At 43.8% G+C, this 72,089-nt stretch overlaps 1 protein-coding gene and 7 non-coding genes across 8 annotated transcripts in view; 7 read left to right on the top strand and 1 right to left on the bottom strand.

Annotated features, from left to right (window-relative positions):
• The window catches only part of LOC144698341 (uncharacterized), a 204,575-nt gene extending 198,659 nt beyond the window's left edge, over positions 1–5,916 (bottom strand). The window contains exon 1 of the mRNA XM_078570302.1: positions 5,782–5,916. The gene's annotated coding sequence lies outside the window, so the exon portion shown is untranslated. The remainder of the gene's footprint in view (positions 1–5,781) is intronic.
• A 13,226-nt stretch (positions 5,917–19,142) lies between these two features.
• trnae-uuc (transfer RNA glutamic acid (anticodon UUC)) lies at positions 19,143–19,214 on the top strand. The gene has a single exon. It is a non-coding gene; the product is annotated as a tRNA-Glu (tRNA).
• Positions 19,215–33,762: 14,548 nt separating this feature from the next.
• trnae-uuc (transfer RNA glutamic acid (anticodon UUC)) lies at positions 33,763–33,835 on the top strand. The gene has a single exon. It is a non-coding gene; the product is annotated as a tRNA-Glu (tRNA).
• An 8,117-nt stretch (positions 33,836–41,952) lies between these two features.
• On the top strand, positions 41,953–42,034 carry trnal-uag (transfer RNA leucine (anticodon UAG)). Its single transcript has one exon. It is a non-coding gene; the product is annotated as a tRNA-Leu (tRNA).
• Positions 42,035–52,440: 10,406 nt separating this feature from the next.
• Positions 52,441–52,513, top strand: trnak-cuu (transfer RNA lysine (anticodon CUU)). Its single transcript has one exon. It is a non-coding gene; the product is annotated as a tRNA-Lys (tRNA).
• Positions 52,514–56,000: 3,487 nt separating this feature from the next.
• Positions 56,001–56,082, top strand: trnas-uga (transfer RNA serine (anticodon UGA)). The gene has a single exon. It is a non-coding gene; the product is annotated as a tRNA-Ser (tRNA).
• Positions 56,083–61,194: 5,112 nt separating this feature from the next.
• On the top strand, positions 61,195–61,267 carry trnat-cgu (transfer RNA threonine (anticodon CGU)). Its single transcript has one exon. It is a non-coding gene; the product is annotated as a tRNA-Thr (tRNA).
• A 9,293-nt stretch (positions 61,268–70,560) lies between these two features.
• Positions 70,561–70,642, top strand: trnal-aag (transfer RNA leucine (anticodon AAG)). Its single transcript has one exon. It is a non-coding gene; the product is annotated as a tRNA-Leu (tRNA).
• The last annotated feature ends 1,447 nt before the right edge of the window (positions 70,643–72,089 follow it).

Below are 72,089 nucleotides of genomic sequence, written 5' to 3'. Positions count from 1 at the left end.
AGTTGAGGGAGAGAACTTCAAAACTTCACACCAGGCACGGCCATCAATGGTGGAGTAATTAAAGTCAGGGATGCCAAGGAGGCCAGGAGGATGAGTGCTGAAATCTAGGAGGGTTGTAGGACTGGAGATTAGAAAGATAGAGAGGAATGAGGCCATGGAGGGATTTGAAACAAGTATGCAATTTTAAAATGGAGACATTGCTTGACCAGGAGCCAATGTGGGTCAATGAGCACAGGGGTGATGGGTGAACGGGATTTGAGGTGAGAACACACAGGCACAGAGTTTTGGATGATCTCATGATTCCGTGTGGGACGGGGTGAATGTGAGGGGCTGGCCAGAAATGTATTGGAATCATCCAGTCTAAAGGTAACATGGACATGGATGAGGGTTTGAGCAGCAGATGAGCTGGGGGTGGGGTGGAGACAGGTGACATTATGGAGATTGAAATATCTGGTGTTAGTGATGGTGTGGATATGTGGTCAGAAACTCATCTTGGAGTCAAATATGACACCAAGATTGTGAACAGTGTGGTTCAGCCTCAGACAGTTCCCAGGGAGAGGGATGGACTCGGTAGTTAGGGAACAGAATTTGTAGTGGTGACTGAAGACAATAGCTTTGGTCTTCCCAATTTTTAATTGGAGGAAATTTCTGCTCATCCAGTACTGGATGTGGGATAAGCAGTTTGATAATTTAGTAACAGTGGAGGGATGGTGGTGAGGTAGAGCTGGGTGTTGTCAATGTACATGTGAAAACTAACACGCTGATTTTGGATGATGTCACCGAGTGGCAGCATGTAGATGAGAAATAGGAGGGGCCAAGGATAGATCCTTGGAGGACACCAAGTACAAGGACTTTAGAGAGGAAAGGGAGGTTGAAGCTGGGGCAGTAGTTTGCGAAGACAATGGGGGATCAGAGATTGTTTTTTTTAGGATGGGTTATGACGATGCATTGAAAGGTGAAGAGGGACAGTCCCAGGAGAGAGAGAGAACCATTAACAATATCAGCTACATGGAGAAATTAGATGATCAGCAGTTTAGTGGGAATAGGATCGATGGGGCAGGAGCTGGGTCTCATGGACAAGATGAGCGCTGAGAGGGCATGAGGCGAGATGGGAGAGAAACTGGAGAAAGATGTGGGTTCAGGGCTCAGACAAGGGGGATCTTTAGAGACAGTTTGTCCCGGTGGGCTAGTGGGAGGGAGGGAAGCAGCAGAGGCAGCTGATCGGATTGTCTCAATCTTAGTGACAAAAAAGCTCCATGAGCTCCTCACACTTGTTGTTGGAGGTGAGGGTGGAGGAGGCAGGGGAGAGGGAGGGTCCTTCAACATGAACTAACTTGTGTTAGAGCCACTAAAAAGACTCAACTCACTGTATTTCATACAAAGCTGATTTATTTGACTTTATCACATTATATATTTTTTTAATATTAACACCTATAACTGGGCTGATGTTTACTAACATCAGCAGAAACAGACCCCAATGTACATGGTTCAGTCCTGGATGTGACTAACAGGAAAATCCACTCAATGTTACGAGTTACTTGTGAACTTGCTGATGTCTCAGCAGGCTGGATCACCCAGTGAATCCCTCCCCACATACGAAGGAGATGAACGGTTTCTCCCCAGTGTGACTGTGTCAATGAGTTTCCAGCTCAGACGGGAATCTGAATCCCATTCCACAATCCCCACATTTCCACTGTGTCTCCCCACTGTGAACGGTGCTTTGTCCGTCCATGTTCAATAGGGCGACTCCGTCAGATCCTGATGTGATGTTTGGTTTCAGTTTCCCGACTGCAAATCCTCCCCTTCTAACACCCTGTGAAATTGATTTAAAACAGAAAAAAAGGAGTGAGAGAGAACCCACAAAAACACAAAGGCAGGTTGTGAAATTGAGCTGAATGAATCTGGGAATTTGTGGGGCCGGCACTGGGAAAAAGTGACCATGAAAACTGCTGGATTGTCATAAAAACCCAACTGGTTCACTAATGTCCTTCAGGGAAGGGAACCTGCCACCCGGTCTGGGCCTACACAAGACTCTGGTCTTCTTAGGAGCATAAGTAGTGATCAAGAGAAGTCCTAACACCCCGTCGAGCCTGCTCCACCATTCAATACGATCGTGGCTGATCTTGGGCTTCAACTCCACTTTCCTGCCCACTCCCCATATCCCTCGACTCACTGAGACCAAAAATCTCCCCATCTCAGCCTGAAATATATTCAATGATGGAGCATCCACAACCTGCTGGGCTGGAGAATTCTATGTGACAGAGAGAAAGAGAGACAAGGGGAGTAGGACGGGCAGAGAGAGAAGGGGATTGGGAGAGGCAGATATAGAAGGGGAGTGGGAGAGGCAGAGAGAGAAGGGAAGGAGAGGCAGGGAGAGAAGGAGAGTTGGAGAGGCAGAGAGAGAAGGGGAGTAGGAGAGGCAGAGAGAGAAAAGGAGTGGGAGAGGTAGGGAGAGAAGGGGAGTGGGAGAGGCAGAGAGAGAAGGGGAGTGGGAGAGTCAGAGAGAGAAGGGGAGTGGGAGCGGTAGGGAGAGAAGGGGAGTGGGAGGGGCAGAGAGAGAAGGGGAGTGGGAGGGGCAGAGAGAGAAGGGGAGTGGGAGAGGCAGAGAGAGAAGGGGAGTGGGAGAGGCAGAGAGAGAAGGGGAGTGGGAGAGGCAGAGAGAGAAGGGGAGTGGGAGAGGTAGGGGATGAGGAGAGGGTTGTTATAGATCAACAACTAAACCAGAAATTTGACAAAACGTCCCAAACCCTCAACCTCCACCACCTAGAAGGACCAGGGTAGCAGGTGGATATGAACACCTTCACCTCTAAGTTCCCCTCCAAGTCAGACACCATCCTGGCTTGTCTGACATCCAGTACTGGATGTACAGAAATTTCCTCCATTTAAATATTGAGAAGACTGAAGCCATTGTCTTCAGTCCCCTCTGCAAACTCCACTTCCTATCCACCGACTCCATCCCTCTCCTGACAACTGCCTGACACTGAACCAGATTGGTCACAATATCTCACCTCAAGATGAGCTTCCAGCTACATATCCACATCATCACCAAGACCGCCTATTTCCACCTCAGTAACATCGCCCGACTCCACCCCAGTCTCAGCTCATCTGCTGCTGAAACTCTCATCCATTCCTTTGTAAGCTCTAGACTTAACAATCCTAACACACTCCCGGCCGGCTTCCCACATTCAACCTCCCTGTAATCTTGATGTCATCCAAAACTCTGCTGCCCGTGTGCTTACTCACAACAAGTCTTGTTCACCCATCACCCCTGTGCTCACTGACCTACAAAAGCTCCAGGATAAGAAGCAACATTTTAAATTTCTCATCCGTATTATCAAATCCCTCCAGGGTCTCACCCTCCCTATCTCTGTAATCCAGCTTCACAACCCTCTGAGGTATCTCAGCTCCTCTAATTCTGGCCTCCTGAGAATTCCTGATTTTAATCGCTCCACCATTGGTGACCATTCTTTCATTTGCCTTGGCCACAAGCTCTGGAATTTCCTCCCTAAACTTCTCCACTTCCCTTTCTCCTCTTTAAGATGCTCCTTAAAATGACCCATTTGACCAAGCTTTTGGTCACCTGCCCTAATGTCTCCTTATGTGGCTCAGTGTCAAACCTTGCTTTGCAACATTTCTGTGAAATGCCTTGGAATATTGTCTTACATTGAAAGTGCGATATAAATACAAATTATTGTTGTTGATTTGAATGTATATCAATGTTCCTTCATCATCACTGGGTGAATAACCTGTAACTCCTTACCTAACAGCATTGTGGGAGCACCTTCACCACACGGACTGCAGCGGTTCAAGAAGGTCAAACATCATCTTCCCCACAGGCAACTGGGGATTGGCAATATTTGCTGGTATCTGTGGAGAGAGAAACAGAGCTAACATTTCAGGCCATGCAGAATGAATTACAGAGAATAAAAATTATACAGAATTTGAAGGTCAACATAAACTCAGAAGTGGAAGAGAAATGGGCTATAGTGTAGGAAAGACAATTCCTGACTGTGAAAGATGGGAAGGTAAAGCTGGGAAGACAGCAGCACATGGTCAGGGTTGGGGAGCGATGGAAACTTCATTTGGACACTGTCGGCAGAAGTAACAGTAAAATCCCAAATGGAGCTAAAATACACCCATAACTAGAGACAGAGGAAGTTAGACAATGGCAGAGAAGTGATCGGGAGGCGCAGAGGTGAAATGGAGGAATGGATGAACATGGTTTTAGATCCACAGTAAAGAAGTCACACCAGCCCCTGAGGCATGAAACCTCTTACAGATAACAGAGCACAGCACTAAAGTCTCGATTGTAGATAAAAGGTCAAAAACATTCAGCTCTGAAATAAATTCAGAGTTTGCAATGTTAAACTCTCCTGTTGGAGCCTGCAGCTGGAAAGATATCAGAAGCACTGGAGTCAGACAAAAATCTCCCAGTTGAGGAAATACCCAGGGAGCGGGGTGATGTCACCGTGTAATTGTCGATGTGTGATGATGTCATACACACGGACACAGCACATCTGGGTCTGTGCAAACCAGTGATCACCACGCATTATGAAGGATGTGAGGTTCCTTGAGAGGGGGCAGAGGAGATTTACCAGAATGGGATGAGGGATGTTGTAAGATTACTTTGGAGAAACTGGGGTTGTTCTCCTTGGAGAAAAGTAGATTGAGGGGAGATTTGAGAGAGGTGTACAAGATTATGATAGGTTTAGATAGGGTAGTTAAAGAAAAGCTCTTCACAGTATCTGATCATAAAAGGATTACATGAATACAGATTTAAGGGATTACAAATTTAAGATTTGGGGCAAGATCTACAGGGAGCATGTGAGGAAAGAATTTTACACAGCGAGTGGCAATGACCTGGAACTCAATGCTTACAATTCGAGGCCGATAATATCAAGTTCCGATGAATCAAGTCATTCTGTCAGATCTTAATGTGAAGTTTCATTTCTGTTTCCAATCCGCAAATCCTTCCCATTTAATATACCGGGATGTTGCCTGGGATGGAACATTTAAGTTGTGAAGAGAGGTTGGATAGGCTTGGGTTGTTTTCGTTGGAGCAGAGAAGACTGAAGGGTGACCTGATTGAGGTGTACAAGATTATTGAGGGCATGGACAGGGTGGATAAGGAGCAGCTGATCCCCTTAGTTGAAGGGTCTGTCACGAGGGGACATAAGTTCAAATGAGGGGCAGGAGGTTTAGGAGGAATGTGAGAAAAAACCTTTTTACCCAGAGGGTGGTGACGGTCTGGAATGCAGTGCCTGGGAGGGTGGTGGAGGCGGGTTGCCTCACATCCATTAAAAAGTACCTGGATGAGCAGTTGGCACATCATAACATTCAAGGCTATGGGCCAAGTACTGGAAAATGGGATTAGGTAGGTAGGTCAGGTGTTTCTCACGTGTCGGTGCAGACTTAATGGGCCGAAGGGCCTTTTCAGCACTGTACAATTCAGTGATTCTGTGAAAAAGTAGTTTACAAAAAATCCATCACTGTCAATCCAGGACTTTAATTGAGAAGAGACAAATATTTCTCTTGGTCTGAGTTCGCTGTGTGTAAATCCTCCCCTTCTAACCCCCGTAAAAGGAGTTTCCAAAATCCATCCCTGTCAGTCCAGGATAGAAATTCACATCATTCTCTCCTCCAGCTACCTGGACCAAGATGACCGCGCATGCGCCCTGCTGCACATTGCCCCCTATAAAGATGGCGGCCGTTACCCCGGGCCTGGCAAAGAGAAAAAAACAGACTTTTTTGGTCCGTTCCCTGCAACCGCAATCCCCGTACCTTGTTATTTGGGGTCTTCAACCTGCACTGTGTCTTTATGAAGCCTCCCTGCCCACTCCGCTGGCTCCATTCCTCCTCACACACCCACTAACTCTGTTAGTTTCCTGCGCTCTATATTCCGTCTCCCGCTCTGAGCAGCTTCAGTCTCAGACCAGCACTGCGCATGCTCATGAAACAGACCGCATTGCGCACGCTCTAAGGACATACAACAGTGCGCATGTGCAAAGAACTTTTCTCGTGAGAATAGGGCACATTCTCTCCCGCAGCGAATGCTGGGTGATCGCTCCGCCATTGAATGGCGAAAATGTCGGATAGAAACCTCTGTCATGTAATCAGATACGATGGGTGCCATTGGGGAAAGGCATCAAATTGTTGAATCAATTGATACAGCGACCAAATTTCTCTGGGCTCCACCATAATTCTCTCCTGGGTGTAAACAGCAGAACAAATCCCTAGAGTTAGATCTGAACTCAGCGGAATCTCAGCAGATGGGGTGAATTGGTTGCTTTTAAACCGTATTTTGCCACTACCAATCCTCTGTTTGTGGATCAAATCATTTGAACCTTTAAAGATGGAGTGTTAACATGTGGGCAAACTGAATAAAGCCCTTTGCTCACGTGAAGTATCTGAATGGCCTCCCACCGGTGTCATGAAGCTATTAATGTACATAATATTTTGGAAAATACTTTTCTTTTAAAATAGAGGTTTAGTCTGTGGGTGTGTCTTGTTTGGATTAAGGCCAGCTAGCCTGGGTGCTTTGATGTGTGCTAGTTTTGAGATGTAAGAGGAATTATGTGCATTTGCATTTTTTAATAGAGCATTCAAGAAGTAGGGTGAAAACGGACACCTACCTAGCAGCTACCAAGCAATATATTTATATTTTTTAATAAAATTGGTATTATGAAAGGACTTTCATTGTTTAATTGTGGTGTTCAAAGAGACTGGTGGGAAAATGAGAATTTGCATTCAATCAGTGATAGTCGGTATAACAAGACAATGATTTTGGGTGTGCAGAACAGAGGCAATGTGAGATCAAAAGGCAGCTGTAAGCCTCCAAATGACTCCACAAGGAATAAATGAAAATAACCTCATTTTGAATTCGTCCGGTGAAAATGCTTTGTCTGGTTAAGTCTATGGGTTGTTGTTGCCTTAATGGAGATTAGTTTGGGAATTAGTTAAAAGTTCTGAGAGTAATAATTTGTAGCCATGTGTATATATGTTTTAATCTGTTGTAAATTAATAAAATGTTTCATTTTGTTTAATTTAAAACTTCGAGAGCTGGTGGTCTGATTCCTGAATTTAGGGTCGTATCTCAAAATTAACACTTAAAATGATAGGTTGTGACAGTTGTTTAAGGTTTCCCTCTGGGAATTTTAAATAACTCCGCTTTACCAACTGCATCAGTCACTGCATCACTCGGCGAAACTGTGTTGCTGTGTCAGTAATTGAGATGATAGGGCAAATCCCTTTCCATTTCCGCCTAGTGAACAATATGTTTACAATGTGAGCTGACCTGCACGTTTTCAGCTCAGACATGGATCTCGAAATCTGCTGGTAATGGGTTCCACATCCTTAACGCTACATAAGAACACGGAGCAGTAGTAGTCCATTAGGCCCCTCAAGCCTGCTCCGTCATTTAATAAGATCATGGCTGACCTGACAGTAACCTGAAATCTGTACCCCGTCTACCCCCGATAACCTATCACCCCTTTGCTAACCAAGAATATATCCATCTCTGCCTTTAAAATATTTAAAGTCTTTGCTTCCATGGTCTTTTCAGGAAGAGAGTTCCAAAGACTCACGATTCTCTGAGAGAAAAAAAACTTTGCCTCTGTTTTAATAAGTGACCGCTTATTTTTAAACAATGACCCTTGGTTCCAGATTCTCCCACAAGAGGTAACATCCTCTCAACATCTGCCCTGCCAGGTACCTCAGAATCTTATATGTTTCACTCATCAGGTAAAGAAAAGCAAAATATTGCAGATGCTGGTTACCTGAAATAAAAACAGAAAATACTGGAATTCTCAGCAGACCTGGTAGCATCTCTAAAGTGAGAAACATCATTTTCATTTCAGATCTGCAACCTTTCATCAGAACTGCACTGCATATGAACTGTTAATTATGCCTCTCAAATCAAAGATGCTGCCAGATTTGGTCAGGGAACTCAAGGAGAAAATGAAAATCCGCTTTGAGGAATGGAATCAGAGAATGAAGGGTGAACAGTCCGACTGCCAGAGACAGTCAAGGCACCTTTCACTTCTTTAAGACTATGGAAAATTGACTCTGATCTTATCAATGAAATTAACTGATCTGAGACATTTAAATGATTCTCGTTACTGCACATCAGGAATCCAAACCTAATATCGGCTTCGGGACAATCAGAATACTTGGAAATAGACAAGACACCGAGAGGCTTGAAGGGAGACGGCACTGGTTGTAGGAGAGCTGGTTCCCGGTGATATGGATGTGCCTGCAGTGGGCGGGATCAGACTGTTTCCATGTGTTCACAGTGAATGACCCAATTTTTATTTTGGAAGCGCAAGACGGATAGAGGGCGATAGTTATCTGGGTAGGAGCAATCTGAAGATTTGACTCACTGACACCCTGGTTAGGATACCTTGTAGACTGAACTTGTATAAGTCTCTGAGGCACAATTGGTCAGTGTGTTTTCTTGTTAACTGAAAGGTTGGTGATTCAAGACCATCCAGGAGTTCCAGATCTACTGTTGTCCAATGAACTCCCGCACAACAGCTTTTTGAAAAATATTATTTTTCTGTCAAATATAGTGAGAAAAGATTTGTACGAGCTATGTACCTTCATCTAACCCAGTAGAAATGTAAGAAATTATTGGTTTCAGACAAACCTATCAACGATTCCCTCATCCTCAGCTCCACTGTGAATGAGACAGGGAAAAGTAGCAATATTCCGGCCCCGCACTCTCCAATCACCCGCTGCCAGAAGAAAGTGGCGACTGCAGCTTCAATCAGCGGGTTACTGCCCATCCTTGGAACGCAAGATACTCCAACCCGGGCCAAACCTCCCAATACACCGAGCACAGGCTCAGGAAAACGCAGGTAAATTATATCCCGGTCACTAAACCTCCGAGCAGCATTTACAGAATTCCCGAGTGAATGAGTCACAAATAAAAATCGCACAACCTTTCCAAGTCTTCTCACTGTAAAATTCCTTCATTGTTTTGAAAATCTGACTGTTGAAGATCTGAAAATGAGCACCATGGGATTTGTGTGACTGAGTTACTTGTTTTCCATTGTTTGTCCGTCAGGTTTGCAATTCAATTTGTGTGGATGTTGACGATAATCTGATTTCAAAATGAGTTCATAAAGCAGATAAATATTAAATCCAGGAACAAATCCTGAGGAAAATGGATCACAATGTTTGGAAGGAGGTGCAGCTAAGAAGTGGAAGATGTGAATGATGTTATTAATGATTGAGAGGAATGCATTGCAACCTTGGGGCTTTTGTAGGATGATTACCTTACACACTTTGATATTCGGAACAAGCTGAGGTATCAGGTTGAATGCAACAAGTGTCTCCATGTGTGTTGGGATCTGAAGCGGACCTTGTTCACTTGCCCAGCTAGCGCAGTCGGTAGAACACGTGACTCTTAATCTCAGTGTCGTGTGTCTGAGCCCTACGCTGGGCGCTGTGGGACTTTTAAAATCTTGCTTCTTTCAAAAAGGGGAAAAAACCTCCAACTAATCGCTGCAAGGCAGGCATTCACCATTGAAAGCAACTGGCAGACATCAAATTCAAAGCACTTTCATGTCGCATCTCTTTCTGCTTCTGTCCCTGTCTCGTGTCCAGCTCCCAGGTCAATTAGCTGCTGGATGCAGACAGAGTCAATTCGTGGGAAAATGAGATGCAAGGCGATAAGTTTTCAGACAATCTTGCAGGGTAAAGAGACACCAGGATCTCATCTTCCTGATCCTCCCAGATTCTGATTACAGGAATGTCCACAGTGCCTATTATCCACAGTCACACTCTCCTTCTAGTCCGTTTGTACGTTGTACCAGCACATTGTAGTACGTTGTTCAGCTTTGAAATTGTTCATATTTTCACACTGGATTTCAATGTGAAGAAAGCAGAGCTGTGATAAGCTTATATTGTTCAGCAGATGCACTGCAAGAAGGTACATAACAGGCTGATGGTAACAGTGCTCTTTGGACGTGGTGAGCTCCAGTGAAGAATTGGCACCATTCATGTGTCTTTCAATTAGTCTCGTGACAAACCTGGTACTAGAAATGACAAGACAATTCGCTGCATTTTCTCCGTGTTTTGGTTTGTTAAGAGCCGAATACAAGGTAAGAAAGTGCATCTCGCTCGAGTGGGTTAATGAATGGCAGAATGACCCGTGTTGTTGGGAAACATAAAATTATAAAAGTTAGAGCAAAGAAAGAGGCCATTCGTGCTGCTTTCAAAGAGCAGGGTGATTGATCAGGAGTGATAGTTGTGACGGTACAATCAGTGGAGAGCAACATTTGTCCTTCTCCCACCCATATTTTGCCTCGCACCAACATCTCTGGTCAATGCTTTACAACCAGCCCTACTCTTCAGCCATTCCCTCACTCCGCTTCTGTGTTCTCCACTTGTTCCAAGTGTGATTTTTCCAGCTCCGAGGCGATATTCTCACTCTTCTGCTTCTGGCAGAGCTGCTAAATATTTTCAATCAGTAAGTTTTCAATACTTGCTTAAACAATTTCTCAAAATCCACAAACCTTCATTCCTTGACCAGGAATCAAACCCGGGACGCAGCAGTGAAAGCGCTAAATTCTAACCACTAGATCATCAGGGAAGCGACCAAATCATTCCTCGAGCTGGCTTATCTATGCTGCTTTTGCCTCTTTTTGTTCCATCTCAAATCTCTTAAACCACAAAACTGCCTGTTTAGGTTCAACACAAACGACTTCTTCAGCCAATGAAAATAACGGTATGTGTGAGCTGGAACATGAAATTGACAGTGAGGTGAAATCGCCCCACAAGCTGCTCATGTGTAACTTTCAATTTCCCAAAACCCTCCACCCTATTCGCTGTTGGTCCAATGGAAGCGCCGATTCCTGGTCAGTTGTCATCAGGGAAACTACCAATAAACTGGACATTTGGCTTTTTTTTCATTCCCGATCTCTTCACCAGAGAAAACTTTCTCCGACTAAATGTTTTGTTAAACTTGAACACAAGTGACTTCTTCACTAATGAGAAGCACCATTGCTGTTAGCTGGAACATGAAGTCGATACTTTCCTACTTTAAGACAGTTCTTAAAGTCTCCCCCTTTGACTGAGCTTTTAGTCATCTGACTGAATATGTGGCTTGGTGTCACATTTTGTTATATAATACTCCTGGGGAGCGCCTTGTGACGTTTCATTTGGTTAAAGGCGCTTTATAAATATAAGTTGTTGTTGTAGGATATACATAGAAAGGGCCAATCTCTTATTATATCTTCCATGCTGATATTTTTCTTTGTTTTATCCATTCTCGGGATGTGGGCATCGCTGGCTAGGCCAGCATTTATTGTCCATCCCTAGTTGTCCTTGAGAAGGTAGTGGTGAACTGCTTTCTTAAACCGCTGCAGTCTGTGTAGTGTAGGTACACCCACAGTGCTGTTAGAAAAGGAGTTCCAGGATTTTGATCCAGCGACAGTGAAGGAATGGCAATATATTTGCAAGTCAGGATGGTGACTGACTTGGAGGAGAACTTCCAGGCGGTAGCGTTCCCATCTACCTGCTGCCCCTTTCCTTATAGACGGTTACGGTCGTGGGTCTGGAAGGTGCTGCCTAAGGAGCCTTGGTGAATTCCTGCAGTGCATCTACAACGCTGCTACGGTGCGTCGGTGGTGGAGGGAGTGAATGTTTGTGGATGCGGTGTCAATCAATTGGGCTGCTTTGTCCTGGATGGTGTCAAGCTCCTTGAGTGTTGTGGGTGCTGCACTCAGCAAGGCAAGTGGAGAGTATTCCATCACACACCTGACTTGTGCCTTATAGATGGCTTTGGGAGAGTCAGGAGATGAGTTACACATCGCATGATTCCTAGCCTCTGACCTGTTCTTGTAGCCACAGAATTTATATGGCTAGTCCAGTTCAGTTTCTTGTCAATGGTAACAACGAGGATATTGACGCTGGGGGATTCAGTGATGGTAATGCCTTTAACATCAAGGGCGATGAATGGATTCTCTCTTGATGGAGATGGTCATTGCCTGATACTTGTGTGGTACGAATGTTATCTGCCTCTTGTCATCCCAAGCCTGGGTACTATCCAGGCCTTGCTGCATTTGGACATAGACTGCTTCAGTAACTGAGGAGGGTCGTGAATGGTGCTAAACATTGTGCAATCATCAGTGAACATCCCCACTTCTGACCTTATGATGGGCGGAAATTCATTGATGGAGTAGCTGAAGATGGTTGGACTGAGGACACTATCCTGAGGAACTCCTGCAGTGATGTCCTGAAGCTGAGATGACTGACCTCGAACAAGCACAACCATCTTCCCTTGTGCTCGGCATGACTCCAACCAGTGGAGAGTATTCCCCCCTGATTCCCATTGACTCCAGTTTTGCTAGGGCTCCTAGATGCCAGACTCGGTCAAATTTTGCATTGATGTCAAGGGCAGTCACTCTCACCTCACCTCTGGAGTTCAGCTCTTTTGTCCATGTTTGAACTAAGGCTGGAATGAGATCAGGAGCTGAGTGGCCCTGGCGGAACCCAAACCGGGCATCAGTGAGCAGGTTATTGCTAAGTAAGTGCTGCTTGATAGCATTGTAAGTGACACCTTCCATTACTTTACTGATGGCAGAGAGTAGACTGATGTGGCGGTAATTGGCTGAGTTAGATTTGTCCTGCTTTTTCTGTACAGGACATACCTGGGCAATTTTCCACACAGCCAGATAGACGCCAGTGTCATAGCTGTACTGGAACAGCTTGGCTAAGGGCGCGGTAAGTTCTGGACTACAAGTTTTCTGCACTATTGCCAGAATATTGTCAGGTTCCATAGCCTTTGAAGTACCCAGTGCCTACAGTCGCTTCTTTATGTCATGTGGGGTGAATCGAATTGGCTGAAGACTGGCATCTGTGATGCTGGGGACCTCTGGGGGGTTGCCGAGATGGACCATCCACTCGACACTTCTGGCTGAAGATTGTAGAAAATCTTTTCCACTGATGTACTGGGCTCCCCCATCATTGAGTTTGGGGATATTTGTGGAACCTCCATCTCCAGTGAGTCGTTTAATTGTCCACCACCATTCTCGACTGAATGTCACAGGACTGCAGAGCTTAGGTCCAATTCATTGGTTGTGGGATCACTTAGCCCTGTCCATCACTTGCTGCTTATGCTGTTTGACATGCAAGTAGCCCTTTGTTGTATCTTCAGGTTGACACCTCATGTTTAGATATGCCTGGTGCTGCTCCTGACATGCCCTGCTGCACTCCTCACTGAACCAGGGTTGATCACCTGGCTTGCTGGGGATGGTACAATGGGGGATATGCAGGGCCATGAGGTTACAGATTATGTTCAAGTACAATGCTGCTGATACTGATGGCCCACAGCGTCTCATGGATGCCCAGTCTAGATCTATTCGAAACCCATCCCATTTAGCATGGTGGTAGTGCCATACAACACGATGGAGGATGTTGTTAATGTAAAGACGGGACTTCGTCTCCGCAATGACTGTGCAGCAGTCACCCCTGTCAATACTGTTATGGACAGATGCATCTGAGGCAGGCAGGTTGATGAGGATGAGGTCAAGTATGTTTTTCCCTCACCACTTGCTGTAGACCCAGTCTAGCAGCTATGTTATTTAGGACTATGCCAGCTAGGTCAGTAGTGGCACTACCGAGCCATGCTTGGCGATGGACATTGAAGGCTCCCACCCAGAATACATTGTGCGCCCTTGCCACCTCCAAGTGGTGTGCAATATGGAGGAGCATTGATTCATCAGCTGAGGGAAGATTATACGTGGTAATCAACAGGAGACTTTCCTTGCCCACATTTGACCTGTTTCCAGGAGACTTCATGGGGTCCAGAATCAATATTGATGACTCCCAGGGCAACTCCCTCCCGACTGTGCCGCCACCTCTGCTGGGCCTGTCCTTGGTGGGACAGGATATAGCCAGAGATGGTGGTGTCTGAGGCATTATCTGTTAGGTACGATTCCATATGTCAGGCTGTTTGCTTGACTAGTCTGTTAGGCAGATGTTGGTAAGGAGTACTTTACAGGGTCGACAGAGCTGAGATTGCTATTGTCGCTTCCAGTGCCTTGGTCAAATACTGGGCAGTCCGTTCATTCCTTTTATGTGTCTTTCTTACAATTGAGTGGTCATTTCAGGGGGTATTTTAAGAGTCAACCACAGTGCTGTGGGCCTGGAGTCACGTGTGGCCAGACGAGGTAAGATTTCCTTCCCTAAAGGGCATTAGTGAACCAGACGGGTTTTTACAGCAATCTACACTTGTTTCACCAATTACAGCGGAAATATCACAGTCGAGGGTAAACACAGAGGCAGAGTGTGGGAATGAAAGAGGAAGAGAAGGGCTGTTTGGGATTCGAACCCAGAGTGTTACCCTGGCTCCCTTCACTATTAGTCCAGCGACAATACCATTCTATTAGCTTTCCTAATTATTTGCTATGTTTGCATGCTAACCATTACATCTCAGAGCCCGGCAATCTTTCACCATTTAGATAATATGCTTTTTCATTCTTCCTGCCAAAATGGACAATTTCACATTTGCCCACATTATATTCCATTTACCAGATCTTTATCCATTCACTTAATCTAGCTATGCCCCCTTTCAGGTCCTTATGTCAACTCCACAAATTACTTTCCCAACTATCTTTCTGGAACCATTCCTTGGGCCATTCATCCAACTAATTTATACACATTGTAAAAAGCCGAGGCCCCAGCACTGATCCCTGTGACATACCACTGATCCTGCCAACAAGAAAGTGAGCCATTTTTCTTAATCTCTGCTTCCTGTTATCTTGCCAATCTTCTATCCATTCCAATCTGTTACCCCCTCCACTATGAACTTTTACTTTCTGCAAAAAACACTTGCTGTGTCACTTTATCAAATGCCTTCTGGAAGCCTAAGTACAGCACATCCACCAGTTCTCCATTATCCATAATATATGCTAATTCAAAGAACTCTAACAAATTGGTCAAAGACGATTTTCCTTTAACAAAACCATGTTGACTCTGCCTAATTACCTTGAATTTTTTAATGTGTCCTGCCATAACGTCACTAAAAATAGCATCGAACCTTTTCCTAAACTGACTGCTCTGCAGTTTCGTGTTTCCTGTCTCTCTCACTTTTTGAGCCAACGTATTACATTTGTTCTTTTCCAATCTCATGGAATCTTGCCCAAATATAGGGAATTTGGAAAATTAAAACGAATACATCAAATATCTCACTCGGTACTTCTTTTAAGATGCTATGATAAAGCCCATCAGGACCCAAGTGTTTGTGAACCCGCACCTCCAACAATTTACTCGGTATCACTTCCCTGGTGATTGTAATTTTCTTGAGTTTCCCTCGCTTCAATTTCCTGAGTTACAGATAAATCTGGGATGTTCCTTGTCTCCTCTGAACTGCGCAGGCACCTGGCTGGAAGGTTTAACTGTGACGTCATGCAGCAGCACTTTGGGTCTTTGTTTTGAAGAAATGGAATTCGGCTGTTCTCATTAGGAATGCTGGAGACAGACTGATCAACAATGTCATCATCAAATGGCGCAGCGCAGTAAGAGAGCCTCCCACTCATTCTTTCTATGCCTAAGCTTTTTACAAAGAGCCTCCTCATTCATCCGATTTTCTTCTCTGCATAACCCCGATTTCCGCCTCTCAACTCATTCTCCAATTTCACTTGGAAAATACTGATTTAATAAAAATGATATTGAAAGATGAGAAGGAGCTCCTACAGTGCCCAGTCTGCTAAATTCTGCAGCGTTACCAAAGTTTCCTTCACCCAATGACACCAAGAATTGCACTTATGATTATTACATAGTTTTTGAACAAAAAAGTACTTAAACTGTTGATTTGAATTTAATTTTTTTAAGGAAATTTATTCCGATCAAGCATTTCCTCATTTTCTCTGTCGATATATACAATCTTATTTCTCTTGCTGTACAACCTGTTACAGAGGCTGTTATAGAAAAGAGGGAAAGGTTTGCTACAGCTATACAAAGCCCTGGTTAGGTCACAACTGGAGGACTGTGTATAGTTCTGGGAACGGTACCTTATAAAGGATCAATATTTGCATTGACAGGTTCAGAGGAACCGCATTGATTAAGTTGGTGGGTTTTGGAAATAGGAAGTTGTACATCTGCAACTATTACATTGAGGAGACCAAACGCAGACTGGGTGACCACTTTGCAGAACATCTTCAATCTGTCCGCAAGCATGACCCAGGCCTTCCTGTCGGTTACCATTTCAACACGCCATCCTGCTCTCATGCCCACATGTCTGTCCTTGGCCTGTTGCAATGTTCCAATGAAGCCCAACGCAAACTGGAGGAACAGCACCTCATCTTCCGCTTAGGCACTTTGCAGCCTTCTGGACTTAACATTGAGTTGAACAACTTCAGACCATGAACTCTCTCCTCCATTTTCACCCTTTTTAAAATCCCTTTATAAAAATGTATTTTATTTACTTATTTTTTTATTCATTTATTCGTTATTTCATCCCCCTTTTTATTCCCTTTTTAATCCTTTTTTCCCAACTACCTCCCTCTCACCCCATCCCACCCCAACTCCAAAAGTGCCATCTGTTACTCGTTCCATGTTGGTTTTTCACAGAGTGCTGACCCTTGTTCTGCTAGTCACACATTCTGCTTTCGTACTTCTATGCCACTATCAGCACCTTCTTCAGCCCTCACCACTGCCATTAACACTCCCTTTTTCTTGTGTCCATGATACGTTTGTCAGTCTCTCCTTAGCTCCCACCTCTCGCTGACCTTCTCCCCAGCTTCACCTGCTCTACCCTCCCCGCCCCCTACACACCCTGCCCCACTTGAACAGTATAAACCCCATCACTTTTTACTTCTCTTCAGCTCTGAAGAGGGGTCGCATGGAATCGAAACGTTAACACTGTTTCCCTCTCCACAGATGCTGTCAGACCAGCTGAGTTTTCCCAGCATTTTCTGTTTTTATAAGATATAAGAAGTGCTTGGCTAACAAGATGGCAGACGGAGAAAAATGTAGCAAAGACTGAAGTAACTCACTTGGTCGTAAAAGTAATTTTTAAAAAGAAACAAATCAGGACATGTTTCAAAAGGTGAGAAAGTTGTGTGTTGATGTGCAAAGAGACTTGGCTGTGATTGTACAAGGAAGACAAGAAGTTGTATCAGTTCCTGCCGCAGAATTGATTAACGTGTTCTTCCAAATGAAAGTTTGGTGGTTCAAAACCACTCAGGGACGAAACTTCCGATGTTTTTTTCCCCCCATTAACACTCATTGTCATACGGTTCTGGGTTGTCAATAGCGGCAGGAACGTTTTCCACAAATATTGCCAGTTCTAATGTGAGTTTCCAACCAGAGAATCTTCCCCGTGTAAAGGAAATGTGATAACTACTAGGCTACGAAAGCAACATGCATCTCCTTGCAGAATATCAAACTGTGCTGTCTTATTGCACTGCAGGACCTTGTTTTGTGGAAGTATAATTCGGCGGAAAATCTTAGCCATGCGGCAAAGAAATTGATCTAACATTAGAATCATCAGGTGACAGAGCACATCAGCAGCTCATTCAACACCTCACACATGTGCAAACAACCTTACAGCAAATCCGCCCCCATCTTTCCCTCTAATTTCTGAGCGATGCATTTTTCAGAATATTATTCAAAACCTGGAGAAGTATAAATGTCACTTTGTTTTGAGATGATTCATCCAGTTACTATTTAACAACAAATGGGAATGATGCAACCTTTCCCTACATTTAATACTGTTAATGCTTCAAGCGGGGAAACTTTCCGTGTGTGAGAGACCGTGATCCCTATTACCCTACACAAACCCTGCAATGTAGCGGAGAAACTTTCCGTGTGTGAGAGACCGTGATCCCTATTACCCTACACAAACCCTGCAATGTAGCGGGGAAACTTTCCGTGTGTGAGAGACCGTGATCCCTATTACCCTACACAAACCCTGCAATGTAGCGGGGAAACTTTCCGTGTGTGAGAGACCGTGATCCCTATTACCCTACACAGACCCTGCAATGTAAAGAGCCCAATTTAACACACAGAAGACAGAGAGTCAGGATTTTTCAGGTTGGAAAGACGTAACTAGCGGAGTGCCACAAGGATCAATCCTAGGGCCTCAATTATTTAATATCTATATTAATAACTTGGAGGAGGGAGCAGAGTGTAATGTATCCAAATTTTCTGACGATACAGAAATAGGTGGGAGTGCATTTTGTGATGAGGACATAAGGAATCTGCAAGGGGGTATAGATTGGTTGAGTGTGTGGGCAAAAAACTTGGCAGATGGATTTTAATGTAGTAAAGAGTGAGGTCATGCGCTTTGGACGGAAGAATCAAAAGGCAGACTATTATTTAAATGGAGAGAGACTCCAAAAAAGTGCAGCACAGAGGGATCTGGGTGTTCTTGTGCATTAAACACAATAGGTTAGCATGCAGGTGCAGCAAGTCATTAAGAAGGTAAATGGAATTTTGGCCTGTTTTGCTCGTGGTTGGAGTTTAAAAATAGGGAAGTCTTGTTACAACAGTGCAGGGTGTTGGTGAGGCCGCATCTGGAGTACTGTGTGCCATTTTGGCCCCGGTATTTAAGAAAGGATATACTGGCATTGGAGGCAGTTCAAAATAGATTCAGCAGGCTCATTTTTGGGATGAAGAACAGCGAAACAGGTTAAGCCTTTATTCATTAGAGTTTAGAAGAATGAGGGGTGATCTTATTGAAACGTACAAGATTCTGAGGAGACGTGACAGGTTCATGTAGAGAAGTCGTTTCCACTAGTGGGGAATCTCGATCGAGGGAACATAGTTACAGAATAAGGGAGCACTCATTTAAAACTGAGATGCGAAGGAATTTCTTCTCTCAGAGGGTAGTAAATGTCTGGAATTCCCTACCCCAGAGAGTTGTGGAGGCTAGATCACTGAAAGTATTTAAAGAGGAGGTAGATAGCTTTTTGAAATATCGGGGAGTTGAAGCCTATGAGGAGCTGGCACAAAAAAGGAGTTGAGGCCTGGGCAGATCATCCATCATCTTATTGAAAGGCTTGAGGGGCCTTTCCTGCTCCTTCTTCTCATGTTCTTATGTTCGTTTGAAACGTGTCTCTGGTGAAAGGGGTCCGAAATAAAAAAAAAGGCACAGGGAATATAGATAAGCCAGGTTGTAAAACTTCTTTGTAGCTTCCCTGGTGGTCTAGTGGTCAGGATTCGGCGCTTTCACCGCCGCGGCCCGGGTTCGATTCCCGGTCAGGGAATGATAATATGCTGACCTCGTGCAGACTACGAAAATGAGTTTGAAAAATTCTGTTAGAGAAATGCAGATCACCTTTGCTGGAATCAGTGGCGTGGGGGCTTAAACTTTGCATCAGAGTTTGAAATGTCATCTGGTCACAACCGGTAAAGAACAAACACAGAGGTGAAGATAGGGAATGAGAGAAGGGCTGTGATCGGCTGCAAAGCGCTGACAATAGAGAGGATGGTGCACGGCAAAATATAGCGGTAAGAGGGAAGATTTTACTGTTTACATCGACACAATTATCTCCCAGATATGGTCCCAAATCTCGTGTTAAATGAGGAGAAAACTCCTCGCTTAATCTTCCACTTTTTAGCTGCACTTCCTTCCAAACATTGCAAACTCCCCCTGCATCTTCCATCCTGATATTTTTCTCTGTAACATTTTGATATGAAACTGCACAACTAATGAGAATACAGTGTGTGATGGGAAAAATGTGTTCACCCCCTCGGGAACTGAACCACATTGACACACACGGAGGAACACACACAGACATATACACCGAGAGTGACAGAGGGCAAGGGTTAGTCTCTAAGGAGAGACAAACACCCAGAAAGCAAGCATATCACCAACCTGGCTCGGTTTTTGATCCTCTACGACAAGTTTCGTGAACGTTTTGGTGAATGAACGGAAATAGGAAAACCCCCTTGGATGCTTTAGTGCTTGGATGGATTTGATTGAATCTAACCGATAATTAACTCTGTAGACACAGAGTTAAAACCAGGAATAATGAGCAGCGGGAAACCCCAATGGATTTGAACTCCATCGCCTTAACCACTCGGCCACGGCAACTGGCCCTATGAACAGGTTAATGTTGTTGGTATATAAGATGGCTACAGCAGAGAGGCGGGCTTTCGGCCCATCTTCTCCGTGCTGGCTGTCTGGAAGAAAACTCAGCTACTTCCTCTGCCGTGCATTCTCACAAAAGCAATTAATATTTGTATTGCCTCTCCTCCTTCTCCCAGTTAAAATTAAACCCAATACACGCCCGCATTCACTTTGAGATGGCACTTTGTCGTCAGAAGAGAGCACTCAAAGTGACCAACAGGTGAACCACCTATAGCTTTGGCAGCGGATCCACAAATAATGGAACCTGAATCCAGCGCCTGAGGCCATTCGGCCAGGCTACCTCTCACAACCTGCTGTTTCCCGTCGCCTTGATTGTGTTTCCACTGAAATAGAACATTAAAAACATCGGAAAAGGAACAGTAATTAGCCATAAGCCCCCTCGAGCCTCCGCTACCACTTATTAAAATCATGTCAGATCCTCAAGCTCAGCATCAATTTCCCATCCGATCCCGATAGCCCTTCATTCACTTAAAGTCCAAATATTTATCAATCTCAGCCTTCAATATACTCATCGGCTGATGATTCACAGAGCTCCAGGCTACAGAATTCCAAAGATTCACAAGTCTTTGGGTGAAGAAATGTCTCCTCGCCTCAGTCCTAAATGGCTGACACATTATCCGGAGAATGTGAGCCCAGTTCTAGACGCTCCAGCCAGGGGAAAACAGCCTCTCAACATGTTCACTGTCACTCAAGAATCAACCCAGTGAATATTGGTTGCATACAGACAGCAAGTGAATGGAGGGAACAAAGAGCACAAAAGTCAACAGAGATAGAGACACAGACAGAGAGACTGAGAGAGTGAAAGAGGCCGAGGCAGATATACAGGGACAAAAAGCGGCAGACAGAGGGAGAGAGAGTGGTAGACACTGAAAGGAACAGATACACTTCACCATTCCACATGATCGTTAACTTAGATTGACAGACAGAAAGAGATAAATAAAGACTTACATTTAAACAGAGCCTTTCACCAACTCAGGACAACGGGAGGCCCTTTAGAGCCAATGAAATCTTTTTGAAATGTAGTCACTGTTGTAATCTAAAAGCAGAGAGAGTTTGATAAAAATGCTGATTCAGTAGATGAGAAAATTCGATCTTGAGAAATCCATCTCAATGTATAATCTTTCTTTCTATCTCCCTAAACATTTCATGGTTTGTTTGATGCCGATTCAGTTGATGTAAATCTGCAGCTGAGTGAATAAATTTCAACTCGAATCTGTGATGAAACAGGGACAAAGCATCCCATTTCTATCAGGTCATCTCTCAGCCTTTTCCTTTCTAGAGAAAAGAGCTTCAGGCTGTTCAGCCTTTCCTGGTGATTATAACCTATCTGTTCCTGGAACATTTGTGAATCAACTTTTATCTTCCTGTTCCTTCCGACACCCGACAGCAGTAGAAACAGTTCCTAATGTCCGAGTGATTTCAGTTTGGACTATTTGTATTTAAAAGTTTATTCTCTCGATGTGTCCATTGCCATAGCCACTCAACCACAAGGACTCGGTGTCTGTCTGTTTAAATGTTGCTCAGTGACAATTTCGATCATCCTCCGCTTTGTACCAAACCGACCCTCAGAAGCTGAAAAGTCTTCATTCAAAAAAAAGAAAGAAAACCCCTCTTGTATATTTTAAAACTGCTCTTTTTATTCTCTGTACCATCTTAATATGAAGCCACACAACTAACGTGAATAACGTTTGGATGGTGAAATGGGGAACTGAACCGCATTGACACACACACAGCAACACACACAGGCATATACACCGAGATTGACAGAGGGCAAGGGTTTGTCTCTAAGGAGAGGCAAACACCCAGAAAGCAAGCATGACACCAACCTGGCTCTGTTTTTGTTCCATTTCTAATTGTAACTTTTGTGAACGCTTGCAGACGAATGGAAATTTGAGAACGCTGGGGGTTTTGGATGTTTTTTATTCAACTTAATCGACATTTAATTGTGCAGGTACACTCTAAAATTCAGGAATGATAAGCAGAGTAGTTGTCAGGATTCCAGCCCACCTGTGGAGACCCCATTAGATTCAAAACCTGTTGCCTTAACAACTCAGTCGCGAATCCAAGCCCCAGATTTGTATGTATGTAGTTTGTATAAAATCATAGACGGCTACATCGGACTGTCATTCAGCATATTGTTCACATGCCGACTTTCTGGAAGAGCAACTCACCGACTGCAATTCCACACCCCGCCTTTTTCCTACAGCAACTCATATTTATATTGTCTCTCCTCATTCCCCCGATCAAAGTAAAACGCCGCACACACCGCTGGGTTTAATGTGAGTTGGATTCTGTTGGTTCAAATGGGACTGCTGCAGGTCCTAAAAGGACGATAAATTGAACGTTTGGCGACGGTAGGATTCGAACCTACGTTTCTGTAAAGACTGGAGTCTTAATCCAGCGATTTAGACCGCTCGGCTCCGCTATTAGGTTAAAAAGGGTTATTTATAATTTCCTTCACTGGTATTGTCAACGAAAAGAACAGAAGCAAAGGAGCAGGGGTCATTGGGAAACTTGAACCAGCTCCGCCAGTTAATCAGATCATCCTGCACTTTGTAACAAACAGAAATCATCTCCACTGCTAACTTCTTTTTTCAATGTTTCATTATTTCGATGTTTCAAATGATGTTTCATTTTTCCTTTGTGACTCTGCGTGTTTACTCAATGAAATGTTGGTAATAGGTAATGAGATTGTATATCTTGACTCAGAAAAATTAGGAGATGATTGGTCAGGGTAAATATTTTTTGATAATTCGATTTGACATCAACGATTTCAAAAAATTTGAAAACTCTCAAAGGTTTCAGAATCCAACTCTTCATGTCATTGGGTCAGGAAAACTTTTTTAACTTTCACACATTGTGCATGGACACAGCAGAAGGCCCTGCACCTCTTTCAATATTGTTTTTTCTTAACGCAGAGTTTTCAAAAGGGAATTGGACGATGACTAGAAAGGGAGAAAAAGATTAGGGTTATGGAAAGAGACAAATAAATTGAGATTAACAAGAAAGCCCGTTGAACAAAACTGACATTGATTGATTGTCTGAAAGACCTCTTGTAAATCTGTGCCATTTGATGATGACATTGGTGATCAGTCTGTCTCCAGCATTCCTAATGAGAACAGCCGAATTCCATTTCTTCAAAACAAAGACCCAAAGTGCTGCTGCATGACGTCACCGCTTAACATTTTAGTGAAGCCCATTGAGCCTTTGTGCTCTTTCCTGTTTCTGTGGTGCAGTGATTTTCATGCTTGCCTAACACATGAAACGTTCTCCGGTTTAAAACTGGGCAGAGCCATAATCATAATTTGTGGGTTTACGTTGAAGCCACGTGACCTGGTCAGTGTTTATCCCTCAACCAAGAACACATGGTCTGCTCATTGTGACGTGCCTGGTTTTGGCTGTTTCCTGAGCGGTGATTGGCTGCCGTGTTCCCTGCATTACAACAATGACAGCACTTCAATTAAAGCAAAACTGCGGAAATCTGGAAAGGAAAACAGAAAATACAGGAAAAACTCAGCAGGCCTGACAGCATCTTTTGAGAGAGAAACCTGCTGAGTTTTTCCAACATTGTCTGTTTTTATTTCAAAAAGTACTTAATTGGCTGGAAAGTTGTTTGAGACATCCACTGGTCTGGAATAGCGCTATTAAAATGCAAGTCTGTCCTTCTTTAATTATCTTAAATCCCATTCCTCTGGTTACTGACCCCCGTCAGTGGAAACAGTTTCTCCCTATCTGCTCTATCAAACTGCCCTGTCCCCGTTGCCCCACCCCCATCACTTTGAGCAGCTCCGTGAAATCTCCGTTTAACCTTCTTTGCTCCATAGAGGACAATCCCGGTCTCCATAAAATCTCCACAAAACTGAATTTCCTCATCTCTGGACATGATGCAAGGCGGAGGATTGAGATGAGATTTTGGAAAATATTGTCAGTTTGCAGGTGGGAAAATGGAGAAAGAACCAAAACAGAAAACCCAGTCCCCAGCTTTGTGAGTCTTTAGAAACTCTTTGGGAACCGGAATCAGAGGAGAATGAAGGGTGAACTGCCCGACTGACCAGAGACAGTCAAGGTACCTTTCCCTTCGTTAAGACGCTGGAACATTGACTCTGATGTTATTGAAAATTACTGATCTGAGACATTGAAAGGATTATCGTTACTGCACCTCAGGAATTCAAACTTAATATCGGCTTTGGGACAATCAGAATACTTGGTAACAGACAAGGCACCGAAAGACACGAAGGGAGACGGCACCGGTTGTAGGAGAGCTGGTTCCCGGTGACATGGATGTGTCTGCAGTGGGTGGGATAAGGCTGTTTCCATGTATCCACAATGAATGTCCCAACCTTTATTTTGGAAGAGTAAAACTGATAGAGAACAATTGTCATTCCTGTAGCAGCAATCTGAAACTTTAACTCGATGACACCCTAGTTAGAGGTTGCATTAGTCTCTGTGGCGCAATTGGTCAGCGCGTTCGGTTGTTAACCAAAAGGTTGGTGGTTCGAGACCACTCCGAGACGAAACTTCCCCTTTTTTTCAGCATTCATTGTCACTCAGCTCCCGGTTGTCATTGGCTACTTGAGCTGGACGTCAAGACCCCGGAACTGTTGCCGGTTCCACTGTTATCCAGTGAGCTCATAGGTAAGCGGCTTTTTTTTCGAATATTCATTTCAAATATAATGAGAAAATATTTAGACCTACCATGCACTGATATCCAACACACTGGAAATTTATGAAGTTATTGGATTCAAACAAACCCATCAATTGTTCTTTCTTCCTCATTTCCACAGTGAGTGAGACAGGGAAAAGCAGAAAAGCAGCAATATTCCGGCCCCGCGCTCTCCAATCACCCGCTGCCAGCAGAAAGCGGCGACTGCAGCTTCAATCAGCGGGTTACTGCCCATCCCTGGGACACAGGATACTCCAACCCAGGCCCAAACCTCCCAATACACCGAGCACAGGCTCAGGAAAACTCAGGTACATTATTTCCCGGTCACAAAACCTCGGAGCAGCATTTACAGAATACCCGAGTGAGTCACAAATAAAAGTAACACCAACTTTCTAAATCTTTTCACTTTCAAATTCCTTCATTTTATTGAAAAGCTGACTGTTGTGAATCTGAAAATGAGCACCATGGGATTGGTGTTACTGAGTGACTTGTTTTCCACTGATTGTCCGTCAGGTCTGCAATTCAATTTCCGTTGGATATTGAAGTGAATCTGATTTCAAAAAGAGGTCACAAAGCAGCTAAATATTAAATCCAGAAACAAATCCTGAGGAAAATGGATCCCAATGTTTGGAAGGAGGTGTAGCTGAGAAGCAGAAGCTGTGAATGGTGTTATTGATGATTGAGTGAAAAGCATTGGATCCTTGGTCAATCATCGAGGCCGAGTGGTGAAAACGATGTTTTTAAAATCCACTGGGGTTTCCCGAGGAAATTTCCAATATTACCAACTGTGCTTCTTATTGTTGCTGATTTCAACCTGGTGTCCACAGAACTCTCGGATCAATGGAAGAAAAAACATCCAAAAATTCTCCTGATTTTTGGGCTCTAAGGGATTGAAATACTCTCGGGATCGGGTGTTGGGGCTGAGGATCCGCCATGATCTTACTAAGTGACGGAGGAGGCTTGTGGGGCCTTATGACCTTTTGCTTCTGCTTTGCTTCTGTTCTATTTCCGTAACAATACCAGACAAGGCGATGGGCACTCGTATCCTGAGCTCTGTAGCGCAACTGTGCGGTTGTAGGTGGTTGAAGGTCTCACGGGTTCCTAATCCCACTGCTGCTAAAATTGCCCTGTTGGTCGAAAAAGTGCCAGCTCACAGTTAAAGCAGGTGTGGGCAGCTCTTCACTTCAACATAAACAACGAGGAGAGACAATAAAAATATAAATGGCTGTGGAGAAAAGGCGGGGTTGTTAATTTAGCAGAATTCCTCTTCCATAAGCTGGCGTGGACAAGACGGGCCGAATGTCCTCCTCCTCTGCTGTAGCCAGCTCTAATTTCATACCAACGACACTAACCTGTGCATAGGGCCAGTCGTCGTGGCCGAGTGGTTACGGTGATGGAGTCCAAATCCATTGGGGTTTCCCACTTCTCATTATTGCTGGTTTTAACTCTGTGTCTACAGAGTTAATTATCGGTTAAATGGAATAAAATCCATCCAAACACGCGGACGTTTTCCTACTTCTGTTCATTCCCGAAACCTGCAGTGGAAATGGAGCAAAACTTGGTGTCAGGCTTGTTTTCTGGGCGTTTCTCTCTCCTTAGAGACAAACCCTTGCTCCCTGTCACTCTCGGTGTATATGTCTGTGTGTGTTCCTCTGTGTGTGTCAATGTGGTTCAGTTCCCCGAGGGGTTGAACACATGTTTACCATCACAATATTTATTCACATTAGTTGTGCAGCTTCAGATGAAAATGTTACAGAGAAAAATGTCAGGGTGAAAGATACAAGAGGAGGTTGCAATGTTTGGAAGGAGGTGCAGCTGAGAAGTGGAAGATGTGAATGATGTTATTGATGATTGAGAGGAATGCATTGCAACTGTGGAGCTTTTGTTTGTCGATTATCTTCTACACTTTGAAATTCAGAACAAGCTGAGGTATCAGGTAGAAAGCAACAGTTGCCTCCATGTATGTTGGGATATGGGATACATATGTTATGTGTGCCTGGCTCGTTCAACTGGTAGATCATAAGGCTCTTAATCTCAGGGTCGTGGGTTTGCCGCACGTTAGATGCAGCTTCTTTCAAACAAATAATCACCAACCTCATCGCTGCAGTTCCTGTGAAACTTGCACATGATGGATATTCACCACTGGATTCAAAGCACTTCCATGTCACATCACTTTCTGTCTCACCTCCAGCTCTCTCCGCCCTTCCTGGAGCTGCTTGACCAAACCCAGGCAATTAGTGCGAACGTAAAACACAACGTGATCGGTTTCCAGATAACAGGGTAAAGAAACATCAGGATCTTCCTGATTCTCCCAGGTACTGATTACAGGAATGTACACAGTGCCGATTATCCACAGTCACACTCTCCTTCCAGTCTTGTGTACGTTGTTCAGCTTTGAATATTTTCACACTGGATTTCAATGTGAAGAAAGCAGAGCTGTGATAAACTTATATTGTTCAGCAGTTGTGCTGCAAGAAGGTACATAACAGGATGGTGATAACAGTGCTCTTTGGACGCGGTGAGCCCCAGTGAAGGATTGGCACCATTAATGTGTCGCTCAATTAGTCTCGTGACAAATCTCGGGCTAGAAATGAGAAGAAAACTCGCTGAATTTGCCCCGTGTTTTGGTTTCAAAAGAGCTGAATACAAGGTAGGAAAGTGCATCTCGCTAGAGTGGGTTATAAAATGACGGAATGACTGTGAAAGAAGCACCCGTGCTGTGAGGGAACATAAAATTATAGAAAGTTACAGTATAGAAAGCGGCCATTCGGCCTCGATGAGCTGATGTGCTGCTTTTAAAAAACAGTTGTGATTGTTTGATCCAGCAGGAGTGATATTTTTGTCAGTGGAAACAGTAGGCAGCAAAATTTGTCCTTCTTCCACCAATATTTTTATCGCACCAACATTTCTATAGTCAGTGCTTTGCACCCAGCCCTTGTCTTGTCCTCCTTTCATTCCCTCACTCCGCCTTTATCCTTGTTCCCGACCTGTTCCAAGTGTGACATTTCCAGTTCTTGAGGCGAAACTTCAACTGTCACCCCATTGATTCTGGTGGAGCTGCTAAATGTTTTCAATCAATAAGTAATTAATACTCATTTTAGCAAGATCAAAAATATGCATTCCCTGACCGGGAACCGAACCCAGGCCGCAGTGGTGAAAGTGCCGAATCCTGACCACTAGACTACCAGGGGAATTGTCACCCTGTTTTCTGTTTGTTTTGTGGACGCTGCTTTTATCCATGTTTCCATTAGATGGAACGAATTCTTCAGTCAATGACAACAACGGTTTCTGTGAGCTGGAACATGAAATTGACAGTGAGGTGAAATATCCCCACAAGCTGCTCATGTGTAACTGTCAATTTCCAAAACCCACCAACCTCATTACTGCGGCTCCTGTGAATTTTTTATTTCCGACCCGTTTCACCAGAGATACGTTTCAAACGAACATAAGAACATAAGAAGTAGGAGCAGTTGGAGTCAATCATTCGGCCCCTCAAGCCTGCCCCGCCGTTCAATAAGATCATGGATGATCTGCCCCAGGCCTCAGCTCCTCTTTCCTGCCAGCTCCTCATAGCCCCCAACTCCCCGATATTTCAAAAATCTATCTACCTCCTCTTCAAATATTTTCAGTGATCTAGACTCCACAACTCTCCGGGGTAGAGAATTCCAGACATTTATTTCCCCCTGAAAGAGGGAATTCCTTCGCATCTCAGTTTTAAATGAATGCCACCTTATTCTGTAACCATGTCCCCAAGTTTGAGATTCCCCACTAGTGGAAACATCTTCTCTACATCTGCCCTGTCCAGCCTCTTCAGAATCTTGTCTGTTTCAATAAGATCACCCATCATTCTTATAAACTCTAATGAATAAAGGCTTAACCTGTTCCGCCGTTCTTAATAAGTCAGTCCCTTCATCCCAAAAATGAGTCTATTGAATCAAGATTCCCCACTAGTGGAAACGTCTTCTTTACATTAACCTGTCAAGTCTCCTCAGAATCATGTAGGTTTATAGGCGAGATTTTACTGTTTACACCGATACAAATATCTCCCAGATCTAGTTCCAAATCTCGTGTTAAATGAGAAGAAAGCTCCTCGCTGAATCCTCTACTTCTGAGCTGCACCTCCTTCCAAACATTGCAAACCCTTCTTGCATCTTCCATCCTGATATTTTTCTCTGTAACATTTTGATATGAAACTGCACAACTACTGTGAATAAAGTTTGTGATGGGAAAAATGTTTTCAATCTCCCGGGGAACTGAACCATATTGACACACAGAGAGGAACACACACAGACATATGCACCGAGAGTGAAAGAGGGCAAGGGCTTGTCTCTAAGGAGAGACAAACACCCAGAAAGCAAGATTGGCATCAGCCTGGCTCTGTTTTTGTTCCATTTCCGACTGAAATTTCGTGAATGCTTTCAGCAATTAACGGAAATAGTTCCCGAGTTTCTGGATGGATTTGATTCACTGTAACCGATAATTAACTCTGTAGACACAGAGTTAAAACCAGGAATAATGGGAAGCGGGAAACCCCAATGGATTTGGACTCCATCGCTTTATCCACTCAGCTACGATGACTGGCCCTATGGATAGGTTAATATTGTTGGTATCTGAGCATAGATGGCTGCAGCAGAGAAGGAGGGCATTCGGCCCATTGTGTCCGTGCCGGCTCTCTGGAAGAGCAACTCAGCTACTTCCACTACCGTGCATTCTCACACAAGCAATTAATAATTGTATTGCTTCTCCTCCTTCTTCCGGTTAAAGTGAAACCCAATAAATGCCTGCATTCACTTTGAGAAGGAACCTTTTCGTAGGAACAGAGCATTCAAAATGACCCACAGGTGAACCACCTATAACTTTGGCAGCGGTTCCACAGAGACTGGAACCTGAATCCAGCACTTGAGGCCGTTTGGCCAGGCTACCACGCTCAAGCGGCTGTTTCCCGTCGTCTTGATGGTATTTCCACTGAGATATAACATTGAAATGATCAAAAAAGGAACAGGAATTTTACGCCCCCTCGAGCCTCCTCATCCAGTTCATAAAGTCATGGAAGGCCCTCAACCTCAACACCAGTTGCCCACCCAATCCCGATGCCCCTTCATTCCCTTAAAGACCAAAAATCTAAACATCTCAGCCTTCAATATACTCAGCGACTGAGGACCCACAGACCACTGGGCTACAGAATTCCAAAGATTCACAAACCTTTGAGTGAAGAAATGTCTCCTCACCTCAGTCCTAAACGGCTGACACATTATCTGGAGAATGTGAGCCCAGTTCTCTACGCTCCAGCCAGGGTAAAACAGCCTCTCAGCATGTTCACTGTCAAGCTGGCTCAGAATGTCAGACTTTTCAATGAGATCACCTCTCATTATTCTAAACTCCAGTGAAAACATACTCATCTCACTTAATCTCTCCTCCTAGGACAAACGCCTCATCTCACGAACAATCCAGTGAGCCTTGGTTGCACACAGAAAGCGAGTGAATGGAGGGAACAAAGAGCACAAAAGTGAACAGAGATTGAGGCACAAGCAGAGACTGAAAGAGTGAAAGAGAGCGAGGCAGATGTACAGGGACAAAGAGAGAAGATAGAGACAGAGAGCAGGGTAGACACTGAAAGGGACAGATACATTTTATTATTCCATATGATTGTTAACTTGGATTGACAGACGGAAAGAAAGAAGAGAAAGAAGGACTTACATTTGAACAGAGACTTTCACCAACTCAGGACAACGGGAGGCGCTTTAGAGCCAATGAAATCCTTCTCAAGTGCAGTCACTGTTGTAATCTAATGACAGAGAGTTTGATACAAATGCTGATTCAGCAGATGACAAAATCCGATTTTAAGAATTCCATCTCAATGTAGAATCTTTCTTTCAATATATCTAAACATTTAATTCACCAGGATGTTGCCTGGGATGAAACATTTAAGTTATGAAGGGAGGTTGGATAGACTTGGGTTGTTTTCGTTGGAGCAGAGAAGACTGAGGGGCGACCTGATCGAGGTGGACAAGATTATGAGGGGCAAGGACAGGGTGGAAATGGAGCAGCTGTTCGCCTTCGTTGAAAGATCAGTCACAAGGGTACATAATTTCAAGGTGAGGGGCAGGAGGTTTAGGGGGGATGTGAGGAAAAACTTTTTTTTACCCAGAGGGTGGTGAAGGTCTGGAATGCGCTGCCTGGGAGGGTGGTGGAGGCGGGCTGCCTCACATCCTTTAAAAAAGTACATGGATGAGCACTTGGCACGTCATAACATTCAAGGCTAGGGCCAAGTGCTGATAAATGGGATTAGGTAGGTATGTCAGGTGTTTCTCACGTGTCGGTGCAGACTTGATGGGCCGAAGGGCCTCTTCTGCACTGTGTGATTCTGTGATTCTGTGATTCTGTTTGATGCGGATTCAAAAGATGTAAACCGAAGAAATAAATTTCACCTCGAATCCTTGACGAAACAGGGATAAGACATTCAATTTCTATCATGCATTCTCTCAGCCTTCTCTTTTCTAGAGAAAACAGCTTCAGGCTGTTCAGGTTTTCCTGGTGATTATAACCTATCCGTTCCTGTAACATTTGGGATTGAACTTTTATTTTCCTGTTGCTTGCGACAACTGACAGTAATAGAAACAGCTCCTAATGTCCGAGGGATTTCAGTTTGGTCTATTTGTATTTACAAACTCATTCTCTCAATGCGTCCATTGCCCTAACCACTCAATCACAAGGACTCGCTGTCTGTCTGTTTAAATGTTGTTCAGTGACAATTTCCATCATCCTCTACTTTGTACCACGCCGACCCTTAGAAGCTGAAAAGTCTCCAGTCAAAAAAAGAAAGAAAGAAAACTCCTCCTGTATCTTTTAAAACAGCTCCTTTTGTTCTCTGTATCGTCTTAATATGAAGCTACACAATTAACGTGAAAAATGTTTGAATGATAAAAATGAGGAACCGAACCACATTGACACACACAGAAGAACACACATGGACATATACACCGAGAGTGACAGAGGGCAAGGATTTGACTCTAAAGAGAGACAAACACCCAGAAAGTAAGCCTGTCACCAACCTGGCTCCGCTTTTGTTCCATTTCTAGCTGCAACTTTTGTGAATGCTTGCAGACGAATGGGAGTTCGAGAATGTTGGTAAAGGGTGATTAGATTGTGTATGTCGACTGAGAAAAATGAGGAGATTGGTCAGAATAAACTTATTTTTTAGAACATTCGACTGAAATCAACTATTTTAAAAATGTTTATAACCGTAATAAAAATTCGGAATCCAACTCTTCATGTCATTGGGTCAGGGAAACTTTGTTAATTTTCACACACTGAGCATGGACACTGCAGAAGCTCCTGCACCTCTTTCAATATTGTTTCTCTCAACTCAGAGTTTTCAAAAGGGGATTGGACAAAGACTTGAAAGGAGGAGAAAAAAATTCAGGGTAATGAACAGCGACAAAGAAATTCAGATTACTAGAAAGCTCTTTGTACAAAACTGACGCAGATACGTTGGGCCAAAATACCTTATAGTTCTGTGCCATTTGATGATGACATTGTTGATCAGTCTGTCTCCAGCATTCCTAATGAGAACAGCCGAATTCCATTTCTTCAAAACAAAGACCCAAAGTGCTGCTGCATGACGTCACCGTTTAACATTCCAGGCAGCTCCATTGGGATCTTTACAGCGCAGGGTCTGTGCAGGGCAGTGGGGGTCACGGTCATTTCACATGTGGCAGAGCAGCGGTTTGAAACCGGACGAGAGCATGATCCAAACTTGCTCATCTAAGTGTGAGTGAATGTTCAATAATTTACATTTGTTGTTAAAAATGAACACATGGGTTTGAATCCTGCCGCCTGAGGATTTATCATTTTAAATAGGAGAAAATTCTCCCAAACACACCCGTGTTTTCTTACTCCTTTGTCGGCATTCATGAGGTGGCGTAGTGGCATTGTCACTGGGCTAGAAATCCAGAGATAAAAGCAAAATACTGTGGCTGCTCCTTACCATCGCCTTTGCTGGTATTACGACTGAAATCGAACAGAAGCAAAGCAGCAACAATATGTCATAAGGCCCCACAAGCCTCCTCCGTCACTTAATAAGATTATGGCGAATCTCCAGCCTCAAACCCAATTTCCCACCCGATCCCGATAGTCCTTCATTCCCTTAGAGTCCAAAAACCACGAGAATTTTTCGATAAAAGCCAAATACTGTGGATACTGGAAATCTGAAATAAAAACAGAAAATGCTGGGAAAATTCAGTATGCTTGAAGAGAGAAACAGAGTTAGTGTTTCGATTCCGTATGACTCTTCTTCAGAGCTCTTTGAAAGCAGCACACTATAACTTTCTATAATTTAATATTTCCCAACACCATGTTGACTTCGTTCACACTCACTCTGCCATTTTATAATCCACTCTTGCGAGTGGGTTCAAAGCTTAACAACGTGCACAAGACTGGAAGGAATCTGCGACTGTGGATAATCGGCACTCTGCACATTCCTGTAATCCGTATCTGGGAGAATCAGGAAGATGAGATCCCAGATTATCTTTACCATGTCACCTGCAAACTCATTATTTCTAAAATCCTTGGGCCCCACATTCCCTGCCCCTGATGCGCAGGGGAAGCTTGGGTTCATGAACTGACTGTGTCTGCATCACGCAGCTAATTGACCTGGTAGCTGGACGGGCAGAGGGAGCTGGAGGCGAGGCAGGGACAGAAGCAGAAACAGATGCGACATGAAAGTGTTTTGAATTTGATGTGTGTCAGTTACTTTCAGTGATGAATTTCTGCCGCGTGTTCTCTTGTCAGTTTCACAGGAGCTGCAGTGATGAGGGTGGTAGGTTTTGGAAATTGACAGTTACACATGAGCAGCTTGTAGGTCTATTTCACATCACTGTCAATTTCATGTTCCAGCTCACAGAAACCGCTGTCGTTGACTGAAGAATTCGTTAGATCTAAAATGGAAACATGGATAAAAGCAGCGTCTATAAACCAAACTGAAAGAACTTTGGCAGCTTCCCTGGTGGTCTAGTGGTTTAGGATTCGGCGCTTTCACCGCCGCGGCCCGGGTTCGATTCCCGGTCAGGGAATATACGTTTTCGATCTTGTGAAAAATGAGTATGGATAACTTCTTGATTGAAAACGTTTAACATCTCCACCAGAATCAGTGGGGTGACATTTGAAGTTTCGCCTCAGAGCTGGAAATGTCACACTTTGAACAAGTTGGGAACACAGACAAAGACGGAGTGAGGGAGTGAAAGGAGTACTGGGTGCAAAGTACTGACCACAGAGATGGTGGCGCCAGGCAAAATATGTGTGGGAGAAGGACAAATTCTTGTGCCTACTGTGCACTTACAAAAATATCACTCCTGAGGAATCAACCAGTCTGCTGTTTAAAAACTGCTCTTTAAAAGCAGCACATCAGCGAATGGCCTCTTTCTATGCTGTAACTTTCTATAATTTTATGATTCCCAACAGCAAGGGTGCTTCTTTCACAGTCATTCTGCCATTTTGAAACCCACTCGAGCAAGATGTACTTTCTTACCCTTTTATTCGGCTCGTTTGAAACTAAAACAAGCAGCAAATTCAGCGAATTTTCTTGTCATTTCCAGCACGAGATTTGTCACGAGTCTAATTGAACGACACATTAATAATGCCAATCCTTCACTGGAGCTCACCGCGTCCAAAGAGCACCTTCTTGCAGAAGGTGAACAATATAAGCTTATCACAGCTCTGCTTTCTTCACATTGAAACCCAGTGTGAAAATACGAACAATTTCAAAGCTAAACAACGTAGGCAAGGCTGGAAGGAGAGTGTGACTGTGGATAATCGGCACTGTGCATATTCCTGTAACCTGGAATCTGGAAGAATCAGAAAGATCGAGGTGTTTCTTTACCCTGTTATCTGTAAACCGATCACGTTGTGTTTTATGTTCGCACTAACTGACTGTGTTTAGTCAAGCAGCTCATGGAAGAGCAGAGCGAGCTGGAGGTGAAGCAGAAAGAGATGTGACATGAAAATGCTTTGAACTTATTGTGCATCAAGTGCTTTCAGTGGTGAATATCCGTCGTGTGCAAGTTTCACAGGAACCGCAGCGATGAGGTTCGTGATTATTTGTTTGAAAGAAGCTGCATCTAACGTGCGGCGAACCCATGACCCTGAAATTAGGAGCCTTTGCTCTGCCAGTTGAACTAGCCCAGCACACATAACCTATGTGGTCCATATCCCAACATAGATGGAGACAAATGTTGCTTTCCACCTGATACCACAACTTGTTCTGAATTTCAAGGTGTAGAAGGTAACCGACCAACAAAAGACCCAAGGTTGCAATACATTCCTATCAGTCATCAGTAACATCATCCACATCTTCTACTTCATAGCTGCACTTCCTTCCAAACATTGCAAACTCTCTCTTGTATCTTTCATCATGACATTTTTCTCTGTAGCTTTTTAATGTGAAGCTGCACAACTAATGTGAATAAATATTGTGATGGTAAAAACGTGTTCAACCCCTCGGGGAACTGAGTCACATTGACACACACAGAGGAACACGCACAGCCATATACACCGAGAGAGACAGAGGGCAAGCGATTGTCTCTAAGGAGAGACAAACGCCCAGAAAGCAAACATGACACCAAATTTTGCTCCATTTCCACTGCAGGTTTTGTGAATATTTCGGGAATGAACAGAAATAGGAAAACCCCCGAGTGTTTGGATAGATTTTATTCAATTTAACCGATAATTAACTCTGTAGGCACAGAGTTAAAACCAGGAATAATGAGCAGCAGGAAACCCCAATGGATTTGGACACCATCACCTAAACCACTCAGCCATGACGACTGACCCTATACACAAGTTAACATCGTTGTTATAAAATCAGACTTGGCTGCAGCAGAGGAGGAGGACATTCGGCCCGTCGTGTCCGTGCCGGCCAATGGAAGAGGAATTCAGCTGATTGAACAGCCCCGTCTCTTCTCCACAGGCATTTATATTTTTATTGAATCTCCTGGTTCTTCCTGTTAAAGTGAAACCCCGCTCACACATGCTTTAACTGTGAGCTGGCACTTTTCCTACCAACAGGGCAATTTTATCAGCAGTGGGATTAGAATAAAGAGCGAAACCTTCAGCCACCTACAACCACTCAGCTGCACTACCGAGCTCAGGATAGTACTTCTCATCGCCTGGTCTGGTGTTGATACTGAAATCGAACAGAAGAAAAGCAGCAGCAACACGTCATAAGGCCCCACAAGCCTCCTCTGTCAATGAATAAGATCATGGTGGATCCCCAAGCTCAACACCAATTTCCCACGCGATCCCGATAGCCCTTCATTCCCTCAGAGTCCAAAAATCAGGAGAATTTTTGGATGTTTTTTCTTCCATTGATCCGGGAGTTCTGTGGACACCGGGTTGAAATCAGCAACAATAAGAAGCACAGTCGGTAAGATGTGAACTTTCCTGGGGAAAGCCCAGTGGATTTTAAAAGCATCATTCTCATCACTCGGCTACGATGATTGACCAAGGCCCCAATGCTTTCCACTCAATCATCAATAACATCATTCACAGTTTCCGCTTCTCAGCTGCACCTCCTTCCAAACATTGGGATCCATTTTCCTCAGGATTTGTTTCTGGATTTAATGTTTAACTGCTTTGTGTCCTCATTTTGAAATCAGTTTCGCTTCAACATCCAACACAAATTGAATTGCAAAGCTGACGGACAAACAATGGAAAACAAGTCACTCACTAACACAAATCCCATGGTGCTTATTTTCAGATTCACAACAGTCAGCTTTTCAATAAAATGGGGGAATTTTAGAGTGAAACGATTTAGAAAGTTGGTGTGACTTATATTTGTAGCTCACTCACTCAGGAATTCTGTAAATGTTGCTCGGAGGTTTAGTGAGCGGGACATAACCTACCTGCGTTTTCCTGAGCCTGTGCTCGGTGTATTGGGAGGTTTGGCCCGGGTTGGAGCATTTTGCGTCCCAGGGATGGGCAGTAACCCGCCGATTGAAGTTGCAGTCGCCGCTTTCTGCTGGCAGCAGGTGATTGGAGAGTGCGGGGCCGGAATATTGCTACTTTTCTGCTTTTCCCTGTCTCACTCACTGTGGAGCTGAGGCAGAGAGAATAATTGGTGGATTTGTTTAAATCCAATATCTTCATATATTTCAAAAGCGTTAGATATCGGTACATGGTGGGTCTAATTGTTTTTTCATTATATTTGAAATGGATATTCGAAAAAAAGCCGCTTGCCTGGGATCTCACTGGATAACAGTGGAACTGGCAACATTTCGGGAATCTTTCCTTTCAGCGCAAGAACCCAATAACAACCGGGAACTGAGTGACAATAAATGTTGATGGGGAGAAAACAATGAAAGCTTCGTCCCTGGGTGGTCTCGTGCCACCAACCTTTGGTCAATAGCCGAACCCACTAACCAATTGCATCACCAAGACTGATAATGACGCAACTTGCAAGATATCCTAAGCCAAGGCATCAGCGGGTTAAAGCTTCAGATTGCTGATACCGGAATCACAATTGTTCTTTAACTCGTCCAAAATAGATGGTTGGGAAATTCATTGTGGATGCATGAAAACAGTCTGATCCCACCCACTGCAGACACATCCATGTCACCGGGAACCAGCTGTCCTACAACCAGTGCCGTCTCCCTTCGAGCCTTTCGCTGTCTTGTCTGTTACCAAGTATTCTGATTGTCCCGAAGCCGATATTAGGTTTGAATTCCTGATGTGCAGTAACGAGAATCCTTTCAATGCCTCAGGTCAGTAAATTTCACTGAGAACATCAGAGTCACTGTTCCAGCGTCTTAATGAAGGAAAAGGTGCATTGACTGTCTCTGGTCAGTGAGATAGTTCACCCTTTATTCTCCTCTGATTCCGATTCCCAAAGTGTTTCTAAAGATTCACAAAGCTGAAGACTGGGTTTTCTGTTTTGGTTCCTTCTCCATTTTCCCACCTGCCAACTGACAATATTTTCCGAAATCTCGTCTCAATCCTTCGCCTTGCATCATGTCCAGGGGTGAGGAAATTCAGTTTTATTGGGAGATTATAGAGACAGGGATTGTTCTTTTTAGAGAAAAGTAGTTTAAACGGAGATTGCATGGAACTGCCCAAAATGAGAGGGGTGGTAGCGGTGGGGATGGGCGGTTTGATACAGCAGACAGGGAGAAACTGTTTCCACTGATGGGGGTCACGAACCAGAGGAATGGGATTTATGATAATTAAAGTAAGACAGACTTGCATTTAGATAGCGCTTTTCCAGACTAGTGGACGTCTCAAAGCGCTTTCCAGCCAATGAAGGACTTTTTGAAATTTCGCCATTGTTGTGATGTAGGAAACACGACAACCAATCACCGCTCAGCAAAATCCCACAAACAGCAACGTCACAATGCGCGGATAATCTGTTTTTGTGACGTTCATTGAGGGATGAACAGGACACGTGGCTGTGAGATATTGTATTCCCTTAATATTTAGCATCAAACGTGAATTTTTGGACATTTGGTTATCATTAAGTTAACAGATTTTGATTATGTTTCTGCCCAGTTTCAAAGCGGGGACTATTCACAGGTGATAACCACTCCAATACAGAACAATACCTGACAGAGCCAGAGGCACCTACACATCATGTTAAACTCTGAGGTCCTGCAGCAGCACTTTGGGTCTTTGATTTTCGGAAATGGAATTCGGTTGGCAGATTTAGAAATGCTGCCGTCAAATTAATCTGATAATGTCAGCATAACATGGCATAGCACGTGAGGAGACCATTCAGCCCAGCATATCAATAACAACTTTTTAGGAAGTTCTTTCTAATTATTCTCCATTTCGTTTTCTTTCTCCATAACCATGATGTTTGACACTTTCAAGTCATTGTCCCATTCCCTTTCAAAAACTCTGAGTTAAGAAAAGCAATACTGAAAGAGGTGCAGGAGTTCTGCAGTGTCCATGCTCAGTGTGTGAACATTAACAAAGTTTCCCTGACCCAATAACATGAAGAATTAGGCTGGGGATTCTTATAGAGCTTTGAAAAAATGAAGTTCATTTCAAATGGAATTTGCAAAGGAATTTTATTCTGACCAAGCATCTCCTTATTTTTCTCAGCCCATATGTACATTCTCATTCCCCTTGGTGTACAACCTGTTACAGAGGCAGTTATAGAAAAGAGGAAAGGTTTGCTACAGCTATACAAAGCCCTGGTTAGATCATGCCTGGAGGACTGGGTATAGTTCTGAGAACGGCAACTTATAAAGGAAAAATATTTGCATTGAAAGGTTCAGAGGAGCCGCACTGATTAGGTTGGTGAGTTTTGGAAATTGAAAGTTGTACATCGCAGCTTGTGGCACTATTTCACCTCACTGTTCACGTCTAACGCACTCGATGCTGTTATTGGCTGAACAAGTCTTCTGTGTTTGACCTAAACATGCTATTATTCGGCGCTCCCACTCCTGCCGCCAGGGTTTGGCCCTCATCAGGGAATGTTGTGTTCTTGTTGCTGTGTGAACTGTCACAATGAACTGATCCTGGAGTCTCTTTCCTCTTGGTTCTACAAAACACTTAAATTCTCTTCCTCTTTCATTCTCACTCTTTCATTCCTAGTTTGAGTCGGTTCTCCTGTCGGACTCTTCAACAAACTCATTTGGGCGGACAAGCGGCAGCTGGAATTTAATGTATGGAAGTGAAAAGTGAATCATGTTGGTCGGAAGAATGAGGAGAGGCAACATGAAACAAAGTGTACAATTCTAAAGGGGTTTCTTTGTTACACAGCGAGTGGTTAGGATCTGGAATGCACGACCTGCGAGTGTTGGGGAGGCAGATTCAATCGCGGATTTCAAAAGAGAATTGGACAGAAAATGCAGGTCTTCGGGGAAAAGGCGGGGGAGTGGGAGCAGGTGAGTTATTTTCCAGAAGAGTAAGAGGTCTCCCTTTTCAGACAGAGATGAGGAGAATTTTTCTCCCGCCGAGTGAATTATTTTCCCCAGAAAGCTGTGGAGGCTGGGTCTTTGAATTTATTCAAGGCAGAATTAAACAGGCTGCTGATGGGTTATATGAGGGGGGAGTGGGGGGGAAGCATGACAGTGGAGTTGAGACCAGGACCAGATCAGACATGAACATAATGAATGCTGAAGCAGGCTTGAAGGGCTGAATGGCCTTCTCCTGTTCAGAGCTCCTGTGTTCCTTAGGTCAGGGCCAAATGTAACCTTGTCTTTGATTCTCCAGCACAATGGAGGAGGGAGGGAGGTTGGGGGTGGGGGGGGGGCGGTGTGGTGGGGGGCGGCGGGGGGGGTGGTGGTGTCGGGGATGCAATATTGTTCCATTCCTGCTCCAGTTGTTATGTTCTAATTCAGAGCTGGTCCCACTCGAAATAATGGTTGAAGGAGCATTCGCTGTTGTATGTGTGGTTAAATGGCCTGATGAACTGAATTTAAATTGTGTGTTCAAACCCCACCGCTGTTAAAATTTCAGTTAATTCGTATTCTTCAGTCTCTTCAGTAAATCCCTCAGGATACGCTGGGGTAAGTTGTCACCTGCAGTGCTGCATTTTGTTTGGAAAAATGAGGATGGTGTGATATAAATTACAGGGTGACCGGAAATAGGTGGGACAAAATCCAGTTTTCTCTGCTGCAACAATACTATGATTTTGGTTGAGCAACATGACCATTAGCCCAGCGACTGTAGTCGCGCCGAATCATTATGGCGATGGATTTAAAATCCATTGGAGTCTCCCCGTGCAGTTTCACAATCCTCCTGACTGCGCTGCTCACTGTTTCGTCTTTCAGGTGCCTCCAGAATTAATTATTGGTTAAATGGAATAAAATCCTTCCAATCACTCCCATGTGTTTTGTCCTGCTTCGCTTCTGCGTTCCTTCATTTCCGTTCATCGACAAGCACTCACCAAATCTGCAGTCGGAAATAGAACAAACACTGAGCCAAGTTGGTGGTAACCTTGTTTTCTGGGTGTTTGCCTCTCCTTAGGCCTCTGTCAATCTCGGTGTTTTTGTCTGTGTGTGTTTCAGTGTGGTTCAGTTCCCAGAGGAATGAACATATTTTTACCATGGCAAACTTTATTTACATTCGTTATCTATCTTCATGGTAAATGGTAAAGTGAACAACAAATGGTTTAAAAGTTGCGAGAGCTACAACATGGGACTGCTTGCGTGACAATAGATTTTTCTTCCGGCTGTTCAGACTGGGTCAAAAGTCACTCCTGATTAACCAATCACAATGAGCAGATCATGTGTTTTTGGTTGAAATATAAACAGTGGCCAGGCCACATGGCTGTAAGATACTGTCTTCAACATACGTGAATCTGCAGACTTAGAAAATGGTTCTGTGCAGTCTTGAACTAGGGATCTTATCATGTGTTAGGTAAAGGTGATAATCACTCCACTGCAGAAACAGGAGATAGCCGTAAAGTTCAATGGGCCTCACTGAAATGTTAAGTGGCGACGTCATGCAGCAGCACTTTGGGTCTTTGTTTTGAAGAAATGGTTTCGGCTGTTCTCATTAGGAATGCCGGAGACAGACTGATCAACAATGTCATCATCAAATGGCACAGAATGATAAGAGGTATTTTGGCCCAACGGATCTACGTCAGTTTTGTACAAAGAGCTTTCCAGTAATCTGAATTTCTTTGTCTCTGTCCATAACCCTGATTTTTTTCTCCTCCTTTCAAGTCATTGTTCAATTCCCTTTTGAAAACTCTGAGTTGAGAGGAACAATATTGCAACAGGTGCAGGAGATTCTGCAGTGTCCATGCTCAGTGTGTGAAAATTAACAAAGCTTCCCTGGCCCAATGACACGGAGAGTTGGATTCCGAATTTTTATTACTGTTATGAACATTTTAAAAATAGTTGATATCAATCGAATGTTCTAAAAAAAATAAGTTTATTCTGACCAATCTCCTCATTTTTCTCAGTCGATAAACACAATCTAATCACCCTTTACCAAAATTTCATTGAGCAAACAGGCACAGCCACACAGGAAAAAAGAAACATCATTTGAAACATCGAGATAATAAATCATTGAAATAAAAAAGTTACTACTGGAGATAGCTTCTGTTTGTTACAAAATGCAGGATGATCTGATTAACTGACGGATTTGGTTCGAGATACCCAATGACCGATTCCTGCTCCTTTGTTTCTGTTTTATTTTGGTGTCAACACCAGTGAAGGAAACGATGACTAACGATACTCAGTGAGGTAGCGTGGCCGAGCGGTCTAAGGCGCTGGATTTAGGCTCCAGTCTCTTTGGAGTCGTGGGTTCGAATCCCACCGCTGCCAAGTGCTCCGTCCTGTTTTTGGTGTCTGCAGCTGCCCCATTGGAACTAACAGATACCAGCTGACATTAAATCCAGTGCGGTGTTTTACTTTGATGGGAAGACCGAGGAGAGACGATTTAAATACGAATTTCTTCGGGAAAAGGTGGTCTATGGAATTACAGTGGTTGATTTGCTCCTCAAGAGAGTCGGCATGTGAACAATTTGCCGCATGACCTCCTGATGAAGCCGTCTACAGTTTTATACAACAAACATTAATGCAAATCTTGGGCTCGTATTCGTGACTGAGTGTTTAAGGCGACGGATTTTGAATGCTTTGTGGTCTCCACAGGTAGGCTGGAATCCTGCCAACTACGCTTATTATCATTCCTGAATTTTGCAGTGTACCTGCACAATTAATTAACGATTAAATTGAATAAGAATCACCCAAAATCTCCAGCGTTCTCAAATTCCCATTCGTCTGCAAGCATTCACAAAAGTTGCAGCTAAAATTGGAACACAAACGGAGCCAGGTTGGTGTCAGGCTTGCTTTCTGGATATTTGTCCCTCTTTAGAGTCAATTCTTTGCCCTATGTCAATCTTGGTGTATATATCTGTGTGTGCCAATGTGGTTCAGTTCCACATTTTTCCCATTCAAACATTATTCACCTTAATTGTGTAGCTTCATATTAAGATGATACAGAGAACAAAAAGAGCAGATTTAAAAGATACAAGAGGAGTTTTCTTTCTTTTTTTTTGACTGGAGACTTTTCAGCTTCTAAGGGTCGGGGTGGTAAAAAGTGGGGAATGATGAAAATTTTGGATGAGCAACATTTAAACGGACAGATACCGAGTCCTTGTAGTTGAGTGGTTAAGGCAATGGCCACATCGAGAGAATGAGTTTGTACTTGTATTGCCTCTCCTTCTTCTTCCGCTTAAAATCAAACCCAATAAACACCTGCATTCACTTTGAGCCGAGTGGATTCACGTTGCAGCCACGTGGCCTGGTCAGGGTTTAACCCTCATCCAAGAGCACATGGTCTGCTCATTGGGACGTCCCTGGTTTTGGCTGTTTCCTGAGCGGTGAATGGCTGCCGTGTTCCCAACATTACAACAATGACTGCACTTCAATAAAAGCAAAACACTGCGGAAATCTGGAAAGGAAAACAGGAAATGCAGGGAAGACTCATCCGGTCTGACAGCATCTGTGGAGAGAGAAACCTGCTGAGTTTTTCCAACATTTTCTGTTTTTATTTCAAAAAGTACTTAATTGGTTGGAAAGTTGTTTGAGGCGTCCACTGGTCGGGAATAGCGCTATTAAAATGCAAGCCTGTCTTTCTTTCATTATCTTAAATCCAAGTCCTCTGGTTACTGACCCCCGTCAGTGGAAACAGTCTCTCCCTATTTGCTCCATCAAACCGCATGTCCCCACTGACCCCACCCCCATCATTTTGAACAGCTCCGTGAAACCTTCATTTAACCTTCTTTATTTTAAAGAGAACAATCCCGGTCTCTATAATCTCTCCATAAAACTAAATTTCCTCATCCCTGGACATGATGCAAGGCGGAGGATTGAGACGAGATTTTGGAAAATAATTTCAGTTAGCAGGAGGGAAAATGAAGAAAGGAACAAAACAGAAAACCCAGTCTCCAGATTTGTGAATCTTCAGAAAGACTTTGGGAACCGGAATCAGAGGAGAATGAAGGGTGAACTGTCTCACTGACCAGAGACAGTCAGGGCACCTTTCCCTTCTTTAGGACGCTGGAACATTGACTCTGATGTTATCAGTAAAATTAACTGATCTGAGACAGTGAAAGGATTCTCTTTACTGCACATCAGGAATTCAAACCTAATATCGGCTTCGGGACAATCAGAATACTTGGTAACAGACAAGACACGCAAAAGCTCGAAGGGAGGCGGCACCGGTTGTAGGGGAGCTGGTTCCCGGTGACATGGGTGTGCCTGCAGTGGGTGGGATCAGACTGTTTCCATGTATCCACAAAGAATGTCCTGCCCTTTATTTTGGAAGAGTAAAACTGCTAGCGATCTGGGTCGTGGCAATCTGAAGATTAGACTCACTGACTCCCTATTTGGGATAGATTGGAGGCGGGGCTTGTATCTGTGGCGCAATTAATCCGCGTGTTTGCCCGTTAGCTGAAAGGTTGGTGACTTAAGGGGGTGAAGTTTTTTTTACTGTTTTTCCCCCTCATCACCAATCATCATCACACAGTTCCGGGTTGTCACTGGGTATTTGGGTTGCAAGATAACATCCCCAAAACGGTGGCGGATCTACTGTTATCCAATCAGCTCCCACACAAACAGCTTCATTTTAAAATTTATTTTTCTGTCAAATATAATGAGAAAAGATTTGGACCCTCTATATACCTTCACCTATCCCATTAGAAACCCATGAAATTACTGGAATCAAACGAACTTATCAATTATTCTCTCTTCCTCAGCTCCACAGTGAGTGAGACAGGGAAAAGCAGAAAAGCAGCAATATTCCGGCCCCGCACTCTCCAATCACCTGCTGCCAGAAGAAAGCGGCGACTGCAGCTTCAATCAGCGGGTAACTGCCCATCCCTGGGTTACAAGATACTCCAAGCGGGGCCAAACCTCCCAATACACCGAGCACAGGCTCAGGAAAACACACGTAGATTGTATCCCGATCTAAACCTCCGAGCTGCATTTACAGAATTCCCGAGCGAGTGAGTCACAAATAAAAGTCACACAAACTTTCTAAACCTTTTCACTGTAAAATTCCTTCATTTTATTGAAATGCTGACTGTTGTGAATCTGAAAATGAGCACAATGGGATTTGTGTTACCGAGTGACATTTTTCCATTGTTTGTCCGTCAGGTTTGCAATTCAATTTGTGTTGGATGTTGAAGCGAATCTGATTTCAAAAAGAGGCCACAAAGCAGGTAAACATTAAATCCAGGAGATATTCCTGAGGAAAATGGATCACGGTATTTGGAAGGAGGTGCAGCTAAGAAGTGAAAGATGTGAATGATGTTATTGATGATTGAGAGGAATGCATCGCAACCTTCGGGCTTTTGTAGGCCGATTACGCTTCACACTTTAAAATTCCGACCAAGTTGAGGCATCAGGTGGAAAGCAACATTATTAACCATGTATGTTGAGATACAAAGCTATTTTTGGCATTCCTTGCTAGCTCAGTCGGTAGAACATGTGGCTCTTAATATCAGGTTCATGGGTTTGAGCCCCAAGCTGGGCGATGTAAAAAGTTTAAATACTTAATAACAGTCGTACGGACTGGAAACATTGGCCCTGTTTCTCCCTCCAGCTGCTGAGGTTTTTCCAGCATTTTCTGTTTTTTGTTTCAGATTTCCATCATTCGCAGTTATTTGCTTTTATCTTTTAACTTTTAAATATTGTTGCTTAAAAAAAAACACCAACTAATCACAGCGGCTCCTGTGAAACTTACAAGTCAGACGTTCACCACTGAAAGCAACTGACACACATCAAATTCAAAGTACTTTCATGTCGCATCTCTTCCTGCTTCTGTCCCTGCCTCGCCTCCAGCTCCCTCTCACCGTTCAGCCCCCAGGTGAATTCGCTGCTTTATGCAGACACAGACAGTTCGTGGGGATGAATAAAACTCGTGGGTAAAGAGACACCTGGATCTCACCTTCCTGGTTCTCCCAGATACTGATTACAGGAATGTGCACAGTGCCGATTATCAACAGTCACACTCCTCCCAGTTGTTCAGCTTTTGAATTAATTTTCACACTGGGTTTCAATGTGAAGAAAGCAGAGCTGTGATAAGCTTATATTTGTTCAGCAGATGTACTGCAAGAAGGTGCATAACAGGCTGATGGTAACAGTGCTCTTTGGACGCGGTGAGCTCCAGTGAAGGATTGGCACCATTAATGTGTCGCTCAATAAGTCTCGTGACAAATCTCGTGCTGGAAATGACAAGAAAACTCACTGAACTTGCTCCGTATTTGGGTTTCAAAAGAGCAGAATACAAGGTAAGAAAGCGCATCTCGCTCGAGTCGGTTATAAAATGGCAGAATGACCCGTGCTGTTGGGAAACATAAAATTATAGAAAGTCACAGCACAGAAAGAGGCCATTCGGCCGGGCTTGCTGCTTTCAAAGAGCGGTAGTGATTGGTTGATCCATCAGGAGTGATATTTGTGCCAGTGCAAACAGTAGGCAGAAAAATTCGTACTTCTCCCACCCACATTTTGCCTCACACCAACATTTCTACAGTCAGTGCTTTGCAACCAGCCCTTCTCCTCTCCTCTTCCTTCATTCCCTCACTCCACTTGAACCAAGTGTGATGTTTTCCAGCTCTCGAGGTGAAACGTAAGCCCTCACTTCTCTGATGCTGGTGAAGCTTTTAAACGTTTCCAATCAATGAGTAACCAACACTCGTTTCAAAAAGCTCATTAACTCCATATTTCCTGGCCGGGAATCGAACCCAAGCCGCGGCGGTGAGAGCGCCGAATACTAACCACTAGACCACCAGGGAAGTTATACCAATACTTTTCGATTTGGCTTATCTACGCTGCTTTTGCCGATTGTTTTTCAGTTAAGATCTCTTTCACCACAAAACTGCCTGTTTAGGTTCAAGATAAACGACTTCGTCAGCCAATGAAAACAACGGTTGCTGTGAGCTGGAACATGAAATCGACAGTGAGGTGAAATAGCCCCTACAAGCTTTGTAACTTTCAATTTCCAAAACCCTCCACCCTATTCGCTGTTGGTCCAATGGAAGCGCCGATTCACAGTCACTGGACATCAGGGAAACTACCAATAATTCTTGACGTTTGGATTATGAAGGCAACTTTTGACATTTTCTTTTTCATTCCCGATCTCTTTGGTCTGTTTAGGTTGAACACAAGAGACTTCTTCACCAATGGGAAGAACCATTGCTGTTAGCTGGAACATGAAATCGATACTTTCCTCCTTTAAGACAGTTCTTATAACCTCCCCCTTCGAACGAGCTTTTAGTCATCTGACCGAATATGAGGCTCGGTGTCATACTTTGTAATATAATGATCCTGGGGAACGCCTTGTGACGTTTCAACAGGTTAAAGGTGCTTTATAAACATAAGTTGCTGTTGTTGTAGGATATATATAGAAAGGGCCAATGTCTTGTTTTATCTTTCACACTGATACTTGTCTCTGTGACATTTTAACATATATTCGTACAACTAATGTGAATCATGTTTGCGACGTTAAAAACGTTTTCACCCCCTCAGGGAGATGAACCACACTGACAATCACAGAGGAATAGATACAGAGATATATACACCGAGAGTGACAGAGGCCTAAGGAGAGACACAGGCCCAGAAAGCAAGGATGTCACCAACTTGGCTCAATGTTTGTTCCATTTCCGAAAGCAAATTTCCTGAATGCGGACAAATGAATTGAAATCAGAGAATAACGGCGTATTTGGATGGGTTTTCTTCAAATTAACTGATAATTAATTTGGTTAAAAAGAAAAATGGTGAAAACTTTACACAGCAGGATTCCAGCCCTTGTGTACATATTTACAACAAACGTAAATTATCCAACTTTCACTCACACTCGAATAAACAAACTTGGATAATTATTTTGCCACGTTTCAAACTGCAGCTCCATCATATGTGAAGCGAATAGGACCCCACTCGCCTCTATAAACCCTGCGCTGTAAAGATCCAATGGAGCTGTCTGGAATGTTACACTGTGACGTCATGCAGCAGCACTTTGGGTCTTTGTTTTGAAGAAATGGAATTCGGCTGTTCTCATTAGGAATGCTGGAGACAGACTGATCAACAATGTCATCATCAAATGGCACAGCTCAGTAAGAGGACCTTCCACCCTTCGTGTCTATGTCAGTTTTGTACAAAGAGTTTCATAATTAATGACAATTTCCTTCGGTTTCTCCTTAGCTTTGTTTTTCTTTCACTTTCAAGCCGTTGCACAATCCCCATTTGGAAACTCGGAGTTAAGAAAACTAATATTGAAATCTTAATTTGGTTCCTCACTTGAACAAATACGTCAGACCTGCTCCAAACACTGACGTTTGCAATGCTTTAAATTGGTCAGAAGAACAAGGCAATATAATTTTCAGGCTAATTTGGATCTTTTTTTTAATTCATTCATGCGATATGGGCGTAATGGTCATGTGTTTGGACGCTGCTGTCTAAGGAGCCTTGGTGAAGTCCTGCAGTGCATCTTGTAGAGGGTACACGCTGCTGCTATTGTGCATTGGTGGTGAAGGGGGTGAATGTAGTTCTGGTCCCTGTCAGATGGACTGTTTTGCCCTGGATGGTCTCCAGCTTCTTCAGTGTTGCGGGGGCTGCACTCATGCAGACAAGTGGGGAGTATTCCACCACACTCCTAACTTGTGCCTTGTGGATGGCAGACAGGCTTTGGGAGTCAGGACGTGAGCTACTCGTTGCACGATTCCTAGCGTCTGACCTGCTCTTGTAGCCACAGTGTTTATACGCCTAGTCCAGTTCAGTTCCTGGTCAATGGTAACCCCCAGGATGTTGATAGTGAGGGATTCAGTGATGGTTATGCCTTTGAAAATCAAGGGACGATGGTGGGATTCTCTCGTGTTGGAGATGGTCATTGCCTGACACTTGTGCGGTGCGAATGTTACTTGCCACTTGTCAACCCAATCCTGGATATTGCCCATGTATTGCTGCATTTGGACATGGACTGCTGCAGTATCTGAGGAGTCGGGTATGGCTGAACATTGTGCAATCATCAGCAAACTTCCCCTCTTCTGACCTTATGATGGAAGGAAGGTGAAGCGGCTGAAAATGGCTGCGTCGAGGATACTGAGGAGCTCCTGCAGTGATGTCCTGGAGCTAAGTTGACTGAACTCCAACAACCACAGCCATCTCCCTTTGTGCTCGGTATGACCCCAAAAAGCGGAGAGTTTCCCCCTGATTCCCATTGACTTCAGTTTTGCTAGGTCCCCTTGACCCCACACTCGATCAAATGGTGCCTTGATGTCAAGGGCTGTCACTCTCACCTCATCTCGGGAGTTCTGCTCTTTTGTCTATGTTTGAAATGAGACTGTAATGAGTTCAGGAGCTGAGTGGCCCTTGCAGAACCCGAACTGGGCATCAGTGAGCAGGTTATTGCTAAGTCAGTGCCGCTTGATAGCACTGTTGATGACCCCTTCCATTACTTTACTAATGATGGAGAGTAGACTGATCGGGCCGGGGGTAATTGGCCGGGTTGGATCATTCTCACTCTTTCATTCCCAGTTTGATAGGAAGAACGAGGAGAGACAGTATAAATTTCAGGGTTCCGGGGAAAAGGTCAGATAATGGCAGTGACTGGATGGGCAGAAAAACCGCTTTCTCTGCTGTAACGAGGGTGTGATTTCATACAAATACTCATCTGCCCAGTTCTGTAGTCATGACCCAGTGGTTAAGGCGAGGGTTAAATCTCCCTTGGTGTTAGGCTGTGCAGGTTCGAATCCTACTGACTGTGTTTCGTGTTATTTTGGATTTAAACCGCACACTGACAGGACTAATTATCGTTTGAATCGAGGAAAACCCATCCAAACACATCCGCGATCTCTTAATTCCATTCATATGTCAGCCTTCTGCAAATCTCCAGTTGGAAATGAAAAAAAACTGAGCCAAGTTGATGACATCCTGGCTTTCTGGCATCTCTGTCTCCTTAGGCCTCTGTCACTCTCGGTGTATGTCTCTGTTTGTGTTCCTCTGTGTGGGTCAGTGTGGTTCAGGTCCTTGAGGAGGTGAACACATTTTTACGAACACAAACTCTATTCACTTTAGTTGTGCAGCTTCACATTACAATGTTACAGTGAAAAATATCAGGATGAAAGAGGCAAGAGGAGTTTGTCTCTTTCTATGTATGGACAACAACAACAAATCATATTTTTAAAGCTCCTTTTACCTCGTGAAACGTCACAAGGCGTTCCCCAGGATCATTATGTAACAAAGTGTGACACTGAACCACATATTCGGTCAGATAATTAAAAGCTCGGTCAAAGGGGGCGGCTTCAAGAACTGTCTTAAAGGAGGAAAGTATCGATTTCATGTTCCAGCTCACAGCAATGGCTCTTCTCATTGGTGAAGATGTCATCCCACACAGAACATTTGGTCAAAGAAACTTGTCTCTGGTGAAAGAGATCTGGAATGAAAAATGCCATAAGCAGCTTCCATGTGCCAAGTGGCTGGGTTAGTGGTTACAATGCAGCAAGTTTATCAGTATAGCCTGCGTTGGATTCCTGGTTAGGGAGTTGGAACTTATTACTCCTGGGCGAGCTGTTTAAATTAATGTGATTGATTTGCTGGTTGAAAATAACACGGTGTAGCTCTGCCAGAATTGTTGGAGTGAGAGTGGAAGTTTCACATCAGAGCTGGAAATGTCACAAGGGCAAAACTCGGGAATAAATCCAGAGTCGGAGTGAGGAGGTGAAAATAAAAGAGAAGGGCTGTGATAGGTTACAAAGCACTGACTATAGAGCTGGTGGTGCGAGACAGAATATTATTCCTGTATTACCCATGTCACATGCAGCTCTAATTTCCTGATTTATCCCATGCCCAACATTCCCTCTACAGTTTGGTGGCCTATAAACAACTCCTGTTTGCGGCCTCTTATTGTTCCTTCGCTCCACCGAAACTGATTCTACATCTTGATTCTTCAATCTAAGATCCTCTCTCACTAATGCACCGATCTTGTTCCTTATAATCAACGCGACACCACCTCGTTTCCCTTTTTGCCCATTCTTCCGAAATGACGAATATCTTTGAGTATTCAGATCAACCAATCACACTGTTCATTGAAAGCAGCACACAGGGCCGAATGGCCTCTTTCTTTGCTGTAACTTTCTGACATTTTATGTTTCCTAACACCGCGGTTAAGATGAACTTTCTTATCTTCCATGGGATGCTTTTACTTCAAGACAATAGGCAAATTCAGCGAGCTTTCTTATCATTTCTAGCACTGAATTTGGGACCGGACTCATTGAACGATATTTAAATGGTCTCAATCGTTAGATGCAGCTCACCGATTCTAAACAGTCACTGTGAGCATCAGCCTGTTTTATACATTCTTTCTGTACATCTTCTGAGCTATAAGCTGATCACAGCTCCACTTTCTGCACATTGAAAGACAGTGTGAAAATATTCACAATTTCAAATCTTAACAACGTGCATATTTGTGATTTTCTGTGTGTCAATGTGGTTCAGTTTCCTATTTTTACCACCCAAGCATTATCCATGTTAGATCTATGACTTCATATCAGCAAACATTTAAAAAGAAATCCGTTAACAGGACATTTCTCTCTTTTCTTTGAGTGGAGGCTGTTCAGCAACTAAACTTCCGGATGTTACAAACTGGATGATGATTGAAGTTTTCATATGATCTTATTAAGTAGCTGAGGATGCTCGAGGGGCCGAATGGCCAATTCCTGATAATAATTTTTTATATTCTAATTCAGTGTCAATGTTGGTGAAGACAATGTTTGTGTCTAATCTGAATGTGGTAGTGAGGCCGAGCGGACTCAGCTGCTGGTTCAGGTTTCAATCTCTCTGGTGATTTGGGCTTTACTCCCACTGCTACCAAACTTTCTGGTGCTTTGTTATTTGAGGCGCTTCCAAATAATTCTCCGTGCGGTGAAGGAGCAGCTGATCTGTGCAGTATTTCAGTTGGAAGAATGAGGAGAGAGTGTAAATCCCAGGGTGACTGGGAAAAGGTGGGGCAATGGCACGGACTGGAAGACCTTCTCTCACTGGAACTCCCTGTATTCATTCTATTATTTTAAACAAACAACATGCAGCCTTTACCCAATTGTTCTGGCCGAGTTCTTGATGCGTTTTTCGACGTTGTTCGAATCCTGCCAAATCCCCTTCTTTTCATTCCTGATTGACACAAACTGTCTGTAGATTAAATTACCCGTCAAATGTAAAACAAAACCACCCAAACACCCCCGTGTTTCTTAGTCCTGTTCATCTGCAAATATTCACTACATTTCCAGTCTGAAATGGAACAATAATTGGCCAAGTTGGTGACATCCTTGCTTTCTGAGTGTCTGTCTCTCCTTCGGCATCTGTCACTCTCGGTGTATGTGTCTGTGTGCGTTCCTCTGTGTGTGTCAATGTGGTTCAGTTCCCCGAGGGGCAAACACACATTCATCATCACAAACTTAACTCACATTAGTTGTGCAGCTTCATGTTAAAATGTCCAAGAGAACAATATCAATATGAACGATGCAAGTGGAGTTTGCAATGTTTGGAAGGAGGTGCAGCTAAGAAGTGGAAGATGTGAATGATGTTATTGGTGATTGAGAGGAATGTATTGCAACCTTGGGGCTTCTGTCGCTCGATTACCTTCCACACTTTGAAATTCAGAACAAGCTGAGGCTCCAGGTGGAAAACAATATTTATCTCTCTGAATTTTTGCATAGGAAGCCAGCAGTGTGAATGCTCAGCTAGCTCAGTCGGGAGAGCATGAGACACTTAATCTCAGGGTCGTGGGTTCGAGCCCCCCGCTGGGCGCCGCCTGTTTTTAAAGCTTTGCTGTTTTCATGTGTGATCCCCAGCTCCCCATTCCTCCGGCAGTGTCACCGCTCAAACTGAGTCTCTTTCCATCCCACTTTGTTCATTTCACAGCCGCTGGTTTCTGAGCAAAAACTGCCCTCGGCTTCACTGGAAGTCGGAGAGTTTCGTGTAGAGGGTTTGGTGCTTTCATCGCTCGCAGCCCAGGTTCAATTCCCAGTCAGGGAAAACATTATTTCTTACCGCTGTGTGAACTGTCTCAATGCACAGGAATTCCTCGTGTAAACTCTTAAAACGTACCTGAAATTCACTGTAAGGGAGAGTGAAGTGTTTCCTGTTGGTCGGAAGAATGAGGAGAGGCAACATCACATAAAGTGTACAGTTTTAAAGGGGTTTCTCTGTTACTCAGCGAGTGGTTAGGATCTGGAATGCACGACCTGAGAGTGTGAGGGAGGCAGATACAATCGAGGATTTCAAAAGAGAATTGGACAGAAAATGCAGGTCTCCGGGGAAAAGGCGGGGGAGTGGGACCAGGTCAGTTAGTTTCCAGAAGAGTAAGACGGATGAGGAGATTTTTTCTCCCGCCGTGGGCCGTTAGTCTGTGGAATTATTTTCCCCAGAAGGCAGTGGAGGTTGGGTCACTGAATTTATTCAAGGCAGAATTTGACAGCTTTTTGATCAAGAAGGGGTTATGGGGGTTTGGGGCAAAAAAAAAGGTGGCGTTGAGACCACAACCTGATCAGCCATGAGCTTATTGAATGGTGGAGAAGTCTCAAAGGGCCGAATGGCCTCCTGCTACTGCTAAATCCTATGTTCCAATGACCCGGCCGAATGGCCTCTATCTGTGGTGTAACATTAGCTTTCATTCTGTGATATTATGAGGGGCTCCAGGGGCAAAATGGTTCCATTCCTCCTCCTATTTGTTATGGTCTAATTCAGCACTGATACCACTCTAGGCGATGGTTACGGTGCTTCTGTTTGCTCTGTCGGTGTGTGTCCGAGCGGCCCAAGGCCCTGAAATTCGGTTGTAGCGTTTTATGAAACGCGGGTTTTAGTGTCTTATGAAGCGTGGGTTCAAATCCCACTGCGATCGAAATTTCAAGTAGTTTGTCTTTTTCGAAAATCCATTGGGATGCGCTCGGGGCAGCTGACGCCTGCGGTGCTTTATTTTGGTAGGAAGAACGAGGAGAGACGATAAAAATTGCAGGGTGACCAGAAGTGGATGGGGCCAAGTGCCAGCTTTATCCACTGGAACCATTCTGCAATTTTAGCTCAAAAACATTCATGCTCCTTTAGTAGTCCTGGCCGAGTGGTTAAGGCGATGGATTTGAGATCCATTGTGGTTTCCCCACGCAGGTTCGACTCCTGCCAACTGCGCTGCTTCCCTGTTTGTCCTTTTGGTTGTCTCCACAGCTAATTGCTGGTGAAATGAAATCAGAAGCTTCCAAATACTCCCGTGTTATTTTCCCGCTTCACTTGCGCGCTTTTTCATTTCCATTCATCTGAAAGTATTCACCAAATCGCCAGAAATGGAAGAAAACTGAGCCAAGTTAGTGACAAGGGTGTTTGTCTCTCTTTAGGCCTCTGTCCCTCTCGGTGTATATGTCTGTCTGTGCTCTTCTGTGTGTGTCAGTGTGGTTTAGTTCACCGAGGGAAGAACACATTTTTCCCAGCGCAAAATTTGTTCACTTTTGTTATGTACCTTCGTGGTAAATGGTACAGGGAAATTAACAGGTTTTAATGTTGCAAGATATGATTGTCACTTCCTGTGTTTATTTTTGAGTGCAGACTGCTTGTTGACTCAGTGCCCGAATGTTACACAGCGGAGGATGATAGAAACTTTCACTGAGCAACATTTAAACAGACAGTGGATTTCCCTCGTGTCCTTTTCATGTAATCAATATGTGGGAGAGCCAGGAAGAGAGATCCTGTTTTATCTTTGTACTGTCATCTGTGAACCCATCCCTTCCGGAAGCTTTGGGACTTCCATTCTCTGTCCCTGATTTCCAGGGAATGCTTCGGTTCATGAACTGACTGTGTCTGCATCAAGCAGCTAATTGACCTGGGAGCTGGATGGGCAGAGGGAGCTGGAGGAGAGGCAGTGACAGTAGCAGAAACAGATGCGACATGACAGTGTTTTGAATTGGATGTGTCTCAGTTACTTTCAGTGATGAATGTCTGCCGCGTGTTCCCTTGTCAGTTTCACAGGAGCCGCAGTGATGAGGTTGGTGGGTTTTGGAAGTTGAAGTTTACACAGGAGCAGCTTGTGGGACTATTTCACCTCGCTGTCGATTTCGTGTTCCAGCTCCCAGAAACGGTTGTCCTCATTGGCTGAACAATTGCCATTGAACAAGCCCTTCCTGTTCCAAGTAAACGCACCATTTTGTAGGACAAGGTTATCCCTGGTGAAGCTGGTCTGAAGCGAGGAAATGGCAAAATTGGAGTGGACGAGCCATTCTGCAAGGCTTATGGACAGTGTTCGGAACGAGGAGGTGAAGGAAAAAAACACACACGGGCTGTGAAAGGTTGTAAGGCGGGGAACTGAGTAGAGGGATAGAATGACGTGGGGCTGTATGTACACAAATCTTCGAAGGTAGCAGGACAAGCTGATCTCTCTGCTTTCTTTAAAAATAGCTCATGTGGTCCTTGGCTTCATTAATGGAAGCTTGGAGTTCAAAAGCAAACTGATGATGCTGAATCTTTGTAAATCATTTATTGAACCTCAACTGAAATATTGTGTTCACACTTTGGGAAAGATATCAAGTCTTTTGAGAGGATACAGGCAGTATTCACATGAACAGTGTCAGGGATAAGCTATTTCAATCATGTGGAGAGGCGGCAGAATCTGGTATTATTCTCACAGGGTGGACGAAACAGAAATGGGAATTTGGTCCAACCAGTCCGCTCCGGGGTTTATGATCCACGAAGCCTCCTCCAATCTTTCTTAATTTATATCTACAATTGTAACTATTTATTCCCTTCTCCCTTAAATTTTTGCCTAGTTTCCTCTTAAATGTATCTGTACTATTCATTTCAACCACTCCCTGTGGCAACGGGTTCCACATTCCCACCACTCTCTGGGTAAAGAAGCTATTACACTGTTTCGCCTCACTTCATGTTCATATCTAAGACACTCGACGCTGTTATTGGCTGAACAAGTCTTCTGTGTTTGAACTAAACACGCTCCCACTGCTGGCCCTCCTCAGGGAATGTTGTTTTCTTGTTGCTGTGTGAACTGTCACAATGAACTGTTCCCGGAGTCTCTTTCCCCTGGGATCTACAAAACCCATCACTTCTCTTCCTCTCTCATTCTCACCCTTTCATTCCCAGTTTGTGAGGGAGAACGAGGAGGGACAATATAAATTGCAGGGTTATGGGGAAAAGGTTGTGTTGTGGCAGTGACAGGGCAGGAAGAAGACCCTCTTTCTCTTATGTAACTATTCTATGATTTCATATATGAAATATATATATTTCACTGTCCAGGTATGTAGTCGTGGCCGAGTGGTTAAGGCGATGGATTTGAAATCCATTGGGGTTACCCCACGCAGGTTCAAATCCTGCCGACTACGTTTTCCATTATTTCTGATTTTAACCATTGATCTCAGAAACAGTAAATTCAATCGACATTTTCACAACACCTGCAATAGCAAAGTTTGACCAGTGGGTGGCAGTGAAACCGTGATTGCATACATCAAGCAGGCGCTGTCTCAAGTATTAGTGCACTTGGCACTGTCTCTGTTCATATTAAATTAGACGCCGTTTATATTTCTATTACACTAGGACATGTCTCTGATCATATTAGCGAAGGTCATCTCTCAGTTGTTTCTGTACTGGAATAGGGCACCATACCGTTGGCACTATCTCAGTCATGACTGCACTGAAGCAGGCCTTGGCTAAAGTTACAATAAGTCATGCCCCAGTTGGCACTGCACTAGAGCTTGTCTCTGGTCATAGAAAACTAGAACATGTTTTTAGTTACATTTCACAAGACTCTGTCTCAGCTAGTACTCCAGTAGAACCTGCCACGTGTCTATCAAACTGGACCCTGTCTCAGGTGATGCTGCACCAATACATGCCTCCATTCATATCATACTTTCACGTTCCTGTTGTTATTGCCCTAAACCATTACTCTCTTATTGCTGTACTTGTCCATGTCTCTGTTTTTATTAATCTCGTACCTTTGCCTGTATTTAATTCACCAGACACTGCGTCAGTTTAAATTACAAAGAGCCCTGAATTATGTGAAGCTCCACTAGACCCTGTATCAGTTTTCTTACACTTGATCCGGTCTCTCTTATCACTACACTAGGCTGGTTCGTATTACACAAGATCCTGTCTCAATTATTACTGCACTCTGCACTGTCTCACTTATATTCCACTAGATCGCGGCCCTGCTTATAACACACTGAATCATATCTGCACTTATATTCCGCTAGACCATATTTCAGAACAAGTTACACTCGACTCTGTATCAGCCTGTATCACACTCGAGCTGTTCTGTCTTTTTAATTAAAATGGATCCTGTCTTTGCAGAGACTTTGCCTTTGTACCTCTGTCTCTGCTTCTATTCCACTCTCCCTGTGTCTGTTTTTACTTCACGAAATCATGTCTGTCTCTCTTACACTGGAGGCAGTCTCGGTTATTACGGCCTTAGACTCTCTCTAGGAAGCAATTATTCTATGTCCTGTGCCTGTAACGACTACCCTATTTCTCTTGATATTGATCCAGGCCCTGTATCAGTAACTACTGCACTAGACCCGTCTCCGATATTACAGCAGTAGTCCTTGTCTATGTTAATATAGCACTCGTCCCCGTCTTTGCTTAAGTAACATTAGATGCTGTTTCTATTATTACTGCGCTAGTAATGTCTCTGCTTAAATTGCTCTAGGCCCTGTCTCAGTAATTACCACACCAGGGTCTGTCTCTGTTGTTACTGCACTAGCCCATGTCTCTATAAAGTGGACGTCGAGCTCGAAATGGGCCTCTGACTTTGGCCTAAAACTAGAGGTTTCCCATTGACTCTTTGTTCTGCGCAGCTCCTGACATTCATTTTCATTACAGCCACAGAATTACATTTGAGACATCGCCTGTTCTGTACGTGTGTGTGAAAACAAATCATGCTACATCATTCCACAAGGATAAACGATTTATCTTCACCAGAATGTTTCCGTTTGTTTTTATTCCCTCTTATTCAAACTGTAACTACAGATCGCCTAATACCGTAAATATTCGTTGGTGGTATATTCTGTTGTGTGCTCTTGTTAAGAAATTCATGTCCTACCAACCATTTCTTTGGTAAGACGGGCACGGATAATGCTGTGGAGAGTAATTCACCTAATGAACCCCCAAACTCGCCCAGCACCTACAAGGCTCGAGTCAGGAGTGTGATGGAACACTCTCCACTTGCTTGGATGAGCGCGGCTCCAGCAACACACTGTTGGCTCCAGCTCGAAACCATCCAGCACAAAGTAGCCCACTTGTTGACACCTCACTTATCACCTTCACCATTCACTCCCTCCACCACCGACGCACAGTAGCAGCAGTGTGTACCATCTAGAAGATGCGCTGCAGGAACTCACCAAGGCTCCTTCGACTGCACCTTCCAAACCCACGACCACTACCATTTAGGAGGTTAAGGCAGCAGATAGATGGGAACACTACCACCTGGTACAGTAAGTCTCCATAATAAATGGAAAGTGGAACAGGATAACGTTCCACGTGGATGATACTTGATCGGCCTGGAGATGTCTGAGAGGGAGAACAGGGAGTTAAAAGCTGCGACAGAGGCAGAACTTGATGTGTGTCAGTTGCTTTCTGTGATGAACGTCTGCCGTGGTAACGTGGGAGATTTCACTGCCGACTGTTTACACTGACACAAATATCACCCCTGGCTAATCAATCACAGCTGCCCTTTGAAAGCAGCGCGCCAGGCCGAATGGCCTCTTTCTTTGCTGTAACTATCTATAATTTTATCTTTTCCAGCATCACGGTTGCTTCTTTCACTATCACTCCGACATTTTATTGCACACTATGGGGGAATGTACTTTCTTACATTCTATCTTTTGAAGTCAAGACACTGAGCAATATCTGGGGGTTTTCTTGTTATTTCTGGCACGGGATTTGGAATCAGACCAGTAGAACAACAGTTTATTGGTGCCAATCCTCCACTGTACTCACCCCTTAAAAAGAATGGGTGTCATTAGCCGAAGATGTCATTTGAGTTCTAGTTAAACACAAAATTCTGTAGGAAAAAGTTGTCTCTGGTGAAATTGTCTGAAAAAATGGCAAATGTGGCGCAGATAAAGCACGTTGCGAGAGTTATAGACAGCTTTGCTCGTGATTTAGAGGCGAGGATTCGGCCCTTGTGCTGCCGCGGTCCAGGATCGTTTCCTGGTCAGAGAATGAAGATTTATTTATCTGGTACAAACTGTTAAAACAGGCCAGATTTACTTATTGATTGAAAACCGAAACGCACAACAGCTCCGCCCGAATCAGTGGAGTGAGAGTTGAAGTTTCACATCAGAGCTGCAAATGTCACACGTGGAACAGCTTCGAGAAGAAATACAGTTCCTAATGTCCGAGGGATATGAGTTTGGGCTATTTGTATTTACAAATTATCTCTCCCCAGCGTCCATTTCCTTAAACACTCGACCATAAGGACCCGGTGAATGTCTGTTTAAATGTTGCTCGGTGAAAATTTCAATCAACTTCCACTTTGTAACATAGACACTTAGTAGCTGAACAGTTTCCACTCAAAAAAAATACAGAAAAAATTCCTCTTCAATCCTTTAAATCTATTTTTATTTTCTCTCTACGATTTTAATATGAAGCCACACAACTAAGGTGAATGAAGTATGGATTGTGAAAAATGGGGAATTGATCCACATTGACACAGAAAGACACACAGACATATACACCGAGAGTGGCAGAGGCCTGAGGAGAGACAAACACCCAGAAAGAAAGGATGTCACCAGCTGGCTCAGTTTGTTCCATTTGTGACTGCAGATTTCGTGAATCCATACAGATTAATTCAAATAAGAAAGCGCGGGTGTTTTTGTTTTATTCTATTTACCCGATAATTAATCCTGTTGGTACCTGGTTAAAATCGGGAATAATAAGAACCACAGTCAGCAGGATTGCAACCTACATTGGGAAGACCCGATAGATGTTAAAACAATCGCTTCGAACACTCGTCCAAGACTAACAGCACATCCATAGTCCAAGCCCGCTCATATCAAATCAGAGATGGTGACAAAATAAGTCACTCGGCCCATTGTGTCCGTGCTGACTCTCTGGAAGAGCAATTCATCCAATTCCACACACCCGCCTTTCCCCCACAGCAGTTTATATTTGTATTGCCTCTCCCCGTTCTTCCAAACAAAATCAAGGACTGCAATCCGCACGCTTCTCCCCAACCCTCGTCGGGCATTAAACTGGAGTTGTCTCTTGTCCACCCAAACGGAATTCCTGAAGAGCCAGAAAGGGGGAAGCATCTGAAACTTTGGCAGCAGCGGGTTTCGGACCCACTCCGCCAGAGACTGGAACCTGAATCCAGCTCTCCCGTTTGTAGAGCACATTGAATCAGATTGTAGATATCAGCCCAGAAATAGCGAGGGTAGCTTGATAAGAAAAAATGTGTTGTTTTAAATTCGCTATGAAATCAATTGCAGAAATCAATTATGTTTATGTCAAAAAGTATATATAGAACAGCAGCAGCGAAAGCGCCGATCCCTAATCACCACTGCACCAGAGAAACTGTTTGCAAACTTCACAACCGGCTGATCTGTGCTACCTGTGCCTTTTATTTTCATGCCAGACCTCGCTCACCAGAGACACGTTTCTCCCACAAAGTGACACGTTTATATCGAACATAAACGACTTCCTCAGCCAATGACAACAGTGATTGCTGTTAGCTGGAACATCATTCATAGTCACACAGTTCCGGGCTGTCACTGGGTCCTTCAGTGACAAACAGAATAAAATAAATAACAAAAATTGCCACCTCTGCTGTCACCCAGCGAGTTCCAACAGATACTTGTTTTTTTTTGTGAATATAGGAGTTAGTCCGAATCCCAGCGCTGCCACAGTTTCAGTCACATTCCCCCTTTCAGGCACTTTAGGAATTTCCTTTAGGTGAGCAAGAGGAGATTCTGGTTTAATGCTCCTTTATTTTGACAGGAAGAACGGGGAGAGGCAATACAAATATAAATGGCTGCGGGGGAAAGTTGGGTATGTGGAATTGGGTGCGTTGTTCTTCCAAAGAGCCAGCACAGGCGCGATGGGCCGAGTGACTTATTTTTTCGCCATCTCTGATTTGATAAGAACACCTTTGAGCTCGGACAGCTGTTGGTCATAACTCAATGTTTAAGGTGATGGATTTGAAATCCACTGGTCGGTTTGAATCCTGCTGACGACAGTTCTCATTATTCCTCATTTCAACCAGATGTCATCAACCTCATCCCTGCGGCTCCTGAGAAACTGACAAGGGAACACACAGCAGAAATTCATCACTGAATGTAACTGACACACATCAAATTCTGCCACTTTCATGTCGCGTCTTTTAACTTCCTGTTCTCCCTCTCTGACATTTCCAGGTCTATCAAATGCCATTTGCCTGAAATGTTATCCTGGTCCTCGTGCACCAAATACGGTCGACTTTCCATGCGTGTGATTTGGCATTTGGCTCCATAGCTCAGTGGTTAGAGCACTGGTCTCGTAAACCAGGGGTCGCGAGTTCAACTCTTGCTGGAGCCTGTGGTTTAGCTGATGAAACCAAGTTCCGTGGAAAAGTGGGTAATGGGTTGGACAATGCTGCAAAACAATTTTTGATCCTTGAAAAGGTGCCGTTCCCAGAACTATACACAGTCCTCCAGGTGTGATCTAACCAGGGCTTCGTGTAGCTGCAGTAAGCCTCTTTTCCATAACAGCCTCTGTAACAGGTTGTACAGCAAGAGGAACTAGATTGTAGATATCGAATGAGGAGTAATCTTTGTTCTAATTATTTATTTTTATTTTGAAGACCATATATGAATCTCCAGCCCAACTCTCCGTGTAATTGGGTCAGGGAAACTTTGTTAATTTTCACACACTGTGCATGGACACTGCAGAAGCTCCTGCACCTCTTTAAATATGGGTTTTCTTCAATCAAAGTTTTCAAAAGGGAATTGGGCAATTAATTGAAATGGAAAATAAAACTGAAGGGTTACGAAGGAAGCGAATGGTATTGGAACTAAATAGAAGAAAGCACACACCCGATGGGTCGAATGGCCTCATAATGAGCTGTGACAATTTACAATTAGTTCAATTTCTCTGCAGCATTCCAAAATGCCCCACTCCAATTCTATTCCTGTAAAACAGGATCTTGCAGTGCAGCATGTCTTCACAGTTTGACATTCCATACAAGTCCCTTTGGCGTTTTCTCACGAATTGTTTCTGTGGTGTAGTGGCCTCGCCAGCCATGTTCACATCCAATAAATGATTAGAGAAACAAGTAGTTATTTCACATTTGCTTCACAAGTGCGAGGTCGCTGGTTCGAAAACTGACAGAAACATTATCAAAACTAAGTCACCTAACTGTGAGAAGTTGCACAATTCCCGTTTGTTGCTAAATAATAGCTGAATACATTATCTCACAGCCATGTGACATTGGCACTTCCCCAGGCTTTGACTGATTTTCTCCAAAAGGCATGGTTATGAGAAAGAGACAAATCAAACGAATTGCAATAAGGTAGTTCACACGTGTGTGAAGTGTTGAACGACGTGCTGATGTGATGTGTCATTTTATCATTCTAATGTCAGGTCAATTTCTCTGCCGCATGTCTATGTTTTTCAGCCGAATTGTACTTCCACAAAACAGGGCTCGGAAGTGCAGTAAGACTGCACGGTTTGATATTCTAAGTCTGTCCATGTGGTTCTTCCCATTGTTTCTGTAGTGCAGTGATTACTACGTACACGCAAAAGGTCCCCTGTCTGGAAATGGGTAGAAACATTATCGAGATTTACACATCTAAGTGTGAGGGAAAGTTCCATAATTCACATTTGTTGTTGAATATTAACTGAATATAGTATCTCACCGCCACATTAAATCTGCCCTTCGCCAAGCCTCAAAAAGCCCCCCCAAAATCAAGAGGGATGAAACTGACTAGGCACAAAAACTAGCAGTTTCTTTAATTAACAACAGAAATTAATGAATTTACAAATGCAAATTCACAGTTACTTACTGACTGAAAGATGACTACCAGTGTGATCCAAAGACTAGCGTCATCCTAAAGATAGATGCAACTGATACTGTGATTTAACATGAGGGAGTGGGAGAGATGGTGCAAAATTACTCTGTATCGCTCTTCATCATGAATCTTCATTCTTTCATGAGCATCGATGGCCAACATTTGTTGTCCATCCCGAATTGCCCTTCAGCTGTGTAACTTGCTAAAGCATTTCAGAGGGTAGTTGAGAATCAATCACATCACTGTGGGTCTGGAGTCACATGCAGGTCAGACCAGGTAAGGACGACCGATTGAATTCCCTAAATGACTGGTGAATCACATGGGTTTGTACGGCAATCAATGATAGTTTCATAGTCATCATGACTGAGAAAATACTGAGGACATGTCAGATCAGAATAAACGTCTTTTGTAAGTTCGATATGAAATGAATTGCGTAAGTAACTACTGTTTGTATCGAAAACTGCAGAAGGAACCCTAGCCAAACTCTTCATTTCAATGGGTAAGGGAAATGTTCATTAAGGCAAACTGCGTGGATTCTGCAGAAACTCCTTGTTCAAAAGGGAATTTGGTAATGGTTGAAAGGGAGAACATTCTGATTCATGGAAAGAGAGAAGGAAATAGGATCTAATTGGCAAGATCTTTGTAAAAGGCTGGTTATAAATAGAATGGGTGGAAGATCCTCTTACTGCGCTGTGCCATTTGATGATGACATTGTTGATCAGTCTGTCTCCAGCATTCCTAATGAGAACAGCCGAATTCCATTTCTTCAAAACAAAGACCCAAAGTGCTGCTGCATGACGTCACCGCTTAACATTCCAGACAGCTCCATTGGGATCTTTACAGCGCAGGGTTTGTGCAGGGCAGTGGGGATCACGGTCATTTCACATGTGGCAGAGCAACGGTTTGAAACTGGGCAAAAACATTATCCAAGCTTGTTCATCTAAGTGTGAGTGAATGTTCAATAATTTACATTTGTTGTTAATAATGAACACACGAGTTCGAATCCTGCCGTCGAAGGAGATATCATTTAAATAGGAGAAAACACGTACAGACATGTCTGTATTTTCTTATTCAGTGGTCAGCATTGGCGCAGTGGTATTGTCGCTGGGCTAGAAATCCAGGGATAAAAGCAAAATACTATAGATGCTGGAAATCTGAACAAAAAAAAACACAAAACGCTGGAAAAAATTTCAGCATATCTGGCAGCATCTCTGGAGAAAGGAACAGAGTTAATATTTCGATTCCATAAAACTCTTCAGAGTTCTTTGAAAGCAGCACACCGGGCCGAATGGCCTCTTTCTTTGCTTCTCTGTAATTTGATATTTCCCAACACCACTTCTTTCACACTCATTCTGCCATTTTATAATCCACTCTTGCGAGTGGATTCAAAGCTCAACTACGTGCACAAGACAGGAAGGAGCCTGCGACTCTGGATAATCGGCCCCGTGCACATTCCTGTAATCCGTATCTGGGAGAATCAGGAAGATGAGATCCCAGATTATCTTTACCATGTAATCTGCAAACGCATTCTTTCTAAAAATCCTTGGGTCCCTTATTCTCTGTCCCTGCTTTCCAGGGAAAGCTTGGGTTCATGAACTGACTGTGTCTGCATCAAGCAGCTAATTGACCTGGGAGCCGGACGGGCAGAGGGAGCTGGAGGTGAGGCAGGGACAGAAGCAGAAACAGATGCGACATGACAGTGTTTTGAATTGGATGTGTCTCATTTACTTTCAGTGATGAATGTCTGCCGTGTGTTCCCTTGTCAGTTTCACAGGAGCTGCAGTGATGAGGTTGGAGGGTTTTGGAAATTGACAGTTACACATGAGCAGCCTGTGGGGATATTTCACCTCACTGTCAATTTCATGTCCCAGCTCACAGAAACCCTTGTTATCATTGACTGAAGAATTCATTCCATTTAAAATAGAAACATGGATAAAAGCAGCGTCAATAAACCAATCTGAAATGAGCCAGTTTCCCTGGTGGTGTAGTGGTCAGGATTCGGCGCTTTCACCGCCGCGGCCCGGTTTCGATTCCCGGTCAGGGAATGCAAATTTATTGATCTTGTGAAATTGTCAAAATGAGTACTAACTACTTATTGATTGAAAACATTTAGCAGATCTACCAGAATCAGTTGAAGTTTCGCCTCAGAGCTGGAAATATCACATTTGGAACATGTCGGGAGCAAAGACAGGAGCGGAGTGAAAGAAGGACAAGAGCACTAACCATAGGGATGGTGGTACCAAGAAAAATATGGGTGGGAGAAGGGCAGATTTTGGTGCCTACTGTTTGCATTGACAAAAATATCACTCCTGATGGATCAACCAATCACAACTGCTCTTTAAAAGCAGCACATCAGCTCTTCGAGGCCGAATGGCCTCTTTCTATGCTGTAACTTCCTGTAATTTTATGTTTCCCAACGGCACGGGTGCTTCTTTCACAGTCATTCTGCCATTTTATAACCCACTCTAGCGAGATGTACTTTCTTGCTTTGTATTCGGCTGTTTTGAAAACAAAACATGGAGCAAATTCAGCGAGTTTCCTTGTCATTTATAGCCTGAGATTTGTCATGAGACGAATTGAACGACACATTAATGGTGCCAATCATTCACTGGAGCTCACCGCGACCAAACAGCACTGTTATCATCAGCCTGTTATGTAACTTCTTGCAGTACATCTGCTGAACAATATAAGCTTATCACAGCTCTGCTTTCTTCACAATGAAATCCAGTGCGAAAATACGAGAAATTTCAAAGCTGAACAACGTAGACAAGACTGGAAGGAGCGTGTGACTGTGGATAATAGGCACTGTGCACATTCCTGTAATCAGTACCTGGGGGAATCAGGAAGATCCTGGTGTCTCTTTAGCCTGTTATCTGTAAACCGATCACGTTGTGTATTACGTTCGCACTAACTGACTGTGTGTGGTCAAACAGCTCCTGGAAGGGCGGAGAGAGCTGGAGGTGAGACAGAAAGAGATATGACATGGAAGTGCTTTGAATCAGTAGTGAATATCCGTCGTGTGCCAGTTTCAAAGGAACAGAGATTGGTGGTTATTTGTTTGAAAGATGCTGCACTCAATGTGCGCCGAGCCCACGACCCTGAGATTAAGAGCCTTTGATCTACCAGTTGAACTAGCCGGGCATACATAACATATGTATCCCATATCCCAACATTCATGGAGACAACTGTTGCTTTCCACCTGCAGCCTCAGCTTGTCCTGAATTTCAAAGTGTAGAAGGAATCGAACTACACAAGTCCCAAGGTTGCAATACATTCCTCTCAATCATCAATAACATCATTCACATCTTCCACTTCTCAGCTGCACCTCCTTCCAAACATCGCAAACTCCTCTTGCATCTTTCATCCTGATATTTTTCTCTGTAACATTTTCATCTGAAGCTGCACAACTAATGTGAATAAAGTTTGTGATGGTAAAAATGTGTTCACCTCCTCGGGAAACTGAATCACATTGACACACACAAAGGGACACACACAGGAATATACACCGAGAGTTACAGAGGGCAAGGGATTGTCTCTAAGGAGAGACAAACACCCAGAAAGCAAGCATGACACCAAGTTTTGCTTCGTTTCCACGGTAGGTTTCGTGAATGAACAGAAAGAGGAAAACGCCCGCTTGTTTTGATGGATTTTATTCAATGTAACCGATAATTAACACTGTGGAAACAGAGTTAAAACCAGAAATAATGAGAAGCAGGAAACCCCAATGGATTTGGACTCCATCGCCTAAACCACTCGACTATGATGACTGCCCCTATGCACAGGATAATTTTGTTGGTATAAAATTATAGGTGGCCACAGCAGAGCAGGAGTACATTCGGCCCATTGTGTCCGTGCCAGCTCATGGAAAAGGAATTCAGCTAATTCAACAATCCCGCCTTTTCTCCGCAGCCATTTATATTTTCATTGTCTCTCCTCAGTGTTACTGTTAAAGTGAAACACGGCACACACCTGCTTTAACTGTGAGCTGGCACTTTTTCGACCAATAGGACAATTTTAGCAGCAGTGGGATTTGAAATTACGCCTCAATTAAGCATGAGACCTTAAACAATTAACAACCACAACAGCTGCGCTGCCAAGCACACGATGCTACTCCACATCGCCTTGACTGGATCTGGACTCCATCACCTGAACCACTCGGCCACGATGACTGGTCCTATGGATGGGTTAGTGTTGTTGGTATAAAATTATAGATGGCTACAGCAGAGGAGGAGGAAACTCGACCCAGTCTGTCCATACCAGCTTATGGAAGAGGAATTCAGCTCATTCGACAACCCCACATTTTCTCCACAGCCATTTATATTTTTACTTTGTCTCCTCGTTCTTCCCATTAAAGCCAAACACCGCACACACCTGCTTTAACTGTGAGCTGGCATCCTTTCGACCATTAAGACAATTTAGCAGCAGTGGGATTAGAAACCACGCCACAATAAAGAGTGAAACCTTAAACCAGCACCTACAACAACTCAGCTGAATTACCGAACTCAGGATGCTACTGCCCATTGCTTTGTCCGATATTGCTCCTGAAACAGAACAGAATCAAAGCAGCAACAATACTTCATAAGGCCCCACAAGCCTCTTCCGTCACTTTATAAGATCAGGGCGGATCCCCAACCTCAACACCAATTTCCCACCCGATCCCGAAAGCCCTTCATTCCCTTAGAGTCCAAAAATAAGGAGAATTTTTGGATGTTTTTACTTCCATTGATCCGGCAGTTATGTGGACACCTGGTTGAAATCAGCAATAATAAGTAGAACATTCGGTAAGGTTTGAATTTACCTGCGGAGACTCCATTGGATTTTAGAACCATCGATTTAACCACTCGGCTACGATGATTGACCAAGGATCCAATGCTTTTCACTCATTCATCAATAACACCATTCACAGCTTCCGCTTCTCAGCTGCACCTCCTTCCAAACATTGGGATCCATTTTCCTCAGGATTTGTTTCTGGATTTAATGTTTAGCTGCTTTGTGGCCTCATTTTGAAATCAGATTCGCTTCAATATCCAAAACAATTTGAATTGCAAACCCGGCGGATAAACAATGGAAAAATGTCACTCAGTAACACAAATCCCATGGTCTTCATTTTCAGATTCACAACAGTTAACTTTTCAATGAAATGAAGGAATTTTCCAATGAAACGATTTAGAAAGTTGGTGTGACTTTTATTTGTGACTCACTAACTCGGGTATTGTGTAAATGCTGCTCGGAGGTTTAGTGACCGGGATATAATCTACCTATGTTTTCCTGAGCCTGTGCTCGGTGTATTGGGAGGTTTGGCCCGGGTTGGAGTATCTTGTGTCCCAGGGATGGGCAGTAACCCGCTGATTGAAGCTGTAGTCGCCGCTTTCTGCTGGCAGCGGGTGATTGGAGAGTGCGGGGCCAGAATATTGCTGCTTTTCTGCTTTTCCCTGTCTCACTCACGGTGGAACTGAGGAAGAGAGAATAATTGATGGGTTTGTTTCAATCCAATAACTTGATAAATTTCCAATGGGTTAGATATCGGTACATGGTAGGTCTAATTGCTTTCTCATTATATTTGAAATTAATATTCGACAATAGCCACTTACCTGGGAGCTCACTGGATAACAGTGGAACTGACAACATTTTGGGGGTCTTCCGTTTCAGCGCTAGTACCCAATGACAGCCCGGAACTGTGTGATAATCAATGCTGATGGGGAGAAAACAGTGAAAGCTTTGACCCTGAGTGTTCTCGACCCACCAACCTTTCGGTTAACAGCCGAATGCACTGACCAGTTGCGCCACAGAGACTGTGGCAGCCTCTAACCAGGGTATCAGCGAGTTAAAGTTTCAGATTGCTGCTACCGGAATGACAATTGTCTCTATCAGGTCTACCCTTCCAAAATAAAGGTTGGGTCATTCATTGTGGATACATGGAAACAGTCTGATCCCATCCACTGCAGATACATCCATGTCACCGGGTACCAGCTCTCCTACAACCGGTGCCGTCTCCCTTCGAGCCTTTGCGTGTCTTGTCTGTTACCAAGTATTCTGATTGTTCCGAAGCCGATATTAGGTTTGAATTCCTGATGTGCAGTAACGAGAATCCTTTCAATGTCTCAGATCAGTTAATTTCATTGATAACATCAGAGTCAATGTTCCAACGTCTTAAAGAAGGGAAAGGTGCCTTGATCGTCTCTGGTCAATCATTTCACCCTTCATTCTCCTTTGATTCCGGTTCCCAAAGAGTTTTTAAAGATTCACATAGCTGGAGTCTGGGTTTTCTGTTTTGGTTCCTTCTCCATTTTCCCTCCTGCCAACTGACCATATTTTCCAAAATCTCATCTCAATCCCCCGTCTTGCATCATGTCCAGGGTGAGGAAATTCAGTTTTGTGGAGAGATTATAGAGACCGGGTTTGTTCTGTTTAGAGCAAAGAAGTTTAAGTGGAGATTTCATGGAGCTGTTCGAAATAATGTGGGTGGGGGCAGTGGGGACGGGCGGCTTGATGGAGCAGATAGGGAGAAACTGTTTCCACTGACGGGGGTCAGTAACCACAGGATTGGGATTTAAAGAAAGTTAAGGAAAGACAGACTTGCATTTATCCAGCGCTTTTCCTGACCAGCGGATGTCTGAAACCACTTTCAAGCCAATTAAGCACTTATTGAAATTAAAACAGGAAATACTGGAGAAACTCAGCAGGTTTTGCTTTCCATAGACACTCTCAGACCTGCTGAGTTCTACCTCCATTTAATGTTTTTATTTCAGATTTCCAATATTTTGCTTTTATTGAAGTACTTTCTGAAGGAGAGTCATTGTTCTTATGCAGGAGCACGGCAGCCAATCGCTGCTCAACAAACACCCAAAGCCAGGGACTTGACAATGTGCAGATCTTATAATCTTGGTTGAAGGATAAACAGTGACCAGGACACATGACTGCATCCTGCTGTCTTCAACAAACTTCAATCTGCAAGTTTTGAAGATGGTTCTGGCCAGTTTCGAACGAGGCAATTCTTCACATATGAGGTAAACATGATAACCATTGCCCTGCAGAAACAGGGGACAGGAGAAAAGCTCAATGGGACTCACTAAAATGTTAAGCGGTGACGTCATGCAGCAACACTTTGAGTCTTTATTTTGAAGAAATGGAATTCGGCTGCTCTCTTTGGGAATGCTGGAGACAGACTGATACAATAATGTCATCATCAAAAGGCACAGCTCGACAAGAGGCCCATAGTATCGGTGTCAATTTTCCACAAAGAGCTTTCGAGTTAATCTCAATTTCTTCGTCTCTTTCCGTAACTATGATTTTTTTTCTCCCTTTCAAGTCATTGTCCATTTCCCTTTTGAAAACTCTGAGTTAAGAAGAACAATATTGAAAGAGGTTCAGGAGCTGCTGCCGTGTCCATGCTCAGTGTGTGAAAATTAACAAAGATTCCCTGACTCATTGAGATGAAGGGTTGGATTCTGAATTACTTTACAATTATTCAAATTTTTAAAATAGTTGATTTCAAATCGAATCTTCAGAAAACAAATGTCTGTTCTGACCAATCATCTCCTCATTTTCCTCAGTCGATACTTTTTACCAACATTTCATTGAGCAAACACGCACAGTCACCACAGGAAATAAAACACATCATTTGAAACATTGAAATAGTGAAAAACTGAAATAATGAAGTTAATAGTGGAGATGATTTCTGTATGTTACAAAGTGCAGGATGATCTGATTAACTGGCGGAGCTGGTTCGAGTTTCCCAATGACCTATTTCTGCTCCTTTGCTTCTGTTCTATTTCGATGATAATCCCAGTGAAGGGAATTAAGAGCAGCTATACAAGACGTGGTGGTGTGGCCGAGCGGTCTAAGGCGCTTGATTAAGGTTCCAGTCTCTACAGAGGCGTGGGTTCGAATCCCACCACTGCCAAGCGTTCAGGTAATGTACCTTCTGGGATCTACAGCAGCCCCATTCAAACCAACAGGTCAACAGATACCAGCTCACACCAGCGGAGTGTGCGGTGTTTTATTTTGATGGGAAGAACGAGGAGAGGCAATATAAATATGAATTTCTGTAGGGAAAAGGCGGGGTGCGGAACTACAGTAGTTGACTTGCCCTTCCAGAGAGTCGACATGCTGAATGACCGTCTGATGTAGCCGTCTATGATTTTATACAAACATCATTAATACAAATCTGGGGCTTGGATTCGTGACTGAGTGTTTAAGGCGGCATGTTTTGAATGCATTGGGATCTCCACAGGTAGGCTGGAATCCTGCTAATTACGCTTCTTATCGTTCCTGAATTTTACAGAGTATCTGCACAATTAATTGTCCGAATAAGTTGAATAAAACCATCTAAAACCTCCAGCGTTCTCGAATGTCTATTCGCCTGCAAACATTCACAAAAGTTGCAGCGAGAAATGGAACAAAAACGGAAACAGGTTGGTGTCAGGCTTGATTTCTGGGTGTTTGTCTCTCCTTAGAGACAATCCCATGCCCTTTGTCACTTTTGGTCTAGATGTCTGTGTTTCTTCCTCTGTGCGTGTCAATGTGGTTCAGTTCCCCAAGGGCATGAACATATTTTTACCATCACAAACTTTATTCACATTCGTTTCAAATTTCACAGAGAAAAATATCAGGATGGAAGATGCAGGAGGAGTTTGCAATGTTTGGAACGAAGTGCAGCTAAAAAGTGGAAGATTCAGGGAGAATCTTTCTTCTCACTTAACACGAGCTATGGAACCAGATCTGGGAGGTATTTATGTCAGTGTAAACAGTAAAGCCTCCCTTATTTCCCCTATATTTTGCCTTGCACAAACATCTCTCTGGTTAAGGCTTTGCCACCTATCACAGCCCTTCTCTCATTCCCTATCTTCACCTCTATATTTGTTCTTGACCTGTTGCACGGGTGACATTTCCAGCTCTGAGGTAGAACTACTGCTCTCACTCCACTGATTCTGGCAATGATGAGCGTCTTCTGTTTTTCAGCAAGAAACAACTCAGACTCATTTTAACAGTTTGTACGAGGTCAGTAAATCTCCATTCCCTGACCAGGAATCAAACGCCAACCACAGCAGTGAAAGCGCTGAATCCTGACCACTAGACCACCAAGAAAGCTGCTCATAAGCCTCACCACTTGGCTTATCTATGCTACTTGTGCCTTTATTTTTGTTTCAGACTTCTTTCAGCAGAGACACGTTTCATAAGAACATAAGAACATTAGAAATAGGAGCAGGAGTCGGCCATTCGGCCCCTCAAGCCTGCCCCGCTATTCAATAAGATCATGGCGACTCTGCCCCAGGCCTCAACTCCTGTTTCGTGCCAGCTCCTCATAGCCCTCAAGCCCCGATAATTCAAAAATCTATCTACCTCATCTT

Source organism: Cetorhinus maximus, chromosome 23 (assembly GCF_964194155.1).
Source record: "Cetorhinus maximus chromosome 23, sCetMax3.hap1.1, whole genome shotgun sequence".
NCBI classification, from domain to species: domain Eukaryota; kingdom Metazoa; phylum Chordata; class Chondrichthyes; order Lamniformes; family Cetorhinidae; genus Cetorhinus; species Cetorhinus maximus.
The sequence above is the reverse complement of the archived record's forward strand: the minus strand, read 5'-3'. Positions and strand labels throughout refer to the sequence as shown.